The sequence below is a fragment of the Galeopterus variegatus genome, unplaced genomic scaffold, assembly GCF_000696425.1.
Source record: "Galeopterus variegatus unplaced genomic scaffold, G_variegatus-3.0.2 Scaffold1193, whole genome shotgun sequence".
Taxonomy (NCBI): Eukaryota; Metazoa; Chordata; class Mammalia; order Dermoptera; family Cynocephalidae; genus Galeopterus; species Galeopterus variegatus.
Genome location: NW_007727304.1, coordinates 22,250 through 94,338, shown reverse-complemented (window position 1 = coordinate 94,338; position 72,089 = coordinate 22,250). Strand labels below are relative to the sequence as shown.

General features: G+C 39.5%; 2 protein-coding genes and 1 pseudogene across 2 annotated transcripts in view; 2 read left to right on the top strand and 1 right to left on the bottom strand.

Moving 5' to 3' along the window:
- TXK (TXK tyrosine kinase) overlaps positions 1-12,400 on the top strand; it is a 61,387-nt gene extending 48,987 nt beyond the window's left edge. The window contains exons 11-15 of the mRNA XM_008575461.1: positions 1,930-2,146; positions 5,119-5,183; positions 7,306-7,424; positions 9,189-9,346; positions 11,535-12,400. Of these exons, the coding sequence (XP_008573683.1) occupies positions 1,930-2,146; positions 5,119-5,183; positions 7,306-7,424; positions 9,189-9,346; positions 11,535-11,603 (628 nt within the window). The 3' untranslated portion in view covers positions 11,604-12,400. The remainder of the gene's footprint in view (positions 1-1,929; positions 2,147-5,118; positions 5,184-7,305; positions 7,425-9,188; positions 9,347-11,534) is intronic.
- A 31,141-nt stretch (positions 12,401-43,541) lies between these two features.
- NIPAL1 (NIPA-like domain containing 1) lies at positions 43,542-60,797 on the bottom strand. The gene is made up of 6 exons (XM_008575460.1): positions 60,752-60,797; positions 51,769-52,035; positions 49,450-49,506; positions 46,794-46,884; positions 44,922-45,082; positions 43,542-44,399 (listed from the first exon to the last, which is right to left on the bottom strand). The coding sequence occupies exons 1-6, from the start codon at positions 60,795-60,797 to the stop codon at positions 43,780-43,782; spliced, it is 1,242 nt and encodes a 413-aa protein (XP_008573682.1). The 3' UTR covers positions 43,542-43,779.
- Positions 60,798-64,315: 3,518 nt separating this feature from the next.
- LOC103592658 lies at positions 64,316-65,150 on the top strand (annotated as a pseudogene).
- The last annotated feature ends 6,939 nt before the right edge of the window (positions 65,151-72,089 follow it).

The window sequence follows — 72,089 nt, the reverse complement described above, 5'->3', positions numbered from 1 at the left end:
ACAGTAGGTTGAACGTTATTGCAGTGGTCCAGGTGGAAGATGACGGTAGGTGAGATGAGGGCCGAGATGGAAAGAAGGGAATAGTTTCAGAATACAGTTTTGAGGTAAAGTTGTCAAGACTTGCTGATAAATTGAATGTGGCAGATAATGGAAGGAAATTAGGGGAGCAAAGATGATTCAAAGGTTTTGGGATGCTCTACGTGGTGGAGGATGACTTTCCTAAGATGGGGGAAGGCTGAACAGGTTTGGGCAAAAAGAAAAAAAATCAAGAATGCTGCTTTGGACTTGTTGAATTTAGAGGCCTATTAGGCAGCCAAATGTAGCCAAGAGGTCAAGTAAATACAGCAGACTGGAGTTCAGAACAAAGGTCAGGGTAGAGGGTATTAAATTGGATTCGATCACCAGAAATGATATTTAAAACCCTGAAACTTGATGTGATCACTTAGGGAAAGAGAAAGAAAAATTAGGAAAGGAGAATTGGAGAAGTCTGCAAAGGGTCTGAAAATGTTTAAATAACAATTTAAAATTAATATAAGATTACCCTACAATGAATTGTATATACGTCAATAAACTGAGAAATAAGGTGTATTGAGAAGTACCAAAGTTACAGAAAAGAAGAATGTACTTTTTCCATCTGCATCTTCTTATGGCTGTGAGAATATTCGTCTTGCTTGTTAGACTGAACCACACATGGAGATTTACTTATTTATTTTTACCTTATTACTGATAGGGGTTTGCCTTATTTCTGGTAGACTTTTTTGCCAGTGCTCTTGCTAAGCAAATGCAGTGTAGTGTTTCAATTCTCAAGTGCTTGTACGTGGGTACCAACTTGGTGAATTTCTCATGGCAAATTAATATTCCACTTCAAGACTTGCCTTCCTGCCATTACTCTGGACACATGTAAACTGCATTCCTTAACTGAAATCCACTTTATGAATTTGAAAGATAAATCAGACCCCCCAAAAATATATATCCAAATTAAAATCATACTTACATTCTCTGAATGCCTCTCTTCCCCATTAACTGGAGTGTTTTCGCAAACTAATTTTATGATAATGTGTCAGTAATCAGTCATATACGTTGTTTTAAGGTAAATAATCTTCCTGAGTCATTGATTTTATTTTACCTTTATGAATGAAAAGAATAGGTAACTTTTTGAGGTACTTTTGAGTAATAGTTAATTGGCTTATTATATATCTTCTAAAATTATAAACATTAATTTGAATATTGTTTTCCATGATGAATAGTTGGCATAAAAGGCCTTTGGAAATTGAATGTTATATTCCACAGAAGGAACAATAAACTTTTGAGGTCTAGATGACTAAAAAGTCTTGGGTATGTTTTAACAGGCAGCATTCACGGACTCTGTGTGTGTGGGTGGGTGTGTCCTATGTGTGATTATGAAATACACAGCAAAGTTTCATGTTGGTAGATGTTTTATTGTTTCCAATTTATCCCAAAGTTTCCTTTTAAATGGGTTTATTCTTTAGAGTTTAATTTCTTTTTTATGTACATCCCTCACTCTTTCTTGTCTACTGTGTGTCCAGAAATTTTCATTTGGGCAGGCACAGTTAGGAAGGTTGGGGTTAAGGGAACAGGTACTCTGTGAAGCCTGGGCCAGGAGAAACAGTAGTGAGGAAGCAAAAGGCTTACAAAACAAGGAGAAAAACAGAATGCTGACGAGTAGAACATGGGGTGTGTAATATTCTGTATGTACAATGACTTTGTGTTCAAGCTTGCAGTCTTGACCCTGCGTTCCTAGTGCATAAAGTGGGAAGAAAATTGCTGTACTTTCTCTGTGGTTGGGTGGATTTTTATCTTATCTTGATAATAAAAATAATATGTAGATGGCAGATATTACCAGCTTTGTTCAAACACTTTAAAATGCGAAAATGATTCTGCTTACTGCTATGTATTTTTCTTCAACAGGAAATTGTCTCATTCAAGGCTAGTCCAGCTTTATGGGGTATGTATACAGCAGAGGCCCCTTTATATTGTGACAGAATTTATGGAAAATGGATGCCTGCTTACCTATCTCAGGGAGAGAAAAGGAAAGCTCCATAAGGAAATGCTCCTGAGCATGTGCCAGGATATATGTGAAGGAATGGAATACCTGGAGAGAAACTGCTACATTCATAGGGATTTAGTAAGTATGGTGCAGATTCACTTCTTATTTTATGTATTATACCCATATTCAGAAGGATGTGATGACTACTTTCCATATTTTGAATAATGTATCCTCTAGCTTAATTTTTAAACATTTTCTTATTCATGCAACTTTTTGTGACATGCATCTTTATTTTTAATTGCCTGTGCATTGATGCTGTAGCCAAGTAAGGTTTTACTCGAAATACGCCTTGAACTAATTAACCACCTAACCAATCTACTAACTAAAACTGATTTCCTTTCCTTTCCTTTTCTCCTTCCCTCTTTTCTTCCTTCCCTTCCTTCTTCTTTCTTTCCTTCCACCTTTCTTCCTTTCAACCAGTAATCAAACACGTATTGAGTGCCTAGTACATACCAAGCACTCTGCTGGGCACTGGAGATACAGCAGTGACAACGAGTTCCAGTGGTTTTCTCCCAGGGGCACAACTGCCCCTACGTGGTGGTGGTTTGGTCCTAACAATATGGCCAAACATTACTGTCGTTATTGAGGAGACTAGAATGCTAGATCATTCTGTTCTGTAGTGCTCAAAACATTCCTATTTAAAAAAAAAAAAAGAAGAGATCGTTTTGCCCCAAACCAAATGCTAACAGCACTGCTTTCCTGTGCTGCTGTCTCCCTTTCTGTCCATTTCACATTTATTCATGATATTCATACTACTCCTCCTAAATCGTCCACGTCTCATTTCTAAATCTAAAAATTAACTCAAATAAGAATTGGAGAATTTTATGAGAAACCCCTGATTCCACCACCTAGAAGTAATCACTAGGTGATCAAAATGTATATATTTTGGGTAGAGAAAGGAGGCATCAAAATATATATATTTTGGGGAGAGAAAGGAGGCATAGTCACACCGGCCCCAGCACACGTTGGGGAATGTGCTTGTCCTACCCATGACTTAGAACTCTCATGGCATTTATTATTTACTGTGTCCTATAATAGTTAATTGTTTACATTGTTTGCACAAATATGTACTAGACTCAACTCCTTGAGACCAAGGCCTAGACCTCTGAGATGCAGCAGAGCGTGATGAGAACCCAGGTTCTCAAACGTCAAACTTTGCTGTGCATTAGAATCATCTGGGACCTTTTAGAAACATCACAATACCTAGATCATACCCCAGACCAATTAAATCAGAATCTCTGGGGGTGGATCCCAGGCATCAATATTTTTTAAAAATTCCCCTGGTGAATCCTGTGTACACTCGAGTTTGAGAACCACCGCTCTAGGGCCAGACTGCCTGGGTTGAAATCTTGCCTCTGTTTCTTACCAGCTGCGTGACCTTGGGCAAGCTGGTTAAGTGGTATCAATGATAGCACCTCCCTCATGCGGGTTTGTTGGGAGGATTCGTGAACTATATGCAGAGACACTTCAGACAGTGCCAGGTACGTGTGCAAGAGCTCAGCTGACTGTGGCTGTTACAGAGATAGAGCAGAGCTTTTAGTTCTTCCTGGCATGCTCCCCAGGATCCAGCACGTGGGAGCTGTTGAGCAAAGTTCTGAATGGCTGGATACGGTACCAGTTTCACCTGCTCCCTTTCCTAGTCCCTGCAGGTTTGTCTTTCCTGATAAGGATTAGAATTCACAACTGAGTTGGGCGACAGTTCTGGTCATTCTGTTTGCTCCAGGTGGCTTCTCACAGGTTCTCCTATCCTTGGTTTGTTTCTTCCTTGATGACTCATTTTCTTTTGTGTTAGATTTTATTTACCCACATGCCACTTAAAATATATTAGCTAACAATGAGTTTTTTTCCCTGTCAAGGACTTTTGTGCTTTGGCTTTGAGATCATGGCTGGTGCTTTCCAGCGTCTTCCATACTGGCTCCTTCTGGCTTACCACTTCATGTTTCTTGCTTCTGTTTCTGGCTTCTGTTTCTGGACTAATTGAAGCACAAATTACCTGAAAAGAGAAAAATTCTATCAAACAGTTTACCAAATCAGTGAGGCTAAATAACCAAATCAGTGATTTTTTTTTTCCTAAGTTGCTAAAAATGGATTGTTTGGGCATCAAACATTATCTCTGCATTATATAGTACTATATTTAGTTCACTGTGGTATTTTTTTTTTCCTTTTTGTCTTTTTTTGTGACTGGCAACATGCTGAGTGATGTTGAGCATTTTTTCATATGCCTGTTAGCCATTTGTATATCTTCCTTAGAGAAATGCCTACTTAGCTCTTTAGCCCATTTTTTTTTCCTTTTTGTCTTTTTTCGCGACGGGCAACGGATAGCAACCCTCAGTGTCGCGCCCTTACTGGACTGGTACCGGACCGGGACCGGCAACGGGATCGCAAACCTCGGTGTTGCGGCCGCACCTCGCTCAGCCAGTGAGTGGCCGGTCTGTATGTGGGATCCGAACCCTCGGCAGGAGTGCCGCTGCACTCCCAAGTGGCGCACTGTAGCAGTGCACCACCGGGCCGGCCCCACTGTGGTATTTTTAAGAAATATGAAATTATCACTGTAAACAGTTAATCTTCAGTGAAATGTAAGTTTTAAAATATAATTTCTTAATTTTTATTACCTATTGTAGAGTATTCAAAGATATGAAATGACTCTGTTTTATCTGTCCTGTATATTGGGCTTTCCTCTTTTATTTATTAAATAAGTAAAAAATATACACTATTTTTATGCCAAGACTTACAGTTTATCATCTCTCAGATTGAAACTATCCTCATATTTATCAAGGATACTTCTTGAGAAAGATAAAATATTTAAAAAAGTGAAAGTGTTGAATTTTTTTTTTCAATTTTTTTATTACTTTGAAGAATCATCAAAATCCATCACATGAGGGCAGGCTCTTGAATCACAAATGCCATTGATAGGTATCACCGTAAAAATAACTTGGCTGTCTACATAAAGAGGTAATGCAGGGCTCAAATAAACGAAGGAAAAGGAGAGTAGAAACTCTTGAAAGAAAAACTTGTATTTAAACTTGGATTCTTTTTTTGTCTTTCTATAGGCGGCAAGGAATTGTTTGGTCAGTTCTACAAGTATAGTAAAAATTTCGGACTTTGGAATGACGAGGTACATGACACGTCTATGTGTGCTTTTGTTTACTCAAGAGAGGGGTGCTTGCATTTGTCTACTGACAAACTGAAGAGCTAATGGCTTCGCTTTCTTTGAGGGAAATTTTGGTGTGGTTTTATGGTCTCCTGACCCACTTTAAATTTTAGAGCATGTGCAATTGTAGCTGTAAGGTAAACATTTACTGTGGCTGTGCTGACCTTTTTTCTGGTCATTGTTAACAAAACTATGGTATATCTTAAGATTAAAAAGAATTTCTCAGTCCACTCATATGTATAAGGTTAAGAAAAAGCTTTTCTGATATATGTATATTTTGAAACGAAAAGAAATAAATTTGTTTGCTCAGTTCTGATTTTCCTATGTCATGGTCAAACACTTCTACTAAGTGTTGACTTTAAGTTGACTGTAAGTCCACAACTCAAGAGTGTGAAAAATCTAAGCATATTTTTCTACAATTCAGTAGAGTTTATGCATCGAGTTCCCTTTTCTCTGGTGTGCTAGAAATTTAATCCTGGTGAATTCAGGGTTCCCCTGGGCTTTCTCAGCATCAGTGTCCAAGTTCTGTGTGTCTTCTGGGGTGACAGGACTGGGGGAGGTGGCTTGTCTGGTCCTTGTTATCCATGCACACTAGCATCCCTGCAGCCACCATCCTCCTGTCCTGGCCTTGGCCAGCCATCCACACAGATGGCTGCTAACTCATCCTGAGTTTCTGTCTGTGAGATTCCTTCAGAACTGGCATTCTCCATGATTAGAAAACTCCATGGGCCTATCAATGACCCCACTTATCCAGGCACATCCATAGCCATTTGTGCTCTGAAATCTTTCTGCCCTTCCTGAGCCTCTACCAGGGAAGGAGGGAGAGGTTCTATTTTGCTCTTGAATCCCACCAACTCAAATGTGAGCATGGAAGCTTCTTTCCCAGCTACATGACCTGGGCAGCCCTTATAGGGTGAAAGATACAGGACCCTAACTCAGCGACCTGTTAATGTCCAGTACTCCTTCCCTTTCCCTTCTATTTTCCCCATTGTCCTAGCTCAAAGGATCTTTATCTAGATGGCTGGATGGGGGTGGTGGTGGTGGGATCTCCCTCTTATTCATGACCCATTTTTCCTAATATTTCGTTAATAACTTAGTCTTTCTTCTCTGAAGAGCCTAGACTTTAGAAACTCAAAATCTATGGAAAAATGGCTTTGTTTTGTATTATTCTTTCCTTACCTAAGTAGAATGACCTCTTACTCAATAAAGGGCATAAAGGTGAAATGAGGTGCAGTATGTGGAAAAAAAAGTGGGAGTGTGGAGACAGTATTAAATAATTTAAAAATATTAAATTGTATACTCAAGGGGCAACAAGCACAAGTTAGCTGTTGTCTCTTTTCTCCAGAATCCCACACTTGAACCTTCTTGAATACAATTCTCAAAAGAGATAGAGGATTTGATTTTTTGTTTTGTTTTTTGTTTGTTTTTAAGGAGATGGTAGTTATTCCTGATTTCTTTCCATACAGGGCTATTCTAATGCATTAGAGATTTTTTCACATCAAAAGTATTATGTTCATATACTTTAATTTTCCTCCCCTTTCCAAGTCCCACAAAAAATATGTACATTAAAAAAACATGGCATTTAACTTTGAATTTCTTCTTTTTTTTTCGTGGCTGGCTGATGCCAGGATCTGAACCCTGGACCTTGGTGTTACCAGCACTGTGCTCTAACCAGCTGAGCTAACTGGCCAGTTCTTCGTTTATCCTTTTCTGTTATAAAAAGAGTAGTCTTGTAGTTATCTTTTATTTCCTTTTTGTAAACTTGGTTGTTAGAGCATTCAGCGTGCCTCTTTGCAAGGTTAAGAATTATCATTACTAACATAAACAGAGGGCCATGTTTTGGGCTGAAGAATTATTATGGTTTTCTGAGACCCAAATAAGATGAATACAGCTGAGACTTGGTTTGGGGAGGAAACGCTGTAAGGAATACTTTCACACTCTGCTCACAAGAGGAGAAGGTGTACAGACCTTTCTGGGGGTAAACTACTTTGTCTTTTAGCAACTCGGAGTTAACTAACGGGGTTTGAAGTAACTAGAGCTTGGAGGTGATTAACACAATGTGCTTTGAACCTGTTGACCTCCTTAGGTATGTCTTGGATGATGAATATATCAGTTCTTCTGGAGCCAAGTTCCCAATCAAGTGGTCCCCTCCTGAAGTTTTTCATTTCAACAAGTACAGCAGTAAATCTGATGTCTGGTCATTTGGTGAGTGCATCTGATGTTTATATAAAGGAGCTTGATTTAATGAAACGGGCAGTCAGCACCACACTCTAACCAACTGAGCCAATTGGCTACCCCTGGGATTAAAAAAGTTTAATCCTTTTTTAAATTTTGATTTCTTTTTTTGGCAGCTGGCCAGTACATGGATCCGAACCCTTGACCTTGGTGTTATCAACACTGCACTCTAACCAACTGAGCTAACTGGCCAGCCCTAAACTTTAATTTCTTAATACAATGTAACATGTTTAAGAAGTTTTCTTGTAACTGTGCTTCTTTCTTATGTGATCTAACCACCTTCAGATTATCTTTGGCAACTGGTGTCATACACTTTTTCACATAAAAAAGGGGACTTTCTTTCCCCAATGAGCACTTGCTTTAAGACTGTAATAAAGAGTCTACTGATCTAGAAAACAAACTCAGTCAACTTTTCCACAGTACAGAGGCCTGAAGGAAAAATGATCTTAAGGCACCATTGAATTTCGAGTGTAATTAATAAACTTCATTGTCTAACTGCTAAACTGCTGACAATTTTCCAGCTGTTCAGCTGACAACCTGAACTTAAAACCTGGATTTTAAAAATGGTACCACCTCATTTACTTCATTACCTTAAAGTTTTGTGGAATTTAGACATAGGTTTCCTTGGGATCTGTCAATTGATATTTACATTTGGTAATGTTCTTCATTGAGAAAAAGACATTGTAGGCCCACATCCAGTGGAGTGTGTTCATTGATTTTATTTTCAAAAAGTGGAAATAAATATGCAAAAGTCTATCTATTGTCTTTCACCCAGACCTTCCTGGAAGGCTTTTGGGTTTGGAGAGACATCTGGGCCCTCAGAAGTGTGTGAATTTTATTGTCCACAATAACGTTAAGCTTATATCATTGATCTCATTAGCTCTCCACTGACACGTGGTAGTCCCAACAGGTGACATTTTGAGCTCTGCTTGACAGCAGTTAAGTTATGAGACCACATCTTAGAGATCAGTGGGTAGCAACACAAGGCCCTCATTTAGTGGTTGCAGATCAGTGAACTCCCTGAGCTGTACTTGACCACTCGTCCCTCTTCCTCTCTGGACAGTGAACTGCTTGGGCGCGTAGACTGGTCTCATTCTTACAGAATCCTCTGGCCCTAGTATAGGTCTGGCCTCTAAACAATACATAATAAATATTTATAGTATAAGTGAATAATTAAATGAACTCAAATTGGAGTTCTTGAAGTAGTTTCACTGCTCAGTTATTCAATCAATGATTATTGAACACCTGCTTATGTACAGAGGTCCTGCTAGATACTCTGGGACTCTAATTAGACCCAACAGTCTAATCTTCGAGTGGAAAGAGGGGGACATGTGCCATCTACTGCCTGGGAAACTGTTGGCCTTAGAAGATAGCAGAGGCTCACACAATCCTGTCATTTTCTGTGGGATGACAGAAAGGTTCATTGATTTCATGTGTGGGGACAGGAGTAGTATTTGGAAATGAAAATGCTGCCAGCATTTTCTTCCAATAGGGAGGCAATCCAGACCAATGGAAAAGCAAAGACATTGTTTTCACTTTGATTATTTTCAAGTTATAGGCCTCTTCAAAGGTTGAAGTGCACACGGTCTGCTTCCTAGAAAAACTGCCCTCATTCTGGATGACGTAACTCAAAGTCTGAGGGAGGAAAATAATGCCTTGTTCTTTGAAACAATTCTTTCAGTTCTGTGTAACCATTTATCTATAACCTCTTGTTTTTGTGCATTTTATTTGCAGGAGTTTTAATGTGGGAAGTTTTTACAGAAGGAAAAATGCCTTTTGAACATAAGTCAAATTTGCAAGTCGTGGAAGCCATCTCTAATGGCTTCAGGCTGTATCGCCCTCACCTGGCACCCATGTCCATTTATGAAGTCATGTACAGCTGCTGGCATGAGGTGAGTGTCCCTTGCTTTTCTGAGAAGGTTGGCAGTCCCAGCATCTGAGAGCAGAGCTGATCACCACAAACATTACCCCAGGACTCCATCAGGGCAGGAAAAGGTGTCTGCTTCTTGGTCATGATCCTGAGAGCCAGAAGTACTATTTCTATTCAAAACTCCCACTACAAAGTCATTAATCCATTTTGTTTTTAACGATGGCCTTTTATCTGAGGAGTTCAGTGCATTTTCCAAGTTTCATTTGTTCTTGCAGATGAGATTGATTCTTGCAGAAACTCTTGATGTTACTAAAGCCTCAGTGATTAGATGTTTTATTACCTTTAAGAATTGCTGGGCGGAAACCAAGGGTAGAACCAGGTTTGTAAACTTCCAGTTTTATTTACTTCATTCTACTTTAACTTGCCTTGCTTTTCCAAGGCTGAAGGTAATGGGTTTCTTCCCTCTTGTGGCACTCAAGGCTCCTGAGAGAGAGATTGAACCAGAATAGAAATGAAGGCAGAAAGGGTGCCTGGAACTTGCCCTCAGGAAATTACCTCTCGGGAGACCAGTTTCTCTTTCTGTTGAAATGTCAAGCTTAAACCTCTGCCTTTCCTGGGCACTGACTCAACATACCCCTCCCCTTCTTATCAGACTCCCTTGTGATTCTGAAAGCTTCTCTCTCTTTCTAGCTGACAGTTTCAGCCTAGAAAAATCACAGCCTGATGAGGAATTTTTTTTCCTGGCTGAAAAAAAAAAAAAACCAAAACCCACTTGATTCCTAACCCACAAACATAGGAAAATGCAATATTTTAAGAGCAATGTGGTTGTCCATATTCCAGAAAAGTATTAAATTGATAAAGATCCCCAATGTATGAAAATATTTTACATATGATAAACTGCTCCACAGGGAATCTTGAGAGACATAGAAAAACGTTAAATAAGATGTTAGTAGCAAATGGAAAATATGTACTGTATATGAAACAGTACGCATGTACATATGTGTGTAATATAATACATATTGAGATTTTTATATATCTATGGAGATGAAACAGAGACGGGGGTAAGTAGGGCATAGAAGACCAAATAAATGATATTAGTTTCAAATTGCAGTTGGAACATCGATTAAACCAATGTTTTGGTTATGTTGATTTATTTGTTTGCAAAAGTTGATTTTTGCCTATGACTTTGCCCTAAGTGCTTAAAGGCCTCTAGCTTCAAATGTGATTACATTGCCATTGATAAAAACATTTCATAGGCTCTACCTGTGGAACCTCAGCCACCACAAAAAGCTCCACAATTTATTCCTGGAGAGTGAAGGAGGACGCTCACCGTGCTCACAGCATCTTCTGCTCTGTCCTTTTTATTGATGCCTTCTGTTTCTAAGCCACTAATGGCGGTGTCTCCCCCGAGTCCTGCTGTCAGCAACCCCTGTGAGAATGTGGTTACTGTTGATAGTTCCATTTCCCATGGATTTCAAAGATGCTGACAGTGCCATCTCTCCTTCCTCATAGAGTCATAGCCAAACAACATCTCTCCATTGGTGAAATAGAAAAAATGCTCCAAGCCTTGGCCCCATGGTCAGGGATTATGTTAACTGAGCCTGAACACAATACAACCTGCGCCCCAGGATCTACAAAGTCCCTCATGAAGGGCTCATGCCTTTTGTATTCTGACTGAAATCCTTCGTTCTATAGGGGATCAAGTGTAGTGAATAACTGGGGTGGAGCTTGGGAACCTGGTACGTTAGATCCCCTCTCTCTCCCAGCTCTTCCTTTACCTCACACATGTCAAGTCATCTAAACAGATCTCAAGGTGGGTGCTGTCCAATAGAATTCGGCAACGATGGGAAGTTCTGTCTGCGCTGTCCAATATGGTAGCCCCCATGGCTGTTGAGGACTTGGAAAGTGGCTAGTGTGATTGAAGAACTGAATTTAAACATTTCTTTAATTTTAATGAATTTAAATTTAAATAGCCACATGTGGCTAGTGTTTGCAGCTCTAGCCACTTTATTTTTGCAGTACTGTCTACTCTTCCATTTCACACTCATGCCTTGCTCAACTGCCCATCATGCTGCTGTGTGTCAGTCAAGATATCCTTCTCTTCCTTTTGTGGGGAACCAGCCTGGACCCAGGTCCCTGCCAGCAAGTTCCAGAGCTGGTGTCTGAGTGAGTCTTAAGCTGAGCTGACCACCTCCATTTCCCTTTTTCAGACACCTAAAGGCCGTCCTACATTTGCTGAACTGCTGCAGGTCCTCACAGAGATTGCAGAAACCTGGTGACCTGAAATGGAATGCCAACCCAGAGGGTCATCTTGCCAAATTGTCACAAAAGGGAACTGATGGTGACTGTCTTCCTGTAGAGTTGCTGACTCTTGGAAACAGTGCTTTTCAAACTTTTTAAAATTTAAGAATATTGTGATAATAGTTTTTTTACATGTGTGAGAAGGACCTCTAAACTCTTATTTTTCTCTAGTCTTTTGCATCCTACATGTGAAGAAGGGAAACAGGCTCCACAGCAGCCTGCACAGTGGCGGCACATCATAGTAATGGCCCCAAGAAACCTCCCCCTTCACAAGGCTGGGGAAGTTTCTTTCCTGATGAGGAGTGGCATTCATGACTTCAGTGGTCCATGCATAGAAGATGAAAATAAATTCTGTGAACTCATGGAATAAGGGAGCCTCCCCTGCAGAATTTCATGCTTTTGAGCTGTACAGATTTTAATAGAAAGCGCACCTTTGTAAACCACATGAATGTGAGTGTTATGGAAATGTCTTTTGTAAACTTTCTACTTGTTATTTAACTAATTGTTTTTGCACATATCTGATTATATGGGGGACATTTTCTTGCACTCCAGTTTTAAACACTGCTGTAGGAAATAACTAAAGTTCCCCTTTGAACAGATCCTGGTGACATTTCTATTTTTGGTGATATCCATTCTCAGGAAAATTTGGAAACCGATTTTAGTTCTGAGATTTCTCATTTTGTACATATGAAATTGGACAATTAAGAAGACTTTCTTTGTTATAGTAAGTGTCTCCTGTACTTTTCTGGAAGATGACTTGTTCTTTCTGAAGGGGGATGCTTGGGTCCTTCCTCTGCCTAGAGAGTGTGTATGATTGCTGGGGTGAGGCCATGGTATATGAGGTTTACCTTGATGCCAAGAAGCTTCTCCCTTGGTTTTCCAGCAGTCATGTAGGCCTACAGTTTGCAGGTCTCACAGCCCATGTGCTGTCGCACAGATTAGAGGTTTCGCAGTGTACAAGACAGGTGTCTGGCCTGGTATCCAGCATTCCAAATTTATCTTAACTTGCATCATTTCCAAGGGTCTGATGGTGGGAGAAAGCAAACCTAAAATCTTCCCAGGCAGGCCGAGGTCTGGGAGAAAAGAGTACAGGCCTGCTGTTAACACTTTACTCACACATACATACACAAACTGTGAACATATAGCTTTATTTATATGCACAAAATGAGTGCATCAGTGTAACCAGACTCAGGTCAAGAAATGGTACATTCCAGAATTCCAGAAGCCATTTTCATTCCCTATTCAAGTCATTAACCCAAGAGTAATTAATATCCTGATTTCTAAAAGCATGGATTAATATGGGCTATTTTTGAACTTCTATAAATAGAATCCTATGATATGTACTCTTTTGTGCCTGGCTTTTTAAAACTCAATAATATGTTTAACCCATCCATGTTGTATGTAGTTGTATTTCATTTATTCCCATTTCAGCATTGTCTTACATTGCATAATTATTCCATATACTATTTATCTATTCTACTTTCGATGGATATTTTAATTGTTTCCAATTTTTAACTATTAAGATCAGTGCTGCTATGAACAATTTTCTACATGTCCTTTGGAGAAAATATGTGTGTATTTCTGTTAGGTATATACCTAAAAGTGGAGTTGCAGGGCCAAAAAAGTATGAGTATGTTCAGCTTTTGTAAATAGTGCCAAACAATGTTTCTAAGTGATATAACCAAGGACACATCAGCAGCAGTGTATGAGAGTTCCAGTGGTTTCACATCCTCAACAACACCTGGAATTATCTCTGTTGTTTATAGCCAAAGGACTTTTAAGAATGAGGATATCTCACACTGACTTTTGTTTGTTGAGCTGTGCTGCAATATAATCTCTACCTCCCCCACTCCTTGTTGTCAGCATTACAGCATGTTATATGCACAACCTAAAATACATAGTATGGGGGAGGATTGAAGTGATTTTGGGTGACAGATACAAGAGGGAAAAAATTAGAAGTGTAATGCAGAGCAGAGAAAGAGAATTTGACAGAATAACTTGGAACTGGAATGCTATGAAAGATATGGATATCCCATCATCTGTGGGGTGGACATACACACACATTTGGCTATTTGAATCTCTAACTGTCTTGTAAGAAGCATTGGTCTTGTTAAATGTTTGATGAGAAACTTGGTAGGTTTAGCTAAACAAGTTTGGGGGTTAGCATTGGAGACAGATGTACCTATAGAGAAGCTGGAGAAGAGCATGGGAGGAGAGAAGCAGATAAAATAGTTAGAGGTAGGACATTGCCTGGTGGCAGCAACAGGCTGGGGGAGCAGGAATGTCTGTTTTCTTAGGTTGTTTATGATGTGACCTCCCCTTCCCCATTCCCCCTAGTTATTTAGTCGGGTCTGTTGAGATCATGAACGCTCTCTGCTTGAGCAAATTTTATTGTGTATGTGAGAAGTGTATAGGGGATACTTCATATCTGTTTTTACGTGATGTGGGACAAAGACCATATAAACATGCAGAAGCCTGGGAAGGCAGAAGAAACTCTAAGCACGTAAGCCCCCTGAAAATTTATCTAAATCTTGCAGAAGATTTTGGATATAGTTGAGTCATGCAATTGCTACTCTGAGGGTGGGGTAGAAGTTGTTTCAGCCAGCTTAACTAGATTTTGAGGATAGAAAGAACCTCAGCTAGCATCTGGATGACAGATACTTAACTTCCCAGAAGCCTACATATCTGGGAGAATCAAGGAGTTCACATCTGGGTGACATCTGTGTTAGTGGAAAAACCAAACATAAGTGGTGTGTGATGCAGAAGAGGGTGTATAACAGAAGAGCATCAGCCAATGAAACAATGAAACAAGAAAGCACAGATCAGGACCAGGGCAGAGCCATTCCCCTGAGCTACACTTGGAGAAGAGTTTCTCTACTTCTTTTGCAGAGAGGAATTGAACTTTAACTGGAGAACCTGATAACACAGAGATACATACTCACATAGAGCTGGTGTAGATTGGCTCCCTAATGCTCAGTGTAAGAAGTATAACATTGTTTTTCTTTTTTTTTTTTTTTTTTTGTCTTTTTCCATGTCCAGCAACGGTTCGCAACCCTCGGTGTCGCCCCCGTACCGGACCGGGACCGGCAACGGGATCGCAACCCTCGGTGTTGCTCCCGCGCCTCGCTCAGCCAGTGAGCGGGAACCGGTCTGTATGTGGGATCCGAACCCTCGGCAGGAGCGCCACTGCGCTTCCCAAGCGGTGCACTATAGCAGTGCGCCACCGGGCCGGCCCCTAACATTGTTTTTCTGAATCAAATTAAATGTGGTTCTGAGTCTCTCCCTCACTATGGTTGGTAGAAATGCCTTTTGTGAGGAGATACCATGCCTGACTCCCCAAGGAGGTACAAGAATCCTGGAGGCTTCCGTGCCATATGGGAAGTAGAGATGAGGGTTGGGTGTGCCAGGAGGGCTATCCTGTTCCCTGTGTGTTCTGTTGCTCCTTCTCTTTCAGGAGGCCCCTGGTCCTCTGCTTCTGTCAGGCACAGAGATTCCACTTTGTAGGAATCCTTCCTGCTGATAGTGGCCTCAGCCACCAGGAGCCTAGCCACTATTCTGTGCAAGGCATTTCCCCAAGTGCTCAGCCACCCCATACACCCTGGGGCCATTTTCCCATCCTTGGTGCTGCAGAGCTTGGGCCTTATCTGTTAAAGAAAAAATTATTCTGACACTTGTTAAAATGGTAAGAAAAACTTTATTCAAGACTATTGCAATAGGGATCAAGTCTATTGCAACAGGGGAGAGAGACTGACCTCAACTCAGAATACAGCAAAAACATCTGGAAATTCATAGCCAGAGTGAAGACATGGTAGATATAAAATTACTGAGAGGAGATAACAAAGGTAGGGGGAGTCTTGCTAAACTGGCTTAAAAGGATTCTAGCTAAAGGCAGCCAAGGACTTAGATGTTAAGTGTGGGGAATGAGTTTGATCAGATATCAAGGGTGGGGGAATTCTCGCTAAACCCACTTAGCAGGATTCTTGCTAAAGAAGCGGGCTCAGAGGAGCCTGACTAAAATTGGTCAAGGAGGGAGTCTCTGTCATCTCCCATCACATCAGCTGCTGGTCTCAAGGAAGCCAGCCTTGAGACCGCCAAGTCAGCTAATTTCAGCATTTCATATCTAAGCCTCAGCCTTCACCCACTCTCCTTTTGTGACACCTAGATTGATTGTCCTCACTGGATCTAAGTCTCAAGCACTTCCATCCTGGGAAGTTTGGGTGTTGTAAGAAGCACAGACCTTGAGAATCACAATCCTGCCTCCTTCTCCTGGGATGAGAATGGGGAAGGAGATGCTTTATTATTCTCTGGTGAAGTTCCAAATTCCTAAAACCGAACCAAACCAAATGTCTTTTTACCAGTTAGGTGCTTTTCCTTTAATAACCCATCCTGTCCCTTTGCCTGTGTTGTACTTGGGTGCTACTTCCTTGTGTCTGCCTTGAATTGTGTCACCATGGAAACATCTTCTAGACAGCAGCAACACTTAGGGTGAAGGTACGGGTGATATGCTGTCAAGGCTTCCTAAGAACCGGGTGTGTGGTTTGGGCAAGGGGCTGATTTCCCAACTCCCTTTGGAGAATCTTCTCCATCCTGAGTCTATTTTTTTCAGACCCAAGTATTCTTCTTCTGGTTCAGGATTTCTTGTTCACATTTTGTGCTGGATAATTCCTTGTTGTGGGAGGATGTGCTGTGCATTATAGGATATTTAGAAGCATCCTTGGGCTTTACCCACTAGATGCCAATCCCCCAGGGGTGAGAACCAAAAATGCCACTAGAATATTGCCAAATGTCCCCTGAGGGGTAAAACTATGTCTGGTTGAGAACCACTGATTTAGTTACAAAAGGTTCTTGATTTGGGTTTAAGGAGATTTATGAATTTGGAGGGAAAAAATGTCACATCTTTATTTTTACTAACCTCTCATTAAACTTTAGCATTTCCTACAATTCTAAATGTAGAGGGAAAAAAACCCCTTAGTAGTGCCTTATATTAGCAGTTTCTGTGACTGTCAAAATATTAAAAAAACTATTATTTTCATATTGTGTAGGAGTTTCCGCTTTCTCTAGATTGAATTTACATTCATCACTACTTCAAAGTCACTAGATTTTAGTACTGCCCCTAGATCTTGTCACTTAATACAATGAAAAAGACTATATGAAAGCACACATTTGTTTTTAAATATTTTGATAACTTTATTTCAGTATAATTGGTTTCTCTTTTATAGTTCTGTGTATTTCTATTTTATGCATTTAGAAGCATTGTTCTGAGAAGGAGTTTAAAGTCTTCACCAGACTTCCAAATGGATCTGCAGCACAAAAAAGATTAAAGGGCTCTGTATTTAACAGAATTTCTGAATCTGGACGGGTGTCTGCTGGGCCCCACACATCGATTAACTACTTATCATTAGCTTTAAAGCAGCCCCATGAGTATTGAATTTTTGTCAGTCCTGCAGGCTGATTCCTCAATGTGCATATCCAGCCAAGTCCATTCCACCCTCAGAGTTATGTTTTCCCCTCCCTGTATATTGTCAGGACTGGTCTGTGCATCCCCTTTTCCACCTGCCTCCTGCTTTGTGCCTGCTATGGTGGGATCCAAGGTGAGATAAGTGGAGCCTCAACTGTGCCCACGCTTGGCAGCAAAGACAGAAGCTGGATACCAACCTCCCCTTCCAACTGGCTGGATCCATCTCCAGATGGGCATTTCAGCTTCTCTTCTCCTCTGGAGCCCCCACACCTGACTAGTTGGAGGGAGGGAAAGTAAGTGATTTCTAACTCTCTGGAGGCTGCCACTTTCAAATCAAGAACCCTAACAAAACGAAACAAAACAAAACATAACAAAACAAAACCCCAATTCAGGCTGGCATTTTTTGTTGTTCCCACCAGAAAGGAGGTGCTACTGGCATCTAGTGAGTAGAGACCAGTGATGTTGCTAAACATCCCGCAACACACAGCACATCCCCCCACAACAAAGAATTATTCAGCCCAAAGTGTCAATAGTGCTGAGGTTGGAAAGGCTATTATTAGACTCTATGACTGTGAAGTTTGGGGTGCAGACATTCATCCTGTTATCATAGTTTCAGCTCCATTTCTCATTTCTCAGCTGCTTCCTCTTCCACCCCTCCCAGATGAAATGTGGGTGTTGTAGTCACACACCTAACCTTGATGTATTGTACCAACCAGAGAAAGAAAACCTATCTTTGTCCCAGCATTTCCTCCGAGGCCTGTTATTCTCTCTCGTTGGATCAGATCCACCTGCCCTCCTGGAATAAATCTCTGTAATCAGGGGAATGAAATGCTTTGATTGGTCCGTGTTTCCTCAAGAGCAAGGGATGGAATTCATTTTCCTGGAAATCCATTTACCTTGAAAATAGAGACTGAGAGCTGTTGGAGCACCAAGGAGGGGGAATAATAGATCCTGGAATGATAATCAACAAATATCCAAAGCTTTTTTCTTCCCAATTACTCTCCTGCTTTCTGGCCATTTCACATTGTAGTCCACCACTTCTCTAGTAACAATTTGGAACTGTTCAGCTACAACCTATTTCTTTAATGCAAATTAGCATAAACTTGATTGGTAAATTGGGGAATGTTGTCAATATTAAGTGCCAGTTGGCCAGGTTCAGTTTTCTATAGCAAGCTTATTTTTATTTATTTTTTATTTATTTATTTATTTATTTATTTTTTTCCTTTTATTTTTATTTTTATTTTTTTGTCTTTTTTTTTTTTTCGTGACCGGCAATGGATCACAACCCTCAGTGTCGCGCCCGTACCAGACCGGGACCGGCAACGGGATCGCAACCCTCGGTGTCGCACCCGCACCTCGCTCAGCCAGTGAGCAGGAACCGGTCTCCACATGGGATCCGAACCCTCGGCGGGAGTATTTATTTATTTTTATTATTTTTGTATTCTGTCAATATACAATGTAGTTGATTATTATGTCCCATCACCGAAACCTCCCTCCCTCCTCCCTCTCCCCCCACCCATCCAGGCTTGTCTTTTCCATTTGCTTGTTGTAGGAACTTCAAAAAAAAAAAAAATTGTAGTTGTTATATGTTCCCCTCCCCCCCCGCCCGGTTTGTGTGTGTGTGTGTGTGCGCGCGCGCGTGTGTATGTATGTGAGTGAATTAATTTATTTATTTTTAGCTCCCACAAATAAGTGAGAACATGTGGTATTTCTTTTTCTCTGCCTGACTCGTTTCACTTAATATTATTCTTTCAAGGTCCATCCATGTTGTTGCAAATGGCAGTATTTCATTCATTTTTATAGCTGAGTAGTATTCCATTGTGTAGATATACCACATTTTCCGTATCCACTCATCCGATGATGGACATTTGGGCTGATTCCAGCTCTTGGCTATTGTGAAGAGTGCTGCAATGAACATTGGGAAACAAGTATACCTTCGACTTGATGATTTCCATTCCTTTGGATATATTCCCAGCAGTGGGATAGCTGGATCGTATGGTAGATCTATCTTCAGCTGTTTAAGGAACCTCCAAACCATTTTCCATAGGGGTTGCACCATTTTGCATTCCCACCAACAATGTATGAGAGTTCCTTTTTCTCCGCAATCTCGCCAGCATTTATCATTCAGCGTCTTTTGGATTTTAGCCGTCCTAACTGGGGTGAGATGGTATCTCAGTGTGGTTTTGATTTGCATTTCCCGGATGCTGAGTGATGTTGAGCATTTTTTCATATGACTGTTGGCCATTTGCATATCTTCTTTAGAGAAATGCTTACTTAGCTCTTTTGCCCATTTTTTGATTGGGTTGCTTGTTTTTTCCTGGTAAATCGTATAACTTCGTATCATGTAGGCTATACGAAGTTATTACGAAGTTGAACTCAGATAAGAGAGATAAGCAAAGTTTTGCATGTTAAAGTGGCTTAATGGAGAGTACTCAGTCCCGGCAGATAGAACACAAAGTCACATGTAGCATAAGTCCTGTTGGAGAGCTGGAAACTGTGAAGGGCTTCTGTCGTGCAAAGCCAGAGTGGCAGGGAAGAATCTGAAGGGATCAGCTATTTAGGAGGCATTTTTATGGCTTTCTGTAAAAATCCTTCAGCCCTATTTGCTGAAGTGTTTCTCCTATGTTTTCTTTAATAAGTTTTATTATTTTGGGGTGAATATTTAAATCCTTAATCCATTTTGAATTGATTTTAGTATACGGTGAGAGGTATGGGTCTAGTTTCAATCTCCTGCAAATGGATAACCAGTTATCCCAGCACCCTTTGCTGAAGAGGGAGTCCCGACCCCAGTGAATAGACTTGATGCCTTTGTCGAAGATCAAATGGCACTAAGTGCATGGGTTGATTTCAGGGTGCTCTATTCTATTCCATTGATCAGAGTCTCTGTTATTATACCAATACCATGCTGTTTTGGTTATTATAGCTTTGTAGTATAGTTTAAAGTCAGGTAGAGTAATACCTCCAGCTTTATTTTTTTTGCTCAGCATTGCTTTGGCTATTCGTGGTCTTTTGTTATTCCAGATAAATGATTGTATAGTTCTTTCCATGTCAGAGAAAAATGTCATAGGAATTTTAATGGGGATTGCATTAAATTTGTAGATAACTTTGGGTAGTATAGTCATTTTCACTATATTGATTCTTCCAATCCAGGAGCATGGGATGTCTTTCCATCTTCTTGTATCCTCTCTAATTTCTCTCAGGAGTGGTTTATAGTTCTCATTATAGAGATTTTTCACATCCTTAGTTAGTTCAATTCCTAAGTATTTTATTTTTTTGGTGGCTATTGTGAATGGGCAGGCTTTCTTGATTTCTCTTTCTGCTTGTTCACTATTGGTGAAAAGAAATGCTACTGATTTTTGTGTGTTGATTTTGTATCCTGCTACTGTGCTGAACTCTTTTATCACCTCTAAGAGTTTTTTAATAGATGATTTGGGCTGTTCAATATATAGGATCATGTCATCTGCAAACAGGGACAGTTTGACTTCCTCCTTTCCAATCTGAATGCCCTTTATTTCCTTCTCTTCTCTGATTGCTCTGGCTAATACTTCCAAAACTATGTTGAATAGGAGTGGTGAGAGTGGGCATCCTTGTCTGGTTCCTGTTCTTAAAGGAAAAGCTTTCAGTTTTTCCCCATTCAGGATGATATTGGCAGTGGGTTTATTGTATATGGCTTTGATTATGCTGAGATATTTTCCATCTATACCTAATTTATAAAGGGTCTTTATCATGAATGAGTGTTGGATTTTATCAAATGCTTTTTCGGCGTCAATAGAGATGATCATATGGTCCTTGTGTTTGATTTTATTAATATGGTGGATCACATTTATTGATTTGCGTATGTTGAACCAACCTTGCTTCCCTGGGATGAATCCCACTTGATCATGGTGAATGATCTTACATATGTGCTGTTGTATTCTGTTTGCTAATATTTTATTGAGGATTTTAGCATCTATATTCATCAAGGATATTGGCCTGTAGTTTTCTTTCTTCGTTATATCTTTACCTGGCTTTGGTATCAGGATGATGTTTGCTTCATAGAATGTGTTTGGAAGCTTTGCTTCTGTTTCAATCTTTTGGAATAGTTTGTAAAGAATCGGTGTCATTTCCTCTTTGAATGTTTGGTAAAATTCTGCTGAGAATCCATCTGGTCCCGGGCTTTTCTTTGTTGGGAGCTTTCTGATAACATCTTCAATCTCCCTTATTGTTATTGGCCTATTCAGGTTTTCTATATCTTCATGGTTTAATTTTGGAAGCTTGTGTGAGTCCAGAAATTTATCCATTTCCTCTAGGTTTTCGAACTTGTTGGCATATAGCTGTTTATAGTAGTCTCGGATGATTCCTTGTATTTCATTTGGGTCAGTTGTAATATCACCTTTTTCATTTCTAATTTTTGTTATTTGAATCTTCTCTCTTCTTTTTTTTGTTAGCCATGCAAGTGGTTTGTCAATTTTATTTATCTTTTCAAAAAACCAACTTTTTGATTCGTTGATCTTTTGTATTGTTTTTTGGGATTCAATTTCATTAAGTTCTGCTCTGATCTTGATGATTTCTTTCCTTCTGCTAACTTTAGGTTTGGATTGTTCTTGTTTTTCTAGTTCTTTAAGGCGCATTATTAGATTGTTCACTTGCCAGCCTTCCATTTTTCTGAGGTAGGCGTTTAATGCAATAAATTTCCCCCTTAGAACGGCCTTTGCTGTATCCCACAAGTTTTGGTATGATGTATCATTATTTTCATTAGTTTCAATAAATTTTTTTATTTCCTGCTTGATTTCTTCTTGGACCCATGTATCATTAAGTAGAATGCTGTTTAATTTCCATGTGTTTGTATACTTTCCAGAATTTTGTTTATTATTGATTTCTAGTTTTAATCCATTATGGTCTGAGAAAATACACGGGATAATTCCAATTTTTTTGAATTTGTTAAGACTTGATTTGTGTCCTAATATGTGATCTATCCTGGAGAATGATCCATGTGCTGATGAGAAGAATGAATATTCTGAGGTTGTTGGATGGAATGTTCTGTAGATATCCGCCATGTCTAATTGGTCTAGGGTATTGTTAAGATCTTGTGCTTCTCTGCTAATTCTTTGCCTAGTTGATCTGTCCAATATTGACAGTGGGGTGTTCAGGTCCCCTGCTATTATAGTATTAGTGTCTATTTCCTTTTTTAGTTCTAATAGAGTTTGTTTTATAAATTTATGACAGTGATTTCCTTGTACATTTCCTCTTTCAGGTCCTGTATATTTTTCCTGGTTTCATCATGCTGTCTATCTGAGTTTTCTTGTATCTCACTCAGTTTCTTTAGGATTATCACTCGAAATTGCCTGTCATTCATTTCAAGGGCTTCTTGTTCTATAGGATCTAGAGTTTGGGATTTGTTAACTTTTGGTGGTGTACTTACTTAGTTTTTTGCATGTCTGGTATCTCTTTTTGGGTGTTTGTTCATTTTGGCAGGGAGTTACACTCGGGTCTTGGCCCTCTGTGGGGTGCCTCCTCTCTGATCAGCTTTAACTCTACTACGCTGTTGGATTCCACTCTGCCTGTCCCACCATGTATGTGTGTTCTGCACCTCGCTATCTGGGCGTTTTCCCACTCTGTGTGCACTAGGTGGGGCTGTTGAGCCTTGCAAAGGGGGCCCGCAGGGTGTGTAATTTTTTTTCCCCATGACTCCGCCTCCTTTTGCCGGACCCCTCCCCACTCTATGCGCTCAGTACAGGGCTGAGGCGTGTCTTCTACAATCCTCGTCTATCAGCAGGGACATCAAAGCTGTGCCCTGCCCCGTGCTGCCCAGGAGGAGTTTCAATTGTCTTGTGGGGACACTTTGAGTGCTTTTGTGGCCCTGGGTAAGGCCTCCTCTGGATCTCTCACTTTCTTCCCGGTGCTGCGGCTATCTGTGTAGTAAAGTTATCTCCAACTCCAGGATGTGAGCTCCTCGGGGGAGGGACCCTAGCACACAGTTCCTCTTTGAATCCCCCCAGCACAGGTCGACCCAGGCGCCCTCTGGGAGTGCTCTCCGGCAACTTCAGTCCAGCTCCAGAGTGCCCCGGGCTCCCCTCTCCCAACCAGTAATCAGTTTGGAGTTCTTCCAAACTGAGGGCCACAGAGATGGTATCTGCCTCCCGGAAACAGGGAGTTTACCTGGGGCCAAAGCCCAGGGTGTGGTGGAGTGACAGTCTGGGCGGGCTCCACTTCCCAACCCTCCCGACGCTGGCCAGGGGCTCCCCCCGCCACCAGCCCCGTCAGAGATCCGTGGGGGGAGTGGGATTGTAGGCCAGTCCACAGGCCCTGGGGGGCCCCGTGTCAAGGTATGCAAGTGGCCCATCTCAGTGAGGAGCTGCGCCAAGCCAAGGGGCTGTCTCCGCCCCCACCTGAGAAAATGGAGGCAGTGCTGTTGCCGTGGCCTAGCCTGGTGTGGTAGGCGGGAGCCAGGCGGGTAGGAGCCAGGCGCGCGGAAGCCAGACGGGCTTTGCCCCGCAAGTGGGGCTGAACTGGGGGTGACTCACAGAGCTCACAGAGTTGGGCTAGTCTGGCGCCTTCCACTCCGTTTCTGTGTCGTCTCTGCTGGCTTACTTGGCCTTTGTTGTCTTGGGCTGCTCACTCGATCCCGCAGCGCGGCTTGGGCGCTCTCAGGAATCTTCTTTTGTGACGGCCCCAAAACCTCGAATCTGTAGTTGCTTTTTTGTCATTGTAGGTTAGTTGTTCAAAGATTTATTCTTTTTTGTTGCTCTTGGAAATGCAAATAGTACTCTGGTATCACAGCGTACACTTCTCAGGGTCGCGCTGTCTCCTGGCATGGCCGCTCCAGACCCGTCGCCATCTTGAGTCCGCCCTAATTTTTAAAATTAACAATTAATTAACTATTTTTTAAAAGATAGTTTATAATATATATTTTTGGGGTACAAAGTTGATTTTCAATAGTTGTGTACTGTGTGATGGTTAGATCAGGATAATTAGCTTATTCATCATTATAATATGTAATCATTCTTTGTATCTGTTAACCAATTTCTCATTACTCCCCTCTCTTCCCTTCCTCTCTGCATTTCCAGCTCTAGTAACAACAGTTCTTTTCTCTCCTTGTAAAAGTTCCACATATTATTGTGATTGTTGTTTCATTCTTTCCCTCTCTCTGTCTCTGTTTATTGTTCATTTATTTCTGGAGTCAGCTCCCACTTATGAGTGAAAACATGTTGTGGTATTGCCCTTTCTGCACCTGGGTTGTTTCACTCAGGATCATTTTCTTCAGGCTCATCCACGTTGCTGCAAATGGTAGAATTTCATTCTTTTTTATGGCTGAGTAGTATTCCATTGTGTATATATACCACATTTTCCTTATCCAGTCATTCACTGATGGACATTTGGTTGGATCCATGGCCTGACTCTTGTAAACAGAGCTGTAATAAACATGGGAGTGCAGGTAACATTAACGTTTTGAAGTGATCCAGGGTAAACATCTTCACAATTAGAGAGTGTTAACAATATATGAAGATCTGAAGAAAAAGCTGAAAATCCTATGCAGGTACCTTCCTTGAATGTGAGTGGCAGTGGGTTTGATGATTTCCTCTGCATTAAGCTGTCTGGGAAAGCTGAAAATGCAGTTGCAGAATCTGCTTGGATTGGAGTAGTGTGCTCTCTGTTTCCTTCGCTTACCTGGGCCTATAACTTCACTGACTGCATCTCTTTCCTCTCTCCTAGGCCTTCTTGCCACCCCTTGCACATCCAGGCCCCTTCTAATCTCAGATCCTTTGCACCTGCCCTTCTCCTCACTGATGGTGCTCCTCCTGGATATCTGCACAGCTTCTTCCTCATCTCCTCCAGGTTGTTGCTTACCGGTCACCCTCTCCTGCAGCCTTCCTTCAACCACCTTATTTAAAATTACAACCCCACCATGGACATGTCCTGTCCTACTTTTTTGTATAATTTTCCTCTATAGCTCTTATTTTCACACATTTATTTGATCTATTGTCTGTCACTCTCTCCTATCCTCTCTGCAACTGTAACACTTGTGAAAGCAGGTTTTCTTGTCTGTTTTGTTCATTGCTATATCTCCAGGTCCTAGGACAGGGCCTGGCATAGAGCTGAGCTAAATAAATATTCATGGAAAATTCAATGAAATAAGAGGAATGGGATCCAGAAGATTCATCTTCCAGAAATGGGGGACCCAGTCTGGTAAGCAGCATTCCTCTTGGGATTCTGGGCTAATCCATTGCTTTTCCACACATTAATTGGCTGTTTTGCCATCTGATTCCACCTGATGACCTCAGGTGATCATCAGTTCTTTTTGGAATAGACCTTACTCTTTCTAAAACAACTTGGCTCCCACACAATTTTCTATATCTTTCTTTCCCTCTTTAAATAGATAGGGAAAAATACATTATAAGCTGATAATGCTTTTATAAAATATTTGTTTATTTATTTTATTACTATATTTATCATTACACAATGTGATTATTTTTTGGTGAAACTTTACCAATTTCCCACTAACCCTCCCTCCACCTTGCCCTTCCCCTCCTCTGGTAGCTTCAGTTACATTCTCTCCTTTACAAAGTTCAAGGAATTATTGTGGTTGTAGTATCTTTCTTTCTTTTTTTGTTTATTTGTTTATTTTTTTCAGCTCCCACTGAGGAGTAAGGACATGTGGTATTTCATTTTCTGTGCTTGGCTTATTTCACTTAAGATACTTTTCCTAAGTTCATCCATGTTGCTGCAAATGGCTATATTTCATTCCTTTTTATGGCTGAGTAGTATTCCATTGTGCATATATACCACATTTTCCTTATCCAGTTGTCCATCGATGGATATTTAGGTTGATTCCAACTCTTAGCTATTGTAAATAGAGCTGTAATAAACATGGGAGTGCAGGTATCCCTTTGATGTGGTGATTTCCATTCCTTTAGGTATACACCCAGCAGTGGGATTGCTGGATCATATGGCAGTCCTATCTGTAGTTGTTTGAGGAACCTCCATAATGGCTGTACTAATTTACAATCCCACCAACAGTGTAGGAGAGTTCTTCTCTCTCCACGTCCTCATCAGCATTTGTTATTCTGTCTTTTTGATAATGGTGTGAGATGATATCTCAATGTGGTTTTGATTTGTATTTTCCTGATGCGTAGTGATCAGCATTTTTTTCAAGTGTCTGTTGGCCATTTGTATATCTTCCTTTGAGAAATGCCTGTTCAGCTTCTTTGTGCATTTTTTAATCCAGTTATTTGTTTCTTTACTGTTAAGTTGTTTGATTTCCTTGTATATTCTGGATATTAATCTCTTATCAGATGCATATTTTGCAAATATATTATCCCATTCTGTAGATGGCCTTTTCACTCTGTTAACTGTTTCTTTTGATGTGCAGAAGCTTTTAAGTTTGATATAATCCCATGTGTTTATTTTTTCTTTTGTTGGCTGTGCTTTAGGGTCTTAGTCATAAAGTCTTTGCCCAGTCTTACTTCCTGAAGTGTTTCTCCTATGTTTTCTTTTAGTAGTTTTATAATTTCAGATATTATATATGTCTTTAATCCATTTTGAGTTGATTTTGGTATATGGTGAGAGGTACAGGTCTAGTTTCATTCTTCTACATATGGATGTCCAGTTTTCCTAGCATCACTTATTGAAGAGGCAGCCCTTTCCCCAATGGATGCTCCTGTTGACCTTATCAAATATCAGTTGGCTGTAAGTATGTGGGTTGATATTTGGGTTCTCTATTCTGTTTCATTCGTCTGAGTGTCTGCTTTTATGCCAGTACCATGCTGTTTTGGTTACTATAGCTTTGTAGTATAATTTAAAGTCAGGTAGTGTAATGCCTCTGGCTTTATTTTTTTTGGCTCAGGATTGCTTGGGCTATTTGGGGTCCTTTGTTGTTCCATATGAATGTTAGGATTGTTTTTTCTATTTCTGTGAGGGATGTCATTGGTATTTTGGTGGGGATTGCATTAAATCTGTAGATTGCTTTGGGTAGTATTGAGATTTTCACACTGTTCATTCTTCCAATCCAAGAGCATGGAATGTCTTTCCATCTTTTTGTGTCCTCTTTCTTTTAGCAGTGATTTGTACTTATCATTGTAGAGATTTTTCATGTCTTTGGTTAAACTGATTTCTAGGTATTTTACTTTTTTGGTGACTATCTTAAATGGGCTTGCTTTCTTATTTCTTTTTTCTGCTACTTCATTATTGGACTATAAAAATGCTACTGATTTTTGCATATTGATTTTGTGTCCTGCAACTTTACAGAAATCATATATCAGTTCTAAGAGTTTTTGGGTAGAGTCTTTGGGTTTTTCTATATATAGGATCATGTCATCGGCAAGCAGTGACAGTTTGACTTCATTGTTTCCAATCTGGATGCCCTTTATTTCTTTCTCTTGCCTGATTGCTCTGGCAGGTACTTGCAATACTGTGTTAAATAGGAGTGGTGAGTGTGGGCATCCTTATCTTGTTCTTGTTCTGAAAGCTTTTCCCCATTCAGGATGATATTGATAGGTTTGTCCTATGTGACTTTTATTTTATTGAGATACTATTGTTCAATACCTAATTTGCTGGGAGTCTTTATCATGAATGGATGTTGAATATGTCAAATGCTTTTTCTGTGTCTGTTGAGATAATCATGGTTTTTGTTCTTCATTTTGTTGAGGCAGTGTATCACACTTATTGACTTGTATATGTTAAACCATCCTTGCATCCCTGGGATGAATCCCACTTGAACATGATGTTTAATTTTTTGATATGTTGCTGTATTCTGGTTGCTAATATTTTGATGAAGGTTTTTGTGTCTATGTTGATCAGAGATATTGGCGTGTAGTTTTCTTTTTTTGTTGTATCTTTGTCTGATTTTGGTATCAGTAATTCTGGCCTCATAGAATGAGTTTGGGAGAATGGCCTCTGTTTCAATTTTTTTGGAATAATTTGAAGAGAATTGGTATTAATTCTGCTTTAAAGGTTTGGTAGAATTCAGCAGTAAAGCTCTCTGGTCCCAGGCTTTTCTTTGTTGGGAGACTGCTGATTACTGCTTCAAACTCATTGCTTGTTATTGATCTGTTCAGGTTTTCTATTTCTTCTTGGTTCAGTCTTGGTAGTTTGTATGCGTCCAAGAATTTATCCATTTCCTCTAGGTTTCCAAATTTGTTGGTGTTTAGTTGTTTTTAATATTTGCTAATGATTCTTTGTGTTTCTGTGGTATTGGCTGTGATTTTTTTTTTTTTTTTTCATTTTTGTTTTTTGTTATTAGGGTCTTCTCTCCTCTTTTGTAGTTAGTCTAGCTAATAGTTTGTCTATTTTGTTAATCTTCTCAAAAAACCAACTTTTCATTTCATTGATCTTTTGTGTAATTTTTTGAGTCTCTATTTCATTTAGTTTTACTCTGATCTTAATTATTTTTTTCCATCTACTAATTTTAGGGTTGGATTGTACTTGTTTTTCTAGTTCTTTGAGGTGTAGCATTAGGTTTTTTGAGATCTATTCTTTTGATGTAAGCATTTATTGCAGTGAAGTTCCCTTTTAATACTGCTTTTGCAGTATCCCACAGGTTTTGGTCTGATGTATCTTTACTTTCATTAGTTTTGAGAAATTTTTTGATTTCATGTTTAATATCTTCTTGGACTCATAGGTCATTCAGGAGCATGTTGTTTAATTTCCATGTATTTGTAGAGTTTCCAAAGTTTAAATTGTTATTGATTTCTAGTTTTAATCTGTTGTGGTCTGAAAAGATACTTGAAATGATTTCATTTTAAAAAAATTTTGTTGAGAATTGATTTGTCAACTAAAATGTGGTCTATCCTGAGAATGTTCAATGTACTGATGAGAAGAATGTATATTCTGTAGGTGTTGGATGAAATGTTCTGTAGGTATCTTCCAGGTCCAATTGGTCTAAAGTGTAGTCTAAATCTTCTGATTCTCAGACTTTTTTTTTTTTTTTTTTGTCTTTTTCGTGACCGGTAAGGGGATTGCAACCCTTGGTGTGGTGTCACCCGCACCGCGCTCAGCCAGTGAGCGCACCGGCCATCCCTATATAGGATCTGAACATGCGGCGGGAGCATCGATGCACTCCCAGCACCGCACTCTCCTGAGTGTGCCACGGGGCCGGCCCTGATTCTGAGACTTTTGATCAAGATGGCAGAATGAACAGTACCCAGCATCACCTTCTCCCACAATCAACCAATTTACAGCTATTAAAAAGTAATGACTGCCAAACTGGGGCCACTAGAGCTCAGGGGAAGAGGAGGAGAGACCTGTGGAGCTCATGAAGGCAGGAGAAGTCATGCTGAGAGAAAGAAGGGACTGCTCCAATTGTTTCGAGCCCTGGCCACTTCAAGACTGGTCCTGATGAGCATAAGGAGCAAGAGCTGGCAAAAGCCACAGCTGTGCCCTTTGCATGAAGTTGCTTGGAGGCTGCAGGGGAGAAGAGAGACTTGGTGGCCCCCAGGCCAGCAAGACCACTAACAGGGTTCCTGTGGACCTACATAGGAGAGAGGGTCCACAGACAATGGAAGAAAGGGGCCACTCAAGGCTGGTGAGTCATCGCAGGGGACCAGCTCATGGCCCATCCCATGGGAAGTGTTTGGAGTGTGGGTGTTGGGGGAGGAGGGCCCACTGGTGGACATTGGCGCACAGCATGGACAGCTGATCTGCCCTCCAATCAGCACAGACCCACTCAGTGGAGACTGGTTAGGAGTATAAAACTGTAGGGAGTGCAGTTTGCTGAAATGACTCAGGCCCAGACCAGAGTTTCCACACAACCCAGGTGTACCCGACCTCATAAGACCTGGAAGTGCTTACAAGGTCAACAATTAAAACCTGAGCTGCACAAAAAGCCTTTCCTGGAGCATTAGCAGCAAAGCAGCAATTTAGCTCAACCATGGGGCTCAAGTGTTGGTCACCACAGGAAGTTCCCCCATTTCAGAAGCAAAGGACAACAAATTAGTTCCATTGCAGAGTTTAAGTGGTGGAAATAGTGAATAATCCAAACAGAACTGAAAGAAAAAACAAAAATCCCACAGATCAGAGATAAAGTTTTGATATTAACCAGTAAAAGTCTAACATCACCAAAGAACACCTTATAAAACCTAGAAGGACTGGAAGCCCCCCCAGGCTCCCAAGCTGGGGTGAGGGGAGGACTGAGGGATTCAGCCTCACCCCACCTGACCTCTGCATCCAGCCCAGCTATGACCACTGAGTCACTGCTGGAAGTGCCCCAGGCTCCTGAGCTGGGGAGGTGGGGGTCAAGGGCCTTAGTCACACCCCTTGGACTTGTGCATCCAGCCCAGCCATGTCCGAGCTTCCATCAGAAGCCCCCTGGACTCCCCTGCCAGAATGAGGGGGTTGCCTGGGCTTCAACCACACGCACCTCCCTCCTTCTTCCTCCTCCCACCCTATCCCTCTCCCCCTCTCCCCAACTGCTCTGCACCAACATCTTAGAATGTAAAAAAAAATGACAATAAATTAATTAATTATAATTAAAAAAAAAAATCCTGTGTTTCTCGGTTGATTTGTTGCCTAGATGATTGTCCAGTGCCAAGAGTGGGGTGTTAGGTCCTCTACTGTTACTGTGTTGGGGTATACCTCTTTCTTTAGGTCTAATAGTGTTTGCTTTATATATACTGGTACTCCGTTGTTGGATGCCTATATATTTATAATTGTTATGTCTTCCTGTTGGATAAATCCCTTTATCATTATGTAGTGGCCTTCTTTGTCTCTTTTTATGGTTTTTGGTTTAAAGTCTACTTTAACTGATATAAGAATAGCTACTCCTGCTCCTTTTTGGTTTCATTTGTGTGGAAAGTATTTTTCTATCCCTTTACTATTAGTCTCTGTGTGTCTTTACAGGTGAAGGTGAGTCTCTTGAAGACAGCATATAGTTGGGTATATCTTTTTAATCCAATCAGCCAGTCTGTGTCTTTTGAGTGGGGAGTATAATCCATTTACATTTAGGGCTGTTATTGAAGGGTATTGTTTTACTCCTGGCATTTTATTGAGTTTCATTTGCATGTTTTAAATATCTTTTGTTCCTTTCTTCCCATTTTATTGTTTATCTTTGATATTGTTGGTTTTCTGAGGTGGTAAGATTTAGTATCTTTCTCTTTCTTGTTTGCATTTTTATTCTACAAGTGGGTTTTGTTCTTTCTTGTGTATTTGTGGTAGTAATTATCATTGTTTGGATGATGGATGTAAGACCCACTGGAGGATTTCTTGCAGGGCTGGTCTTGGGGTGGTGACTCCTACAGTTTTTATTTGTCTGGGAAATGTACTATTTCTTCCTCATTTCTGAAGGATAGCCTTGCTGGGTATAGTATTCTTGGCTGGCAGTTTTTTTCTTTTAGTATTTTGAATATATCATCTCATTTTCTTCTGATCCGCAGAGTTTCTGTTGAGAAGTCTGCTGTTAGTCTGATGGGGGCTCCTTATATTTGACTCGACATGTTTCTCTTGATGCTTTTGAGATTCTCTTTTTGAGCTTTACCATTTTGACTATAATGTGTTCCAGAGAGGATCTTTTTGAACTGAATCTGTTTGGGGATCTTTGAGCCTCCTGGATCTGAAGGTCCATGTCTCTCCCTATGCCTGGGAAGTTTTCTGCTATTATTTCATTGAGTACGTTTTCAATGCCTTTTCCTTTCTGCTCCCCTTCTGGAACACCATGATTCAGATGTTTGTGTTTTTAAGGTTGTCTGCTCTTAGATTTTCTTCATTTAAAAAAAATTTCCCTCATTTTTTTGTCTACCTGGGTTATTTTGAAAAGAATATCTTTGAGATCATAAATTCTTTCCTTTTGCTTTCTCTAACTTGCTGTTTGAGCTCTCAGTTATGTTTTTTCTTTTGTTGAATGAATCCTTCAGTTCTAGGACTTCTGTTACATTCTTTTTAATAATTATTACTTTCTTTTTATTAATTTCTTTGTAACTTTCCTCATTCATATCCTGGATATTTTTTCTTATTTCATTATGTTTTCTAAGTGAGTCTTTTCATATCTCACCAAGTTTCCTTAAGATCATTTCTCAGAATTCCTTTTCAGTCATTTCAAGAGTTTCCTGTTATATGTATTCTGGTACTTCAGAATTACTGTATTCCTTTGGTGGTGTCATATTTTCTTGGTTTTTCATATTTCTAGTATCTCTATGTTGATGTCTGGTCATCAGGTAGAGCTATTGCTTCTTCTTTTATTCTGTAGTGGGCTGTGAGGAGAGAGATTTCCTCTTCTCTTTCCTGTCTCTGCTGGTGACTTTCCTTGTGTCAATGCAGTTGAGTGGGTGGCAGGATGCCTGCACAGTGGCTGTGGCTGCTACTGTGGTTGCGAGCCACCCTTCCAGTGGCAGTGGCTGTGGCAGACCATCTGTGCAGAAGTGGAGCTATTGACATGCTCCTGCCTTGTGCCATGTGGTGAGAGCTGCCCACAGCTCTTGCCTAGGTCCCTGGGCATGCTCCTGCCTTCTGCTGGGCAGTGAGTGCTGTCTGTGGCTCCTGCATAGGACCCCAGGCAGGCTCCTGCCTTCTGTAGATTGGTGGGAGCTGTCTGTGGCTCCTTTTTTAAAATTTATTTTTTTCACAGTATGTATTTATTGGGTGCAGTTTGTTGTTTCATTACATGCATATATTGTATAATGATCTAATCAGAATAGTTATATCTGTCATCTAAATAGTTATTTGTTTGTGGTATTAGCAGATTATTCTTATGTCTATAACAGGAATGGACATTTCCTCAGACTACTCTTATTATTTTTTGGTGGCTGGCCAGTATGGAATTTGAACCCTCAACCTTGGTGTTATCAACATGACCCTCTAACCAAGCAAGCTAACTATCCAGCCTGTTCTCACACTACTCTTAGATGTGCAGATCATACCTGGAGCTACCTTTTTTTTTGTCTGATTTTCCTCTTGTTCCCCTACTGACTGGGTAGGGCTGGGGAAACTTGATTTAGTTTAACTCTATAACTTTAGTCCAGAGCAGTAATGAAAACATTTTCTTTAGGTAAAATCAAGTGGTCTCATATTTTGTCTCCCCCTCCCTCTGTTCCTGTCCAACATAATCTTAGTATAGAAGGGAGAGAGGGGGCTTTATTCAAAAGTGACATTCAAAATATATAACAACTGATTTGGCACAGGCACAGACTAGTTGGAATGAACACTGACCACCAACAATCAGTCCAGCCTTTCTGACACAGACTGTGGCTATCGGCCCTGGCAAGGTGATCTCCAGAAGGAAGTGAAGCAGAAGGGCTGTTTGTGTTGGAGCAGTGTCCCCTGGCACCTCTGGTCTCCACAACAGCACTTCTTATCCTCCCAGTTGTGGCTTGTCTGTTGACATTTGCAGACGGAGTTGGTGACTGGTGTGCGCTGGTCTCTCCTGACTTGGCAAGGGCAGAGAAGCTCTCTGTGGCTGAGTTGGCCTCACCTCAACTCTTGCTGACACTGTAGCCTCATTGTAGGCTCTGTCACAACTTCCATTTTCCTCTCAGCCTGGGCTGCCCAGAGGCTGCTGGTCACCTTGCCCTTAAATGGTGGTGCCATGACAGTGCTTCTGGTTCTCAGCTCAGCTGCCTCCTGAGGCCCATCCTGAGCACATGTGGGAACTTCTGGGTCTTGTCTATACCACATGGGGACTGAGAAAGCTCAGAAAGCTAACGGTCTGCAGCTTTGCACTTCTGCCCCCACTCTCACCTCCTGCTTAATCATGCTGTGCTGTGGAGTTTACATTACCATGGCTGCTTTCCAGACTTGGGCAGCAACTGTTTGTGAGGTCATCCCTTCCAGGAATCCAAATATGAATCAGAGCAAAATCCTCCCCTGACCATGCCTGTACCCTCCACCTGGCTCTCCTACATCAGCAGCACCTTCAAGCTACCTAATACCACTCTCCCTCTTCTGCCCGCAGACCACAGTGCTGAAGGATGTGAGCTCTCTATTTCCTCTTCCTGGCATGGTTCTCACACATCAGAATGATCTGAGAGCTTTTCAAAAATACTGTCCCATCCTTTCACCTCCCACGCAATTTCTGATTTATCTGCTGTAAGGGGGGAGCTGTGCATTGGTGGTTTTAAAGCCAAGAGCCTCAAGTGATTCAAATGGGCAGCCAGGGTTGAGAGCCACTGTTTCAGGTCAGTTGTTCTCAAATTTCTCTGCTAATTAGAATCACCTGGGGGAGCTTTTAAAAATACTGATGCCCAGGCAGCACCCTAGGCCAATTACATCAAAATCTTTAGGGCAGGCTATTCCAGTGGCATGTAAGTGTAAGAACCGTGGTTCTTCCAGGGCACTTCTCAAATTTTAATATACATACAGTCGCCTGGGGTACTTTGTTAAGGTGCAGATTGTGATTTGCAAGGTCTGGAGTGGGGCCTTAGGTTCTGCATTTCTAACGAGCTCCCAGGTAATGACAAAGGTGCTGGTCCTTGGACTATATCATTCTTCCCAGGGCTGTCTTTGTCTCCCCACACTTTTGGCTAACAGGATTCAAGGAGAAAAAAAAAAACTGGTTTATGGGTAAATGGAGGTATTTCAAAAATATTGTACCCTTTATATATGGCAAAAGAGAACCTCCTAGTAGACCCTGGGTTTATCTTCCAAGAGTCAGCTACAACCCATGTATTCTTTTTGCTATGGAAAGCTAAAATTCTCAGTTTCCTAGGCTCTCTTGCAGCAAGCATACCCACCCGAGAAAGTTCCACATAATGAAATATAGACGAGAAGTGCCTGGGGACAGCTTCCCTTACCAAATAAAAAGTCCAAGTCTCATTGTTAGGAAAACTTTTTTGCCTCTTCCTGCTTGCAACATGGCTTTGAGACCTGGAGGTATAGCACCTGTCTGTGACTGAGAAAGCAGGCATGGAGATGAAGGCCTATAGATAGAATTACCAAATACAATAAGAGACACCTGTGTGAAAGTTGTCAGAATCAAAATGGAGTGAAATGAATTAGAAACCCTGACAAACAGAGTTGGGGAACACCATGAAGGGGGCATTCTCACACATAATTGCCTGATAGCAAGAACTAGCAGGAAGGACTCTGCAAAACCATGACCATACACAAAGGTCACCACAGTCTTATACAAAACATAGCTCAGCAAGGACATCTGCCTAGCAACTGTCTGTCCAACCCCAGACTGGTATTACCCTTGTTATTTATCCTTGTAGCCAAGGATAATTATCCCAGGACAATTATGTAATCCTCTATCATTTTTCCTTTAAAAGCTTTGGTTTTCCTTTACCTCCCTGAATGCACACCTAGATTATTGTGGCGTGCATATTCCCATTGTGATGCCCTACTCCTGAATAAATATTATTTTCTTTTAGAGAGCCTCTCTGTGTTTGCTATTTAGGTTCACACTTGGTAAATTTGAACTTAAGATAAACAAGAAATAGTTTTTTAGTGTAAGTGTTGTGGTCACCTCAAGAAATAGTGAACCCCCTACCCAAAATTTGTTCAGATGTTGAGACTGTTGATGCCATACACATACCAGGAGCATAGGAAAAGGTTTATGACTCAAATAATGAGGCTTTCTGGGAAGAGCAGGGCATTCTCCCACACAGTCTGAAAATAGCTTGAGAGAGCAGGGAGGGGAGACTGCCTTGGGATTTTATGAAGGAGCCGGAGCGTGTGTAGTTTGAACTTCCAGCTGGCACCAAAGACGGGAGTGCACAGGCCTTCTTATCATCTCGTTCAGGGGTGGGGCTTAAAAGCTGTAAGCAGTCCAACACACACACAAAAAGAGTCAAAATCCTTATTACCAGAAATATGCTACAAATATTGCACGGGACATGTGAATATTAAAATTTATTCACTGATTATCTGAAATTCAAACGTAACTGGGTGTCCTGTATTTTTATTTGCTAAGTCTGGCAACCCCACCTATGAAGCTGAGAGAGAGAAAGAACCCGAGTTTCTCCTACTGTTGTTGCACCACTGCACCAATTCTGAATTGCCCACTTCCAGACCTGTCATATGAGACACATTGATCAGATGTTCAATTACCCCGAGCCAAGTCCATTCCTAAATGATATATCTCTGCTGACTGCTCTGGTGGCAGCTATTGTTCTGTATATTTCTACTTAAAAATCTTTATCAAGCTCTTAGTTATACTAATGATGCTGATAGTAATGGCTATTACTGAGGCCAAGAACTGCCAGTATTCAAATTCAGCTTTGCTACTTCCTAGATTCCTAAGTTCTTTACTAACTCATGCCTCCTTCTCTGTAAAAGGGGGATGATACTCATATTTCGTAGAGTTGTTATTAGAATTAATTATAACTTAGTGTCATAGTAAATACTTAATAAGTTTTAGCTAGTATTTACTTATTTATTTGAATTAGTCAAATTGCTTGTAGTAAAGGTGTTATAGACTGAATATTTGTGTCCCCCCCAAAATTGTATGTTGAAGCCCTAACCCCTCATGTGATGGTATTTGAGATGGGGCCTTTGGGAGTTAATTAAGATTAGATGAGGTCCTGAGGGTGGAGCCCTTATGAAGAGATTAGTGTCCTTATAAGATGAGATATCAGAGAGCTCAATATTTCTTTCTTACCATGTGAGGACATAGTAAGAGGGTACCCATCTGCAAGCCAGGAAGTGAGCCCTCACCAGAGCCCAACCATGCTGACACCCTGATCTCAGACCCAGTACTGTGGGAAATAAATTTCTGTTGTTTAAGCCACCCCATGTATAGTATTGTGTTATGGCAGCACAAGCTGACTAGTACAAAAATATTCCCTTTCGATTGCCTTGTAAACATTTCAGATGTGTTAACAACATTGTTAAATTCTCTGTTTTTCAAGAAAGTGAGAAAGGGAGGAGATTACATACCTTATTTCAAAGATTGTTGAAATCTGTCTTAAGATATTGAGAACAACCACAACCACAGAATGTGTATACTATATTTCAGCACTTTTTTTTTTTATAAAACAACTCTGAAATTGAGATGTGATTTATAGTGAGGTCTTAGATTAGATCTGTGGTTTTCAACCCTAGTTACATATTCAAATCAACTGGGGAGATTTTAACAAACATCGTTGCCTTGACCTCACCCCTCAGATGTTCTATTTAATTTGTCTGGGGTGGGGCCCAGGCATGGTAATTTTAAAAACCTCCTCGGGTGAAGGAGGGGCCAAAAATGTGCAGTCAGGGCCAAAAATCACTGCACTAGATAAAATACTTTATTTACATATGGATATGTTTACTCTGGGTTCTTGTGAAGTTTATTAAAACTGGAACAAAGGGAGAAAAATATTCCGTAACGAATGCTTGATGACTAAGAGCTTTTCAACACACTTTCTCTAGTTAACTCTTCGTGTGCTTCAGCTAGCCTCCCTGCAATTTCACTGACGGACAAGGGCTCAAAACAGTTATGTCAGCCACCAGAATAGCTGTGGAGTCAAAGCTAAGGGGAGCAGAGGGAATACAGTGTTGTACTGCAAAGAGCCAAAAGCCAAGCAGGGAGCTCGTAGATTCTCCTCACTTGATTTCCATATTACCAGGTCTCTGGAGAAAAATATTAAAGGTGCTGAGAAACTGGTAGAATTCCACACTGTATATCTCACTCACACTACATGCAGAATTTCACGAAACCTCAGGAAACAGAGGTTCAAATATTTTAAAAGGGGATTTGCTATTTTGTGGAGTCTGCTGGTTAATTACAGAAAAGAGAGTCAGGTGAGTTTATTTCTGACCGAAGTCAGCCTTCTTTTGCTGTCTGCTTGGTAACAAAATCAAATATGTTTCTGCTTGGCTACATATTTTGCATCTCACCCTTTAGGTTCTCATTGATAATTATGAAGTTTTCACCTTTCAGAGACACTAGACACAAATGTGTTTGATGGAAGTGGTTAATCTTCACTGTGAATTATTCAGATATTTATTGTGAAAGTAGATCATGTGTTTATATTGTGGGTACCTGCTTCCTCCAGCCCCAGCTACTTCACACTACAGCAAAACAAAGAGTATAAGTTTGACCTTGTTTGACCAGTTCCTCCACACTTTTTATTTTTCCTTTTTGCAGCCAGCTAATCTTCAATCAGCAGGTACCTCCCTGTAAGAAGTGGAGCTGTTGTGTGCAATCTGAATTGCATTGAATTCCTTGAGTCTGATTCTAAACCAGTTTGGTTCTTGCGGTGAGACATCAAACTTACGCTACTGATATTTGTCCTCCTTTTTGTCCAAGTAAATTCAATCCAGCAGCCTCTCTTTGCTGAGTGCCTGTCTCAGTACTTGCTGAAAAGACCAGATCACTGCATTACTTAAATTTATACGCTGTGATCCTGAAAGCAGACTGTCAAAACTGGTAGAAAGCCTTGCTCTTTCTTCTGTGCATGCAAGATTACTCAGAGGGAATTAAGTTCAAGCAAGGTAATGACGGTAAGTAAGGCCCCATTTCTTTCTGCCCATAGGAATTTACTTCCTGTTTCCTCCAAGTCTTGCCCATTATAATCCACTTTACAGCTCCACAGGTTAAGGAGAAGGCAGAACTCTTTTTATTAGAATACCGTTTTATTTAAAAGTCTTTTGGTAATACAATGAAATGTTAGTAGGAAAAACAAGGGCAAAAGCTAATTGAGAGACAGGGAGCCTTCTGAGCTGGAGGACTGTTTTGCCCTTTCCTGGTCCATGAAACAATCTTTTTAGGGTAAAAGCTATGGGACGTCCTTAAGTTTATTTTCTGGGATGTTTGATAGGCACAATTAACTCAGGGAGGAGCCACATATTATTACCCAGAATCCACTGTAGGGGTGATATAGAGGCTTTTTCCATAGAGACTAAAGAACTAGGGCCCTGTATTTGGTGGGTAAGCCCTTATAGACGGCATTCACAAAGCAATCCACAAACTTCTGGGCTAGGCTGAGTTGCATGCTGTTTCCTGGCAGTCAGAAGTTACTGGCTACATCATGGAAGGCAGAATGTGGCAGGAAATTCTGAGAACATGGCGACCAGAGTATGGCTCCCTTATCTCCACCAGTAGCCCTGCCTATCTGCTTCCCCGAGTCCAGTAGTTGCTGGGCCTACACGAAGCTGGGTGCAAAGGAGACCTTACTGTGGTCTAGCAAGTGTCCCAGTGGAGAAAGCTGGAATGAGATCTGATCTCCTGAAGGCTGGACAAGCACCCCAGGCTGACGGGAACTTAGAGTTCTGGAGCAGGTGACAAAGTGTCAGCCCCTGGGAAGAGCTTGGCCTGCAGAGATTTGGGGATGTCCCCTCCCCCTCCACTGCCGCAGAAGTTCTACATATAAAAACAAAAATGTCTTCTCAGTCAGTTTTCTCCTATACTAATGGCTTTTATAGACAGATTCAGTTCTCCCTCTAGTTTTTTTTATGGATTTGTAACTGTAGGGGAAAAGGATGGCTCAGGTAGTCAATGTTCTCAAAGTGTTTTTTTTTTCCCTCCAACCAATCAAAGCTTTCAATTGGGAAAAATATGTTGCTCTTTTGTTAAAAAATCTTTGTAACCTAAGTTGAACTCTTAGAGGCTTCCTTTAAGCCGCAGCCAGTGTGCTAAAATATTTGTATACACAAACTGAGCTTGCTGAGAAAACTGTATTTCTTCTAACTCTGCTGTGGATGGGCTGTTCTTACACCCACAGTGACTCCACCAAACCCTCCTTAAATATGTCTGTGGTCTGTGGATTGAGCAGCTTGGGGTCCTAGGAGGCTTGGGTTTTGGTCCTCATTCTGGCTCTAAGTAATTGTGATTTAAGGAATAGTATATTGTGTCCTCATTTATAAAATGTTGGGAAAGGGAGGGAATGGGACACAGGTAGAAAGAGGTCCTTTGTACCCTAGACCATTCATTTCTGCAACAGTTGTTCTCCAACATGAAGTCAAACCAAAAGAGGGAAATTGACAAAGATAATGATGTGGCTAATACCAGAAGCAAAGCTTCAGTTCTACACGGGTGGAAGGAAATTCATTACTGAGGGTTTGGAAAGCATGCTACCAAATATTTTTATAATATTAAAAAAAAAATTATTAGAGTGAGGGAAGATTTCATTTACCAACTGCTTTAAGCTCCTATTTTGTCAATAAAATTATTGAAGGATAAGACAGTTTCTTTTGTTTGGGTGCCAAATGAGTTGTTATATGGCAGATAGTTTTGTAGAGAGCCTTCTTCTAAAAACAAATTTCAATTTCAAGGAAAATACAAATGCAAAATTAACTTCAGGCAGATTTTTTTTAAACCTTGAATTTAAAAAAAAATCTCAAAACAAAATGGGGATATTTTTGCCATTACATATTCTAAACTTCTATAGAACTAGAAATTAAACTCTAGAAAGCATAATTAAACCAATTTTATTGCAAATGAAAAGTATGCAGAAACATTTAAAATTTGTAAACTTTCTAAAATAAACAGAATTTATTAAACATTTGAAAAATATAAAATTTCATGTACATAGAGTTTATTCAAAATATTTGAGAACACTGCACATATATTCACATAAATTATTTTTCCACAAAGCTTTGTTGGAAGGTGAAAATAACATTTACTTCAGTTTTACTGGTTTTATTAAGGAAAATATTTTTGTTAAAATAATTTAGTATTGAGATAATATAATAAAATTCATTGGATTAATTCACTTGGATTATTTAAAATGAGCTAATGTGACACAAATGTAGAAAAGATGAAGAATGTATGAAAACTGGCACTCGATGGTCCTTACCTCTCAGTAATAAGACTATAAGGATTCAAGTGCTGATTCAAAGATAACTAAATTTTACTGAGTGCCTATTAAATCAAGCATGATGCAAGGTGCTTTCCATGTATTTGATTTAATACTTTAAAAATAGGTGTTAATTGTATGCTGCTAAATCTGAGTTTCATGAACATTCTACAATTTGGACTAAAAATAAAACATTAACCACTGACTTAAGAATAAAATTGTAAGTCAAAAAATAAAATGAAACTTATTTTTACAGAACTAAGAAAAGCTTTCAATTTGTCGTGTGTGAGCACAACTTTATAATCCTTAATGACATGTGCAGATATTCACATAATAAATAGATATCTTAAGCAGATATCTACATGATGACAAAAAATTAAAAAAATATATAAATATATACATATGAAATCACCAGCTAAGACTAACATAGTTAGTCTGAATATAGGGATCAGCATTTTATTCTTCCTTAGACAAGATCTTTCTACTTGGGAAAAATTAATTTTTAGTGTTAGATTTGCAGTAACTCATTTTAATGCATATGCCCACCAGTGATGTTTATATAGAGAGTTTTTCAAATTTTTCATTGTTTCTCAATATACTTCAATGCATTAAATCTTTCTTAATCTTTTTCCTGGGCATATATGAGAATGTCAACTCCAGTTCATTTTCCAATCCAGGAACCTTAGACCTGGGCACAATGTACCAAGGGCAAAACTATGTAACAGGTGACACTTAAGGAATTTCTGAAATTTAAATTTGCAAGAGCAGAGAACCACCACAGCTCAGGTTGGATGTTAAGAAAAATGCCATTAGTTTCCTCACCAAGAAGGTGTCCCGGAGAAACCAATAGAATTCTCAATACTAAGAAGAAAAAATTTAAAAGAATTTCTGTAATTCTCAAACACTACCTTTTCAAGAGATACTTTTTCTACAAACTTGTGTTCATAGCTTATATATCTGATATATAAGGGTACCTTGAAAAGTTCATGGCAAGATTCATACTATCTTTTAATTCTACTTTTCCATGAACTTTTACCCTCGTACAAGTTAAGTAAAATCGACAGAGTAAACACGTATTTGACCTGAGGTATCAACCCATGGATCTTCCATGGATTATCAGTTTTCGAAAACTTTAGAATGTGGTGCTGATAATACCGAAGTCCAAGGTTCAATGCCTGTACTGGCCAGCTGCCAAAACCAAACCAAACCAAAAACAAAAAACAAACCGAAAAAACCCTAGAATGTACCGAATCACACTTAACATGAAACTATGCTGCAGAAACTATAATGGCACTTTAGGACTTTGCAGTCATTTCAGGTTGTCACTATGAACTTCAGTCATCGTTCAATAGAACTGGGGAAATGCTGAAGTCATTTTAATAGAATTTGGAATAATAGAGTTTACTATCACCCTGCGGAGTCTTGCGCTACCTTAAAAACAAAAAAGCAAAACTAAAAACATTTGATGTTAGAGCAGGAAAAACCTAGTCAACCTGAAAGTTTTTTTTTAAGTGACAACTTTTAAAGTTAGGGTTTTGTTTTGAAAAAAATAAGTTTAGTTTAGAAATAGCCAATTTCTTTTCCACAAAATCAGTGATAGGAAATCTTTCCATAAACATTAAAGACCACCAAAAATGTTATTCCTACTATGCATTTGAAATGAGACAGAAAAATTTTTTGAAAATTTTAATGTGCAAAAGATATATTCCTATAGTAGCTGCTGAGGTCTTAGTATTTTGTTTTCCGGGAAGTTAATTCTCCTTCCTATTCTCCCAAAACACTTGTCAATAAGCTGCATGGAAAACATGGTCAGAATGAAATTTAACAAAAAAAGACAGTCTGCTACTTACTGTGGTAGGACAGCAACTAATTATGATTTCTTTAATAAGGGAATGTACCAAATTTCAAGAGGTTCATTATGATAATTTTTCAGGTTTTTCACAAAGATTTTTCTTGTGTAATATAATCCTGAAATTATGTAGCCATTATTTTACAAAAATCTCTACATCAACAAGAAAATAACCATTGGGATAAAAGTCAAAGAAAGGAACAAAATGAATATAAGTAACCCCAAAGATAAATTCAGACTTGTCCAGAAACTCTGTTTTGTATTATGTCAACCAGGTCTGAGTTTAAAAAGCTCTGAACACATTTATGTGTGTTTGTGCTTTGTGAAAAGAAAAAAAGATTATGTTTCCTTTAGCTGAGGTCTAAAGTATTTTTCAACTCCCTCCATCCTCCAGCTTAATTGGTGATAGACTCCTATGATTTGTCAATAACTTACAGTTTATAAGCTCTTCATGATGGGGTGTATCTTGTGCATTCTAACCCACTAAGGAATAGGTTTCCAAAGCAGATCTAATTTTTTTTTTTAACACTTTAGCCATTAGCTATCTTATTTAAAAAGGAGGAAGTGCAGAAGGGAGGACAAAGCACCAGTGATCTCACTTTTCAGTTTTAATAATTTGAAATTATGACTCATCAGAGAATGGTGACTGATACTCTCCTTATCAGAACATAGTTAACTTTATCTATGAATTATCGTGAGTCTAAGAATAGCCACCAAAGAAATGAAGAGCCACTTGGCAGAGCCAAATATATTGTGACCAAAAGAAAGATTATCCTGAGACACATATAACTCTTTGACTTTTTTTTTTTTTTCCTTTTTGTCTTTTTTCGTGACCGGCAACGGATCGCAACCCTCGGTGTTGCGCCCGCACCTCGCTCAGCCAGTGAGAGGCCGGTCTGTATGTGGGCTCCGAACCCTTGGTGGGAGCGCCGCTGCGCTCCCAAGCGGCGCACTGTAGCAGTGCGCCACCGGGCCGGCCCAGTATAACTCTTTGACTTCTTTCGTGCTTAGGGAATACTTCAAAGCCTGCAGAAATGAAAGGAAGCAGAAATGGCTTCTGGAGGAGGATTAAAACTTGATTTTCAAATTTGATGGCCAAAATGAAGGCATTTTTACTTGGCCTCACATCTAAATTAATTAAAAATGCTAAGTTTCCTAGCAGTTCTTTCAAGCAGCAAGTATTTTTTCTCATCTCTAACTCTCATATTAGTTAAAATTCAGGGTCTTTAGAGACCTTGATCATCAGTTCTACTAAACAAGGTAACATCATCATTGTATCCTGGGGTTAAATACTCCATGTTCTCTAGTAAGACATAATTGTTCTTACTGTCATTCAGAGAGAGGTCTTTTTTCTTAGCAGCAGATGTCAGCTCACTCCAGGTAATGTCAGTGTTTTTAAAAGCATGTAGAAGGAAGATGCCATTGATAATAGTAAAGAACCCACTCAGGGTCCCGATGATATCTCCAGCTTTCATGCCATACCACTCTTGGAATAAGATGGCAGAGCAAGTCACTACCATGGATGTGAAGAACACATAGTAAATGGGGGTCACAAGAGATGTGTTAAAGGTGTCCAGTGCCTTGTTGAGATAGTTAATCTGTGTAGTCACTGAAAGCACAAGCACAGCCAGCAAAACAAAGACCAGGGGATGCTTGTAAACTGGCTTCCATTCTAATAGTTCCTTAATGGCAATTCCTAGGCCCTTGACAGAAGAAACTGAAAATGCTCCAATCAAAGAACAGATTGAAATGTACACCAGTATGTTGGTCTGTCCTTTCTTGGGAGCCACAATGAAAATCAGCACCAAGGAGATCACAGTTATGATCACAGCAAAGGAAATAAATCCTGTTAGGAAGAGAAAAGAATTAGACTTCAGAAAATGCTAACAGGGTTATGCCTTTCCGAAATCCTGTTAGACCTGAGTTTAAGAGGAGTTTTAGAAATAGAAGTGAGAATAAGTTAAAAACTAACATTCTATTATATACTTCTCAATATTTTACAAAGGACTTTTGCAAACATATCATCATTTAAACCTCACCAATAAGACTATGAGGTAGGGCAGGTATTGTCAGATTGACTTTTTGTTTTCAGAGGGAGAAAGTGGCAAAGATTTGAGTTTAAATATAAATCTTTTGCCTCTACTATTCCCATCTCTCCCTTTCATTGTGTAGAGGGGAAGCATGAATATAAAAATAATTCTGTTGCCTTTTCAGAAGACTTATAATAATCAAACCTTACTTACTGTCTCTTACAACTCACATCTAGGCTTTTAGAAAGCCTATTACAATATTATTACAGATGTCATTTGGTGAGGACAGAAAGTGGAACAGAATCTGAGTAAGTATTCATTTAGGTTGAAAAACAGACCTGGATCTCTCAATTTCATTTCCATTTCATGCAAAGAAGTGACTTCCTCTTCTTGCGGGGCATGGATAACCATCACAGTTGACCCCAATATACTTAATATGCAGCCTATTTTCCCATGAATGTTCAAGTGCTCATTTAAAAAATAGGAAGACAGTATTGCACTGTTGGGAGAGAAAAAATAAAATCACTGTGGTTCAATTACCTTTTGATTCCACAGCAGCTCACAAGTCCCACCATGGTACAAGCCACTCCGTATCTCAATGAATTGACTTGAATATGCAATGTACACTGAAAAACCTACATTAGTATAAACTCAGAAATGATCAAATCTGCTTTGCTGCTTTTCTTTCTGAAGAACTGTAATAGACATTCCCTACCTCTGTAATCTTCCCATGACCTTCTAAGAGGTCCCGCTCAATTCATTGTCTCCATCTTCTTCTGTAAAGCCACGCACAATGGGAGATCTTTTATATCTTATTGGCATGATACATTTAGAATATGAGGGGTCTTCAAAAAGTTCATGGAAAGATTCATATTTCTTTTAATTTTATTTTTTCCATGAACTTTTCAAAGTACCCTCATTTGTGTACCCATGAAAGTTTCAAAGAGATATATACAAAAAGAATTCCTCTGCTCATCACTGATATGTAGCTAGAACACACCAGTACTATCATGTAGATTGTCAAAATATTGAAGTACTTCCTTACTACTTGCGGTGTGCTGATACTTTCACTTATCTGATGCTCCCAATGCTTCAGTTGTTGTGGCCTCAGGAAGCTCCAGATTGGCACTACCATGGACACCAGAGTCTGCCATCCTGCTGCTCCACTAGTATGCCTGCTGCCACTTCTGCACACCAGCCTCTGGCATTTCCAGGATCATAATTATCAGTGTCCCTTTGCCCCCAAGACTATAATCAATTACCAGGTGCTTTCCTAGAGCTGCCCTCATGTGGCCACTTGTAGGACTGCAGCCTCAGTGAAAACATCACTATTAATTCATTGCATAGACAAGTGTTCCAAGTGCTTTATTTGTATTACCTCATTTAATTCTCATACCAGTCTATAAAAAAGATGAAAAGAAGTGGGTAGGCTCAACCATAAGCTTTCTACTAGAGGTTGATAATGAATGGAAAAGAAAGAGGATGAAAAAGACAATGAAACAGCAGCTTAGCTACAAAATAATAGTTCATGGGCTCACTGAACACATTAACTTGGGATAATAAAGACCAACTCAGAAAATTAGACCCACATTCACTGAGATAGGAAAACTATTCCTGTTTTCAGTACCAAAGGAAACTGTGCAATCTCCAAACATAAGTATCTAGCAGACAATGCAAGACTTTAATGAAAGTTGAAATTTAACCCAAACACTATGCTTTCTAATGTCCTCTGATAACTGTGGTCATTAACCACTATGACAACAGCAAGAATTAAAAGGACTCTGGAAATTTCTTTAGGTGAGAGATTAAAAAGAAATCTGTTAGCTTTCACTGAATCTTCACAAATATAACACACAATTACTTTATATTAGCAGGAAACCAAGCTCACTTTGCCATAGGTAATACGAAGATTGATTTCCTATTTCAACTGCTATTTATTTTGTAGTCTTCTCAAATTATTTCTGTGATTTTTTTTTAGGCAAGAAAAAATTTTTATTTTACAAATGAAGAAACTGAGGTCAAGTGACTTGTCCAAAGCTTCTCAGAGGTCCCAGAAATAATTGCTGGTCTTCCAGGCTTTCAGAGCCTAGGGTGGTCTAGACTTTTTTTGGTTTTGTTTTAAGATATCCTCAGCAATTTGTTTCTTGTGGTTTAAGTTTATCATGGTATTAAAATACCTACAGAAGCCAAGTTCCTTATTGCTCACATACCTTATGAGAACACTCAGAGCGCCCAGTGGGGTGACCAAGGTGGCAGGTACAAAAGCATAAGCCGCAAAATTTGCAACCTCTCCTGCTCCCACTAGAAAGCAAGCAGAAATATTAATAGAAAAGAGGGGCTGGCTGGCAGGTTGGCTCAGTTGGTTACAGCGTGGCGCTGGTAACACCAAGGTCCAGGGTTCAATCCCTTTACCAGCTAGCTGCAAAAATAAATAAATAAATAAAAAATAAAACAATAACATAAAAGATGGGCTTAATTGCTAGAAGAGAAAAACAAATGATCCTTACAAAGCAGTGTACTTTTATCCCAAAGACAGTGAAAGATTCAGCTAAAAGGAATAATTTAACTTTTCTTCATGAAGGGTGGGAGAGGATTGGTATTAAAGAATGCAGATAGGGCCGGCCCGGTGGCGCACTGGATAGTGCGCCGCTTGGGAAGCGCGGCAGCGCTCCTGTCCGAGGGTTCGGATCCCACGTACAGACCGGCTCCCGCTCACTGGCTGAGCGAGGCGCGGGAGCAACGCCGAGGCTTGCGATCCCGTCGCCGGTCCCCGGTCCGGTACGGGGGCAACACTGAGGGTTGCGATCCGTTGCCGGACACGGAAAAAAAGACAAAAAGAAAAAAAAAAAAAAAGAATGCAGATAAACTGTAATTATCTGGTGATACAAACTCAACTAACGCTAAAAATGGTGACAGATGTATACACATTTTAAATGACTTTCAATCAAGATCTTAGATACCTGAGCACCAACAACAGATGTGGTCACTCTGATGAAGTCTAGTAGAGGTAGTTTTGAAGTAATCAGAGAATTATTCCATTTGTTCAAGAATACTTACTGTTTTACAAATTAACAACAAAACAAAACAAAAAACAACTTGTAAAATTAGAGTGCTTTGTAGAGATCTGGTGTGTAGGTAGGGGATAGCCAGAAATGCCTACCCCAGGCCCATGAAGTCCAGCATCTCTGAATGGCAGATGATCTATGAGTCAGTATCTCAGCAGCTCAAGGAGATCCAAGCTGCTGTTTTAAAATGTGCTACCGAACATAATCTTTTTCTTAATCTGGGGAACTCTAGACTTCTATGAGGTAGTGTGATGCAAATAACTTGCAGAGTGAGGGAACTCCTGCCAAGAGCTGGGCTCTTGTATTGGGGCCAGATTATTCTCACAGATCTCAATTGGACACTTGCCCACAGAACGTAGTATTTCATACTGAAAAACTATGCCAAGCAAACTACTTATTGTAGAGAGAAAAAAAGAATACCAGCATACCTTTTCTTTTGCTGTTTCTTTGGCTGCTATGCTACACCCCCTTCTCCTAATCTGCAGGAGTACCCAGCATCAGCAAACCATAAAACAAATCTAAACTTACAGAACAGAATAACTAGGAGACTGCTCTCATAAAAAGAGCCATGGCAGTTTTCTCAGAATACTAAGATTTCCTTGAATACTTCATATTATTTATATTTTTATCTTCATAGACACTTTCCAGGAAAACATTGACTCCATGATTATGTTTGTCACTACATAAAATCTCTAATAAATGCTCTTCTCTCTTCAGTACTGGCATCAACTTTATTTGGTGAGGATAAAATTGTAAATGTAGCCCTATAATATTCTCCTTCTATTTTCATTGTAAAATGTGAGTAGAGTGTGGGGAGATGCAAGTAAGAGAAAAATACAGAAAAAGTCAATCATCCAAATTTCTATGTGGAACCTTCCTAGTATAGTCCTTGTCAACTTTAAGAAAATTAATGTAAAAGCACCTGGAAAACTGAAAGGGCTGTGAAATTTTAAATTATTTTTATTCATCATCCTTTTAGATTTCACCATTTATTAAAGAAAAGGTACCTAGTTCCCTCCTACAAAAGGATCTCACAAATACTGAAATGTGTTACTTGGTTTGGAAAACACAGGGAAGCTCTAAGACGTCTGGCTGCAGAGGGAAATGATTTGCAAGTAGTGTGAAAGTACAATTTATTTGGAAGTTTCAAGGCTTGGGATTTAAGAAAGTTCAGAGAAGTTAAAAGGGATACCAAAATCAGCGAAAGTGGCTGAGGGGAATAACGCTGCCTTCCATCTGGACAGCACATTAACATTTAGAAAGGGCTTTCATATCCTACAAAGTATCATTTAATTCTCCAAGCAAGTCTGGGAAGGAGGAGAGTGCTGACAGCCTTCATCTTCTCTCCATCTGTTGTGTCAAGCAGCAGAGAATCCTTTAACTTACCCATGTTTTGGTCCTGGCAAGGAAAATATACCCATTCCTGAGAAAATATGTAGCTACAATAGTCACAGATTCAAATCAGGAGCTGGGAAAACATGGGAGGAATGCACTTTTTTCAATTGTTATGGGGAAGAAAATACAAGAAAGAAATTTGTGATAAAATGTAATGTTTCAAATGTCAATTTTTTCCCCTGTATTCCAGGACAGTATTGAGACACAAGGGGTGGGAGGAGGGAAGAGTAAAAAATAATTTATGTGAATATATTATTATATATAAGGCAATATGTTACACCCATACACACATTTTTAGACTTAAATTCCATCCTTGCCAGGAAAATAAACTAATAGATTTTGAAAAATTCCATGTAATCTATTTATAATTTTATAAGAAAACACACTCTCAGTATTAAGAACTTACTTGACAGCAATCCTGCCCACCAAAGCCATTCCTTGAGGTAAGAATGTCCACCTTGTCCTAGGAAAATAACAGAAATCAAAATTAAGTTCTAAATTGGAGGAAGAAGGTTTGAAGAATTGACTTCTAGGAAAGGTACTAGGTTACGGCTGGAAAAGGCAAGGTTTAAGGTCAAGACAGTAAGCCTAAAGTCTTTTAACTTATTTAGTTGGTCATTTCCAAAGATCTTGTAAACCTTTCTATTATGTCACCTTTGATTTCTACAGAAAGTAAATTTATTTATTTGTAGAAAATTTTATTTAACGTTAGGTTATTTGTATTTCAGTCAGTCAGAGGTATGGACATAGAATATTACAAACCCTGAATACTTTGTTTCAGCCATGGTTAAGTAAACAGAAAACTATAAATTGTAAATTACATTGGTACTTAATGAAGACTTTAAAGTGAAGAAGGTGGCTGACATATGAGCTTTTGAGATTTTGGATTAGTCAATCAGAGAATAATAAGCATTAGACAGACGGATGCTACTTATTCTCTACTCTGGCCTAATGAAATTAAATTTCTTTCTAGTCTCCTGGAAAAGAAAATAAGCTCTCCTAGGGTACTCAAAGAGTTATCTTCCCACTACTGTAAATCTGTGACCTTGAGTCATGGTGATGGTTGCTTTAGAAAATGGAATTTTCTCATCAATTTTAATGTACTTAACCCCCTGAATTTGACCTAGACTTTTTTGCTATAATTAAATTGAACAGGATATGTAAGACATGAAGATTATCTTGCAAAGTAGTTAAATATGTTTATTTAGGATTTTCTCCTTACAAAATTTTCAAATGACTAAACTGGAATCACATTATCATACTGAATAGTATATGTATTATTATTATATAGTTTGTATCTCTGGTTACTAGTGAAAATAACATTTACTTATGTATGTTTATTGGCCCATTTGCATTTCTTATTTTGTGAGTTTCTCGTTTATGCATTTTGCCTATTTTCTGTTAGGGTACTATTATTATTATTATTGACTGTAGCCACTCTTTATATATTATAAAACCTAACTACCCTTTGTCATATATTTCATAATTTTTTCCCCAAATACATCATTTACTTTTTAGTTTTGGATAAGGCGTTTCTGTATTCTTTTTTTTTTTTTGGTCAATCCAGACAATTTCTTCCTTTATGTAGATTGTTCCTTTACCTTTACCCTCACAAAGACCTTCTTTTAGTTTTTTATAAAATTATTTCATTTTATATTTAACTCTAAACTGCCTGTAATCTATTTTGCTGAATTATGTAAAGTAGAACTCACATTTTTCTCCTCTATTTTTTTCTAATTGTCTCAATACTTTTAATTGGATAATTTATCCTTTTTCTAACTGATTTGAAATGCCACTTAAAAAAAATCACATGTTAAATTGTTATATATACTTGGGTCCACTTGTATGGTTTCAGTACCTTTTATTATTTTGTCTGTTTTAATGCCAGTACCAAGTTGTTTTAGTTAATACAGCAATATAGTTTTAATTTCTGAGAGTGCAAATCTTCCCTCAATAGATTCTTCTATATACTTGTTTGTGCAATTTGTAGTCATTTATTTTTCCATATGGACTTTAGGAAAATATTTAGGTTTTTTAATGATATTATACTTGATGAAAATGAATAGAAAATTCATGGTTAATGAAGAACAGTCAGGCAGAGCTACTCAGCATCTGAAATGTCACTATAAATAGTAGCCTAATTCTATTACTATCCATTTATTGATTTAATAAATATTTATTGGGTGCCAAACACTGTGCTTAGGAAGATTCCTGCTCTTGTGGATCTACTATCAATAAACAAATAAACCTATTGACAACAAGTAAACAAGCAATAAATGTACAACTACAAATTATTCTAGGTAAAATGAAGGAGTCTGTTAGTGCAATGATAGAGAAAAACGGGGGATGGGGTTGGGGAAGACCTGAACCGAGAGGCCTTTCTGGGGTGAGATATTTAAGCTGAGGACTAAAGAATGAGTCAGTTGAATAAACAGCAGGTAGAAGAGAGTTCCAGGCAAAGGGAAAAGACCTTGGGGTGGAAAAGAACTTGTTCTATCCCAGGAAAAAGTAGGTGACAGGGAGAGTAGCACAAGAGGAAGCTGGAGAGGTAGAAGGGGCCGTTTGATGTGGGTCAGAGACGTGAGGGACACAGCTGGCTCAATCAAGGAGATAAAAGCTGAGACAAAGAGAGACAGACATTATGATGACTGTAGCACTGTGGTCTTACAATAAGATGATTTCTGCAGTTAGAAACTTGAACTCATTGGTTGCTTGTGTTTCTTACCAGCTCTAGTAACGCCCTTGTTGGCCAGTTGTAAGAGTCCCTTTTTTTTCAGTATGAAGCTGGAGCCAATAAAAATACTGGAACTCACTGCCAGTCCCAAGCCCACATAAAGACTGTATTTGTTTTCTACATTTGCTGAAATGCTCAAGTTGGTTATGCTAGAATTCAGGTTCTTGTAGATGACAGGAGAAGCCAGCAGCTGCGACACATTTGTGATCTCACACCAAGCCTGGGAGGAGTTCGGACACATCAGAGACAATACATAGCCTGGAAAGAGGAAAATGTCAAGAATGAAGGAGAGAGGTATTAATGCAAGAAACAGAGACTTGAGTGAATGGTACTCAAACACTTTCACTGCATGCAGGGAAGTCCCTAATAGGTGGTCCACAGGCCTACAGACATTTTCAATTTGGTTTACCCAGGTTCTTAAAAATGATTTAAAATTGTTTAGTTTTTGTCTGGACTGTTCTTATAAATTGGAAGATGTGGCAATACGTGGGTCTTTGTTCTAGCAAAACAGCAACCTGTTGGAGCAGCGAGTAGCTGTTTAGACCTGGCTTGTGCTCAACAATACATCACGGTTCCCCACGACCACTTCACTCCTTCACATTATCAGCCTGTCTCCTGGAAAGCAGGGTTTGTGATGCCTCAATGTAGGAAAAGGGAATGACAACCCCATCAGTCTAGAAATGACCACGTTACAGGAAATTTAGTTAACCCATTTGGTGGGGTATGAATTGTGCATTTCAGAAAACACGTTTAAAAGTGGGTTTAGTATTCTGTATCACTTTCCCTGAAGAAGATGATTTTTCAGGTCTACGAATCCACCTTCTTGTAAATAAAATTGAATCTAATAGAAAAATGAATTAAACCTCAGTAGGCTTTTTATTTTTTTTTTATTTTTTTATTTTTGTCTTTTGTCTTTTTCCGTGTCCGGCAACGGAACGCAACCCTCAGTGTTGCCCCCGTACCGGACCAGGGACCGGTAACGGGATCGCAAGCCTCGGTGTTGCTCCCGCGCCTCGCTCAGCCAGTGAGCAGGAACCGGTCTGTCTATGGGATCCGAACCCTCGGACGGGAGCGCCGCCGGACTTCCCAAGCGGCGCACTATCTAGTGCGCCACCGGGCCGGCCCCTCAGTAGCTTTTTAAAGAATAACATCCAAATAGGCATGTAAATCCACTGAACCAGATCCATTGTTATAAGTGCTTTGGAATTTTGAAGCTAAACACTGAAATACAAAATAAAAACATTTTATACTATATAAGAAGTTTTTATAATCTGTTTGCCACTTGAAAAGCTACCAACAAAGTGACATTATGACTTGATGTTCTGTCTTCTCATTTTTTTTTCCCTTTAAAAAAGGCAAATTCTCCCAATGTGAATTACCCTAAACAAAAAAGGTCAAAAGAAAATTAATCAAGTACAATTTCGGATTTCAATTAAAAAATTAGTTTTACACCTCAAAAGTCTTAAGAAGGCATATGAACAAGAACAAAAGGCAATCTGACCAAATGATGTCTTGGCCACAAAACTTCCATAAGTGGATCTATGCAAAGCATTAGGAAGTCATCTGAATTTTGTCACACACAAAGTTAAGAAACAACCATAAAGTTCAGGTCTAGAAAACAGTAAAATAATTAAATTCAAGGTTTTCATGACTAGTAATTCTTTTATCTCTGTAATGTGAAATTGAGCCAACTTTGTTTCAGAGATACAGAATAAATTCTGAGTCAAAACTTCTAAATATTCCAAGGAGAATTACATGACTTCAGGGATATTCTATAATATTTTCAGGCAGGTTGTTTTAGTAAGAACTACTGTAAATTTTTATGTAAGCTAGCCCTTAGTGATCTTGTTTCATGCCCGTTTTATCTTATCTAAACCTCAAGAATGAAAATTGTGTATATTTTTATTAGTGAGAATTTTTATTATATTCATTCCTGAGAAAACATCTGACTTGGCTTGCCAGTGAATTCCACAGCTGCCTTCATGTCATTTACTATATAGTTAACATAACCATTCCAAAATTTCATCTCTGAAATCAGTGTGGGTGGATCTCATTCCAATGAAACAATATTCCTTTTAAGCTGCTGATAGCAAAATGTTTCCGACATTTTAGGGGATATGGAGGCAGAGGCTGATAAGAGAGAGCAAATAATCTGTGTTGCACTTTGCAAGTTCTCACTGTGAGTGGCAGATATGAATGCTGCAAGTTTTATGGCAGGAAAAATAATAAAAATCTTGTCTGGTTATTGACCTTAGAACTTAAATTGTTTCATGTTTTGGAAGCATGTTAGGGAGGGAGCCTATGCCAGATATGACTGAAGGAGGGAGGGATGTAGGAAGTGGTGGGTTAGTGGGTATGAAGTAGCTTAATACTTATCTTCTATGTACAGGTGTAATAGTTTACACATACTCCTTTAAAATTTAAAAACAAAGTTAAATGTTCTTTAGGATTATATACCTTTCCCCACCTAAAGCCTGACTACTATCTATGATCATGGGCAAGTTGAGTAATCCTTCTTTAGTTTCAGTTTCCTCATCTTTAAAATGAGGGAGTTTGATTCGATGATTCTAAAAATGTCTTCTTTAATTTTTTGGTTTGGTCATAATCTATCTTTGTTCCCAGAGTTGCCTGCAATCCTGGTGGCTCATAGACATTGCCGATGGACAAATTCTGGACTCATAGGCACTGATAGCTAGAAGACATTTTAAAGAAACTGATGTCAAGATATTGACTGGCTAAAGTTATATAACTGCCAAAATCAGGGCCAGGTAACCCAATTTCCAGGTCAGTATTCTTTCTACTTTAGAAAAATAAAAACATCAAGTACAAATAAAGATGGTTGAAAAATATTATTAATGTGTATACAAAGATGAAATTCTTTAAATGATTTTTCATGTATTATTTGCCTATGGAGAATAATTATTTAAATTGTCCAGCTTACTACATGGAATAGAATATGTGGGTTCCAGAAAGTCAGTGATTGCATAAAACTATGCTTTTCATCACTGCAAGATATTTCCAGTTTGAGAAAATCATTGTCTCATCATCCATTCTACTGTGATGGTTTGGATTATTATTCAGCAAATATTGAGTCCCTTATCATTGCCAATATGGGCAGAATATTTTTTCCCAAATGTTGGACCGGAAGTGACTTGGTGGCTAATGGGACATCGGCAGAGGTGATATGAAGAGAGGTTTCACATATGCTGATGTAGTTGGGTTTACTTTCTGGCACCTCTGTAATTCCCCGAGGAGCAGCTACTCCTTCACCCTGAGCCCCGGAATGAAAACACATGGGGCAGATCTGAGCTCTTCCCACAAGAAGAAGCCAAACCCAGTGGATGTGTAGCCTGAAGCAGAGACAGCAGGTGAACGCAGGCTACATCAGTCAAACTTCTGCTGACCTACAGACATGTAAGCAAGGATATGTGATGCACTTGCCTATTCATATTGGCATGGGAAAGACTGAATGAAATCTCTTTATGTCCACTACAATTTATTTTCTAAACATCAGCCAGTGCAAATCAGACTATGTTACGCCCTCAATTATAACCAAACCTCAACTCCTAACTAACCTTGATCTTTAAAGCTCTCCGTCTCTGAAATTTGCTCATCTCTGACATCATATCCTATTACTCTCCCTATCACCCATTTCTGAAACAACACTAGCCATCTTTCCATTAGATTATTCAGCAAATGTTTATTGAGTGTCTACTATCTGTCTGGCTTTGTCTAGAAGCTGGGGATACAACAATTAATACAACAAAATCCCTGCTTTCATATTCTAGTGGGGGAGAGAGAATAAACAAATGAACAAACAACTATATGTTACGAGTGCCATGGAAAGCCATAAAAGCAGCATAAAGGAATATATTTTTAAAACAGGATTAAACAGAACAGCCTCTTGGCTAACGTAAAACCTAAAATCCTGAGCTGGGAATGTGCTGAGGAGCTGTAGGAACTGTGATCAGCTAGCCAGGCTGGGGTGACAGAGGGAGATGGCACGAGATGTGGTTAAAGAGTACATATGGGCAAGATCAGGTGAAACGAGCCTTTAGAAAAGCAGGCTCCATCTTGTTATTCCTCTTTCCAAAATCCTACAATGGCTTCCCTTCTCATTGAGTAAAAATCCCAAATCCCCACCACACTCTACAAGGCCCTGCAGAATCCTGCCTCCAGCTATCTAACATTATTCTCTGCTACTGTTTTTTCTTCTGTTCCTTTCACAGGTTAAGTTGCTTCTCACCTTAAAGCTTTTTAAAAAATAGCTGTTACTTAGCCTATTACAGAGCACTGGCTGGAGTAGCTAGCTCCTTCTCATTTAAGTGAGGGCACTGAGCTCTCCCTTAAAACCTCACCTCCTTAGAGGCCTTCTCTCCCTTCCCAAGTTAAAGGCACTTGTCAGTCACTTTCCATCGTATCACCCTATTTAATATTCCCAATCAAACCAACTTCCTTGGACAGCTTAATTATGGCTTTATAACAACATTGTATATCCATATATAATTCATTTATTCAACACTTAGCCCATTCTTACTGAGCACTTTCTGGGCGCCAGGCCCTGTTCTAAGAACTGGTGAGATAATGGTCAACACCACAGGCAAAAGGACAGGTCTTTGTTTTCATGGAGCTGACAACTTTAGTGAGAGAAAAAACAAACAGGAATACAGGGAGCAGAATAGGAATGAGAAATAACTTGGAGCAAATTTGAATATCAATTTATAGTAGACATATCTACTTACAAACTCTGGTATGGCTGCGTAAGAAGCCCATTATTTCAATTAATCAAAATAAAATTGAGAAAATACTGTTGGTTTTTTAAGAAAGTTAAAAACCTGTATCCTGGGCCGGCCCAGTGGCGCACTGCTACAGTGCGCCGCTTGGGAAGCGCAGCGACGCTCCCGCTGAGGGTTCGGATCCCACATACAGACCGGCCGCTCACTGGCTGAGCGAGGTGCGGGAGCAACACCGAGGGTTGCAATCACATTGCCGGTCCCGGTCCAGTACGGGCGCGACACTGAAGGTTGCGATCCGTTGCCGGTCACGAAAAAAGACAAAAAGGAAAAAAAAAAAACAAAAAAAAAACCTGTATCCTAAACAAGATATTCAAGTATAAAGAATGGAGATGCAGGAAAGGAACCTAAGGAATGATACTGCAATAAGCTTGCATTTATATCAAGGTTTTTTTAAAAAAAAAAAAATCATGTATGGTTCATATTAAATATTAGACTTGACAATTAATTTCATATCATTTTCAGAACAAACTTCAGTGGAAAATTTTTATTACCTTGAGGTACTTTGAATTTTAGCCCTTAAAAAAATCTACAGAAGGCTGGAAAAACAACCTGGGTTTTTAATTTTTTTGTAAAAATCTGGAGAAAATCTTTCTTGGTGTAATAGACAAGCAGCTGTATCTTACACAGAAAATGCACCTTGTCCTGATAATAAAAGTTATGTTTACCTGGTGGGATTTTTTTTTTTTTTTTAAAAAGATGACCGGTAAGGGGATCTTAACCCTTGACTTGGTGTTGTCAGCACCACGCTCACCCAGTGAGCCAACCGGCCATCCCTATATGGGATCCGAACCCGCGGTCTTGGTGTTATCAGCACCGCACTCTCCCGAGTGAGCCACGGGCTGGTCCGCAGCTGGTGGGATTTTGAGAAATGTCTATGATATGGATGTTTTTAAAGAGTAAATCACAGAATCATTAAAATGTATATCAGTGCATCCAAGAGGCCATAGAATGAATATAGGCAGTGGCTGCTAAAACAAAATACCATTAACAGGGTGGTTTAAACAACAAACATTTACTTCTCACAGTCCTGGAGGCTGGAAGTCTGAGATCAGGTGCCAGCAGGGTTGGGTTCTTGGTGACAACCCTCTTCTTGTTGTGTTTTCACATGGTGGAGAGAGAGGTAGCTAGCTCTCTGGCCTCTTTCTTCTAAAGTCACTAATCCCATTCATAAGGACTCCATTCTTATGACCTAATTACCTCCCACAGGTCCCCCCACCATTGGGATTAAGGCTTCAATACATGAATTTTGGGGGGACACAACAATTCAGTCCATTGCATGTACCTACAGGAAAAACAAAGGCCCAAACAATTTTGTGTTTGGTTTGATCACTAATTATGAAACAATATTTAATTCTCTGGGCTTCAGTTTCTGTATCTGTAAAATGAATATGACTACCTAATAAACTCACAGAATTTAATTATGTGTGAGGATAAACAGATATGTTTTAAGTGAGCCTGTTTTGAAAATTTAAGAATATTATATACATGAATATAGGACATGTCCTAACAGTACAAGAGAGAGACAACCTCTTCTCAAAGAGTTGCAATTGCTTAATTTCCTCCTCTCAAAACCAAGGATAGTCTGTCCATGAAGACAGACTGAATCAGCTCTAAATACCATCTGAATCATTTTTCTCCCTGTTGGCTGGCTGCAGCCAGGAAAAGTGGCCCACTCCATCAACTTTGAAAATCACTAGATTCCTCCCCGTCTCCAGCTTCCTCTCCCCAGCCCCAAACCAGGTTAGAACCCTTAAGAAGATATACTGGAATATATGTTTGTCCTTGCAGTGCAGTCTTTCTGTCCTTTGTTTCTTTCATAACCCTCTACAGTCCCTGGCACATAGTTTTCATGTAGTTGGTGCAAATAGCTATATTTCACAGGTGATAGCTATAGTTCTTACATTATATTTTCATGGTGTCATATATTAATAAAGCTCTGTTGGCTGTTGGACTCAAATTGAGATCTATAGAATACATGACATAATATTAAAAATCTAAAAAAACCCCTTCATATGTGTTTAAATTTTTTTTTGAGACAATTTTGGATGAGAAGGTCTTTTGAAGCATCCATGGTTTTGAAAGTCAAAAACAAAATATGGGATTAACTTTTTCTTCATGGAAATCCAATTGGAGTGCTCTATCCTCAGATCTCATGTTGGACTCCTTGTCACTTGGGTCTCAGCTAGAATATCATGTTCTCTAAGGGGCCTTTTTGCAGTACCCAATTAAGACATCCCCAATACTTTCAATAGCCATGACACCAGTATTGTAATGACCTTTTAAAAATTAATTTGTTTCTTGCATATTATTTGCCGTCTGGAGAGAGAGCTGCATCAGAGCAGGGGCCTAGTCCTAGAGTCTAGGACCCGACTGGCTTGCAAATCCCTCTGTCCTAGCACCTAGGCCAGTGCTTAGCACATGGGACTCTTGTTTTTGAATAAATGAAAAGCTGAGCCTTTGTTTACTTCACGTCAGGCGCTGAACTGTGTGCTTCCTATAATCCCACTTGCACTTACTCTTCACAACTGTAAACTATAAGAATTGCTTTCATTTTATAGATGGAGAAAAGCTCAAGAAGTCTAAATTACAGCTGAGAAGACTGATGTCAAAGCCTAATCTGATAAAGTGGATTGTGATTTCTCTCAAGTCTTTCCCACCAGCTTTCCACACAATTAATTACCATAATTAATCACAGGTATTAAACATTGAGCTTGAATGTTTTCTTGTTGGAACTAAGTGCATGAACAAAGCAGGATCCAGAAGTTCAAACAAAGTGGGTATAATTAACACATCCTTCTTACTTACAGATCCTTGGGTAAACAGGGTGGGAGTATTAGTAAAAGTCTGATTTACTGGTTTAAGAATTTAGAAAAAGTGCACACAACCTGCCTTTCTAGGAAATAATTCTAGCTACAGCTGTCTTAGTAACCACCTCCAAAATCTCAGTTTTTGAGTAGTCTATGAAGTGTTCAGGCATTTTCTCTTTTTCTGTGTCCCTTCTCTCTTTTGAGGGCATAGTTGTGACAAGTTCACTGCTTTTTTTACTGCTCCCATCTAGGAGTAAGTTGGAAGAGACAAGAGGAGAGGAAACCGGGGAATTTGCCAGCAACTTTGCGAAGGTGTATATACAGTAGTTCTTACAGTGCAGCTCACTGCTCCCTTCTTTTTATGTCACTAACAGGTAAATTAAAAATTGACTTTTCAGGGCAGGCCCGTGGCTCACTTGGGAGAGCGTGGTGTTGACAACATCAAGTCAAAGGTTAAGATCCTCTAATCGGATCATCTTAAAAAAAAAAAAAACAATCGACTTTTCCTTTCGACTGTGAAAACCATCATTTCATTTGATATCCACCCTTCCCGTCGCTCCCCCACCCCGATCCCTACTTTACCAGGACTCACACATGCCTCCTGTATTGAGACTGTAGAAAGCCTGCCAGTGTCGTGAACACCTGGCGAAGGACAAGGGGCCGCGCCCAGCGATTTTGCAGGGCTCAGGTGGGGCTGAAATCCCAGCCCAGCACGCAACGAGAAAGAAGAACCTGCAAACGAGTGCGCCCAGTTCCCCGTTTCCTCTCCCGTCCGGCTGTCCCCTTAGGCAGCCAAGAAGTGACTGCACAGCGAGTAAGACGCGAGGCTAGCAGGCTGGAGACGTTTTCATCTCAAAGGAAGAGGAGGGACGTGAGTGGCCCAGACTCGTCCGCGCCCTCCGGAGAGCCCTACTTCTCACGGTGTCTGCCCCTCACGGAGCCAGCGCAGGGCACAGCCCCGGGCTCTCACGGGTCCCCGGCACGCCCTCTCTCACCGGATGACGTCGGTGGCCGACACTGAGTGAGTCTGAGTCAGGGGAAACACGAGGCTTGGGAGTCTTCCCATCGCATCCTGACTTTCCCCGTCACACTCTGTCATTTACATGGGTTGGCCTCCCGGATAGACGGGGAGTCTCATCTGTCCTGTTCGACTCAGGCTTTCCCTGAGCCTGGAATATCGCAGGCACCCATAAATATTTGTTGACCGACCGGCTGGACGGCTGAATGAATGAACGAACGAATGGTTCATTACACGAACGACTGCGTTGAGTCCGTACATCCCTTTCTCGTCCCCACAAGTAACCGGGGACCGCCCACCCGGTGTCTTCCCCACCCAGGTGCCAGGTCCCCCGGCTCGGGGCAGACACTCACCTTCTCGGCAGGGCTCTCCGAGCGGCAGCCTCACCTGTTCCCCCATGGCCCCCAGACGGGGCTTCCCCGGCTCAGGCGCTGGCTCCTCACCCACCTGTGCCTCTCCTCGCCGTGGACCCGCGTCCGGGCGGCGCTGCGGGAGCCCGGACTGCTGCGCGCTGACTCCGTCACCCCCGGGGCGGGCTCAGCCAATGGGGATGGCTGAGTGGGGCCTCCGCGCGCGCCACGCCCCGAGGTCCCGGGGTTGGGTGCTGATGATTCTCCGCGCGCTGGCGGCTTTGGCGTCGGTCTCTGGCCACTCGCGTGACCGGCCGGAAGACAAGCTGCCCCTCGGGACGGCTGCCGGTGCCGCGCAGTCAGGAGACAGACCTCACAGGGCAACCGCGTCTCTGGGAGCGTGGAGGCCGTCAAGGCAACCCTGGTGGCATTCAGTGGAGTAGAAGCTGTGCTGAGGCCCCGTTCTGACTCCTCCCGGGTCGGAAAGTGTCCTGCGCTGGACTCTGGGGCCCTGCTGGTTTTGGAAGCCTCAGATGTGAGCTGCTTTGTGCGGAAGCTGCGACCACTGGGTTTTCTGCGCTGATTACCATGCTAAAGTTTCTTCTGGGGGCTTTGAAACAGACTCTGCCCTTCTGCGCAGTTGTCAGCTTCTCCCTCTGTCCCTCCCCTTCTCCTTCATTCGCCTCCCTCCCCTCTGTTTCCAACCAGCAAACAACTCTCTGCTGGCCCATTTTCTGAGTCATGTAGTTATTTGAAATAACCCTTAAGGGAAAAGCAATGCCCAAACTAAAAAGATCTATTCCCGCAAAATAATAATTGCTTACATTTATGGTATCCTTGCTATATCATAATGTGCAGGCACTTTATTGACTCATTAAATTTTACAGCATAGTCTATTAATGCTCAGTTTACAGATGAGGGCTCAGAGGCAAAGAGTGAGGTTGAGTAACCTAGACAAGGTTGGAAGGCTTGGTAGCAGTCATTTATGTAACAAGATATGGGCACAGTTCTTGCTAAAACCCTCACCATGGAAAATGGGGTGCCTTTGTGCTCTGGAGCATCAGCACTGAGAAAATACTCGTGTCTGCTCACCTTCCCTTTGCTCTAGGTAATCACAAACAGTGCTATTAACTTTATTACCTGGGAGTTTCATAGCAGAGGCCTCAATCTTGCTTTTCTTGTTCTCTGGCTGATGAGAGAAGAGTTAAGAACAATTAGTCAACATAACAATCCAAGGCACCCACTTTTACATGTGGATGGCTTTGTGGAGGAATGTCATGAGGAGGGGAATAGGTAAAACTTGAAAGGCAGGGAGATTTATGGCAATTTTGGATAACAAACCTTAAAATTTAGATTTCTATTTAAACATTTTCTTTGCACATCAGACTTGAAACTTTTTCTTTATCAAAGGTTGATGATGACAGTAAATGTGATCTAAGGTATATATTACTTTTTACCTAACAGACACTTATGTAGCATTTACTATGTGACAAACACTATTCTAAGCTCTTTATAAATAGTTGCTTTTTAAATCCTCATAAAAATCCTACAAGGTAAATACTGTTATTATCCCCACTTTACAGCTAAGGAAACAGAGGTACACAGAGATTTAGTAATTTAGTCCACAGTAACATGAATACATATCTAGTAAGTGTAGAGCTGAAATGCTGACCAAGGAAGTCTGGCTTCAGAGTCTGTGCTCTTAACCTATTTGGTAATTGGACGTTATTTTTAAAAACCTCAAAAAATATACCTTTGAGATGAATTTTTAAAAAGTATTGAGTTTCACAATGGTTACCTGGGATTGGGGAGGGGAGTGGGGAAGGGAAAACAGGGAGACGTTGGCCAATGGGTACAAAATTACTAGATAGCAAGAATAAGTTCTGGTGTTCTATTGCACAGTAGGGTGACTATGTTAAGTTTTGCATATTGCATAGTAGAGGAGAGGCTTTTGAATGTTTTCACCACAAAGAAATGATCAATGCGTGGATATGCTAACTACCCTGACTGGATTATTATGCAACATATATATATCAAAACATCAGATAGTGTCCCATAAATATGTACAATTGCAATGTGTCAATTAAAATAAATTCTAAAAAATTGAGTTCCAGTTTAATGTTAGGATCTATTTTAGGCACTTCACTGTAATTCTTGTTATTTCTGAAAGAAAAGATAAAAACATACAGAAAAAATATTTAAACTTGTTTAAGATCACTGTTTTTCCAGTTTTAATGTTGCCTAGCAGAAATTTATAGTGTATTTTCCTTCACTGCCTGTTTCTAGATGAGACCGTATAAAATGTCAACTTCTGTCTTATTGGTGCTGGGTCACCTAGACACAGTGGTGATGGTCAAAATAATTAACAATCAGTAGAGTCTTAGAACCTCAAGGGACAAGGCCACTGTGATCTTGGGCAGGTCTGGGAGGGTCCCTGCTGTGTGATGCATTAATCCCTCAATTGCTTGTGTGAAGATCTGAGGTTCCTGGGGCAGGAACTGGAGTGACTAGAGAGGAGGGGTGGTAATTGGGGAGGAGGCTTGAAGCTATTTGCAGAAATGTTACAGTCCTGCCTAGCACTGTGCCTAGCCTACTGCTGGTGGTAATTTGTGATTCTTTATTTTTTTCTCAATTGGTTTAGTTACGGGTCATCAATTTTATTAATCTTTCCAACTCTTTGTTGATTTTCTTTACCAATTTTTAAAATTTCATTCATTTCTGCTGTTATTTTTTATTACTTCCTTCCTTTTACCTTGCGTTTAATTTGCTTTTCTTTTTCTAGTTCCCAAAGTGAAAGCTTAAATCATTAATTTTAAACCTTTATTCTTTTCTAAAGCAAGCATTTAAAGTTAAAATTGCCTCCAAATACTGCTTTAGCTTCATACCACAAATTCTGGATATGTTGTGTTTTTATTACCATTTAGTTTGAAATATTTTATTTTATTTTTTTTCCTTTTTGTCTTTTTTCACGTCCAGCAACGGATTGCAACCCTCAGTGTCGCGCCCATACCGGACCAGGACCGGCAACGGGATCGCAACCCTCGGTGTTGCGCCCGCACCTCGCTCAGCCAGTGAGCGGGAACCGGTCTGTATGTGGGATCCGAACCCTCGGCGGGAGCGCCTCCACACTCCCAAGCGGCACACTGTAGCAGTGCGCCACCAGGCCGGCCCTAGTTTGAAATATTTTTAAAATTCTCCTTGTGATTTCTTCTTTGACCCATGAGTTATTTCGAAATGTGTTGCTTGATTTCCAAATATTTGGGGATTTTCCAGATATCTTTCTGTTACTGATTTCTAATTTAATTCTGTTCTAGATACATAACCTATTCTGTATAATAAGTCCTTTGAAATTTATTGAGATTTGGTTTATGGCCCAGCATATGATCTATCTTGGTGAATGTTCCAAGCAAAATTGAAAAGAATGTGTATTCTGCAGTTGTTGGGTATAGTGTCTTATAAATGTCAATTACGAGTCTGACCGACCTTCAGCAGAGCTGATGCCACCATGGTCTCTTGGGTGGACATCTCTGGGCTGTCTGCCTAGGCCTTGCAGCCACAGTGGATCCAAGTTCAAAATATGGCAGCTTTGAAAGATATTACCAGGCGACTAAAGTCAATCAAAAATATCCTGAAAATTACTAAGTCTATGAGAATGGTAGCAGCAGCAAAATATGCCCAAGCTGAGAGGGAGCTGAAACTGGCTCGAGTGTATGGAATAGGATCTCTGGCTCTGTATGAAAAAGTTGATATTAAGGCGCCTAACTACAAGAAGAAATACCTCCTTATTGGTGTGTCCTCAGATTGAGGACTTTGTGGTGCTATCCATTCCTCTGTTGCTAAACAGATGAAAAATGAAGTGGCTATGCTCATAGCAGCTGGAAAAGAAGTTATGCTTGTTGGCACCGGTGATAAAATCCAGAGCATACTTTACAGGACTCATTCTGACCAGTTTCTGGTGACATTTAAAGAAGTGGGAAGAAAGCCTCCTACTTTTGGAGATGCGTCAGTCATTGCCCTTGAGTTATGAAATTCTGGATATGAATTTGATGAAGGCTCTATCATCTTGAATCAATTCAGGTCTGTCATCTCCTATAAAACAGAAGAAAAGCCCATCTTTTCTCTTAATACCATTGCAAGTGCTGAAAGCAAGAGTATCTGTGATGAGATTGATGCTGATGTGCTACAAAATTACCAAGAATACAATCTGCACGACATCATCTGCTACTCTCTGAAGGAGTCCTCCACCAGTGAGCAGAGTGCTAGGATAAAGGCTGTGGACAACACCAGCAAGAACGCTTCTGAGATGATTGACAAATTGACTCTGATGTTCAACTGCACTCACCAAACTGTCATCACAAAAGAGTTGATTGAAATTATCTCCAGTACTGCAGCTCTAGATTAATGAAAATCAAGTTTCATCCTCAGACAAGAAGTGAAGAAGGAAAATTCAGTGAGCTGATTTCGTTTTTAGCGTATTGCTGTCTTTGGCAGAAGAAATTGTTGGTCCATTTGAATTACTAAAGGCAGCAAGGTATTTGTAAATTATCCTACAATAAACGACTTACAATAAGAAAAAAAAAATGTCAATTACGTTAATTCAGTTGCTCAAAATCTAGTTTAGTACTAATTTTTAAATCTGTTTGATCAATTAGTGAGAAAGGAGTGTTAAAATCACCTGTAATTGTGGGTTTGTTTATAAATTTAGTGGTATCAGTTTTGTTTTATGAGCTTTTGAAACTTTGTCGTTAGGTGCATATACAAGTTCTGTGTCTTAATGAATTTACAATTTTATCATTATAAAATATCCCCATTTATTTCTGATAATATGTTTTGATTTAAAATTTACTTTGTCTGACATTAATATAGCTAAATCAGCAGTTTTATTATTAGAGTTTACATGTTATGCTTTTTTTTGCCCCTTTACCTCTAACCTATCTATGTCTTTATATTTAAAGCTTATTTCTTGTAAATGACATATACAGTTGCATTTTAGTTTTTTAACCAATCTGAAAATCTCTGCTTTTAATTAGGCTGTTTAGTCCGATTACATGTTTTGTTGGGTTAAAGTCTGAAGAAGTTGGATTTAGTTGGATTAAAGTCTGAAGAAATTCCTTTTACATTTCTTGTAGTGTAGATTTGCTGGCAGTAAGTTTTCTCAGTTTTCGCTTGTCTGAAAAAAATGAACAGGGGCACTTCAACAATTCCTTGAACTTGTTAAGACAGGTGAACAGATATGATGTAGTGGGGCAGGGGAGGGGGGGTGAAAGAAGAATGGGTAAGGGGTCACAAAAATCAACTACAATGTATATTGAGAAGTTAAAATAAAAAAAAAGTTTGTGGGAAGATTTGTATTATCTTTTGATTCTATTTTTCCTCAAACTTTTTGAAGTACCTTTGTATATAGCCTTTGTTTTTGAAAGCTATTTTCCCTAGGTACAAAAGTACAAGTTAACAATAGTTCTTTTCTTTCAGCACTTTAAAGATATTGTCCTATTATCTCCTAGCTTATATTGTTTCTGATTAGAAGGCTGTGATATTCTTTTGTTTCTTTCCCACGCTATGAAATCTCCCTCTAGTTGTTGTAAAAGATGGTGAAATTGCTTTCTGTCAGACCCAGGCAAAATAGGGCCAGGGCACAAAGGAGGGTGGCTTGTGCTTGCTAGGGACTTTCTAAAACCTATAAGAAATCGCTTCACATTCTTCATGCATCAGCTGCATTGCACGGATGCACATATTTCTGCGTTGAGTCACTTAACGACTTGAGAAGGCCTCTCTGCAGATTTCTGAATCTCTTTCTCCTCCCTAGAACTTTGCTCTGCAAATTCTAGCCACTTTGGTCTCTAAGATCTTATTTCTGAGTCCTTAACTAAGCAAGATGGCTGGGCTCTCCTCGGCTTCTTTTTTCTCATATCACAATTCAAAAGTTGTCTCTGGAAAACTCATTTCTCCCACTTCTTTCAAGTATCATAGTCCTGTGTTGCCTTTTGCCCAATATTTTGAAAACAGTTGTTTCATACATTTTGTCCAGTTGGGATCAAGCTACTTTTTCATGAGCAAAAGTTAACTCCACAGTGTAGCTGATTTGTGGGAGCCTCTTGCAATGTTTGAACATAATATTTAACATTCATGATGTATTTCTGAATCTTAGTCTCATTTTATGAATTGTATTGAGAAGCAAACAATGCAAATTTTGTCCCAATAGAAATTAATAAAAATGGCCTAAAGTCTATGACTCAAAAAGTGTTATCTAACTTGGCACTGCTGTCAGCTGGACACAAGTAATGTAAAATCTTGATTAACACAATATACTTAGTAATTTTTTTCTGAGAAGGCAGTAAAATAAATTATATGGAATATGTGATAACTTAGCATTTATGTATATCTTTGTTACTAATATGAACATCCCTGAAACATCAATAGACCCACCCAGACATGTACAATAGTCATTAAATTTGGTTGTCTTTGACATTTTGCTAAATTTTAATTATATTAAAATCATTGCTTTATAGATTTTTAAATTATTATTTTGCTACAAAGGTATGTTTTACAAAGTGAGAACAAAACATTTTATTTAACAGTTAATTTGCTTGATTTTAAATATTCAGGCATATAGTAAGTAGGCCTCCATTTGTTCCTTTTCCCCACTCCTGCTAATATTAAGGGCAGGCCTGTGGGTGAAGTGGTAGCAACAACAGAATTTAGGAAGCTGGATATTAAGGATGATGTGGCATATCTGAGAAAGATAAACCCATAGTCAGTTGGGGGAAGGGTAATAAAACAATCGTATTTCCATTGCAGAATCTGCAAGTCTTTAGGTATATATAAGGCACAACATGACATAGTTAGAAATGGTTTCATATTTACCCAAATGATTTAAAACCTTAAAATTTCCAGGTACAACCATACTCTCTTCCCTGATAGATTCCTTCTCTTGTCTGAATCTCTTCAAGCCTTTTTGTATTTGATTATGTTATTTAATTAGAAATTTAATACTATTGTGGTGAATTCTTAATTTAATAGTGAGCTCCAGGAACAATCTCTCAGTAAAATAATAATCTTAAAAGTTATCATAGTTGAGTACCTGATTTGTTCTAGGCATGGTGTGAAGAGTTTTAGGTAGAGTATCTCTCTCTCTCTCTTTTTTTAAAATTACTACTATATTTATCATTACACAATATAATCATTTCTTTTTGGCCCTTTACCAATTTCTTGCCAATTCCCCCTCCCCCTTTCCCACCTCTGGTGGCCTTAGTTCCATTCTTTTCCTTTTGAGGTTCAATGAATTATTGTGATTGTTTTATCTTTCTTTCTTTTTTATTTAATTTAATTTTAATTTTAATTTTAATTTTTTTTCAGCTCCCACCTACAAGTGAGGGCATGTGGTATTTCTCTTCCTGTGCCTGGTTTATTTTACTTAACATAATTTTCTCTAAGTTCATCTATATTACTGCAAATGGCAGAGTTTCATTCCTTTTTATGGCTGAGTAGTACTCTATGGTGTATACCACATTTGCCTTATCCAATCATCCATCAATGGATATGGACATTTAGGTTGGTTCCATATCTTGGTTATTGTGAACAGAGCTGCGATGAACATGGGAGTGCAGGTATTCCTTCAACATGATGATTTCCATTCCTTTGGGTATATACCCAGCAGTGGGATTGCTGAATTGTATGGCAGTTCTATCTGCAGTTGTTTGAAGAAACTCAATACTGTTTTCTGTAATGGCTGTACTTATAGTCCCACCAACAGTGTAGGAGGGTTCCCCTTTCTCTGCATCCTCACCAGCATTTGTTATTCTGTCTTTTTCGTAACAGCCAGTCTAACTGGTGTGAGATGGTGTTTCAATGTGGTTTTGATTTGCATTTCCCTGATACTTAGTGATGTTGAGCATTTTTTCATATGTCTGTTGGTCATTTGTATATCTTCCTTTGAGAAATGCCTACTCAGCTCCTTTGTCCATTTTTAAATTGGATCACTTGTTTTTTACTCTTAAGTTGTTTGAGTTTCTTTTATATTCTGGATTTTAATCCCTTGTCGGATGCATATAATCAAAGATAGTTTGCTCATTAACAGAAATCTAGCCATATATGGAGCACCTCATTTTCAGTAGACAGTTTATACATTATCTAGATCATTTAATTAAGAAATAGAAAAGTTACATAATTTGCCCTGGGTAACACAGCTAACAAGTGGAAAAACCAGGATTTGAACCAAAGTTTGTTGAACATCCAAAGCTGATACTCCTGACAATTAAGCTAAACTGCCTTTCATAGTAGGTGATGGGGACTCTCCCTAACCTAGTGCCTAGCATGTAATACTTTCTATCTAATTTTTTTTAACTGAATAAGAATAATAGCATTTTATTAATCTTGCACATTTTACTTATTTTAGACTCACATTGAGGTCTCTAAATAAGGAAGAGTTAATAGGTACTAAATAAATGTATATTGAATTAATACATTGATTCACATTAGCTATTTTGGGGAGATAATTTATGGAAATCATGGATCATCTCTGAAAAGAACACATTTTTAATGTATATACCAAATCATGCGGGTCTGGATCCCCAAATTCTGCCAATGAAATCTGCATGAGAACCTTTGCACTCAAAGGGCTGTGGAAGGCAGTTCTGTTTATTTCTTTATTAATACTGCTACTTGCAAAGCTGTATAGCCTCTATTTCCTCTTGGTTGAATCCTCTTTAATAAAAATAAGTACAAGAAAATAAGAAGTGTTTCATTCATTCATTCCAATGAACATTCCTGAGGCACTGTCATGCACAACTTCTTATTTTCCAAACAGAATTCCTAATCTCCTTCCACCCTAAGCCTGCTCTTCTTGGTGTCCTTCCCATCTCATCACAGTGCAACCTCTCCTTTCATTGCTTTAAGTCAAAAAAATTTAGGGTCTTTCTTCACATTCAATCAATCAGGAAATTTTACTGCTTCTGTTTTAAAAATGTATCCAGAATTTGACCCATTATCACTATCTTCCCTTCTACCATCTTGGTCTGAACCATGGTCACTTCTCAATGAATTATTATAAAAGCCTCGTAACTGTTCTCTACATGATCCGTCTTCTAAAGACCTTAACTCTTTAACTTCCTCTTCCCCTTGCTTTCTCTGACTTAGCCACATAGGTCTCCCTACTTTTCTTTAAGCACTCCCACACAGTCCGATCTTTGCACATGTTTTCTTGCTGGTCAGGCTCTTCCCCTGGAAGTGAGCATGACTAGCTTTGTCACTATATTCAGGTCTCTGCTAAATGAGGTCTGCCCTCAATACTCCTTCTAAGACAGTCTTATCTGACCCCATATAATTTACTCTCCCTTTACCTTGCTTTCTTCTTTAATATATTAGTAATCATCACCTGACTTCTTATGTTTACTACTGTTAAAAAGAAAATCTTTAGAAAAATTGAATTGAACAGAGTTTAATTGAGCAAAGAATGATTTGCCAATTGGGTAGCTGCCAGATCCAGACTAGGTTCAGAGCAATTTCAGGGTTGTTGCGAGTTTGGCAAAGATTTATAGACAGAAAAAGAAAGTGACTTACAGAAAATGGAAGTGAGGTACAGAAACAGCTGGATTGGTTACAGTTGGGTGCTTGCCTTACTTGAACATGGTTTGAACAGTTGGCTGCCTGTAATTGGCTGAGACTACTACTTGTTACAAGAGTAGATTACAGTCTGCATATCAAGTTAGGTTACAAGAGTAGGTTACAGTCTTTTTACACATCAATTTGGGTTAGGGTTTACTATGTCTGAAGAAAGCTTTAGGCTAAACTTAACACTATTTTGTTTATTGTCTTTCCCACCCCATTAGAATGTACACTTTAGGAGGGTAGAAACTTAGTTTTAACTATTGACTTCCCATGCTTAGAAGAGTACCTGACACTTAATAAATATTTGTTGAATGAGTAACTATGCACAGCAGCAAGCCATACAGTAGAGACACAGTAATGGACAACATAGACAAAGTTCCTGACCTCATGGAGTTTACAATTTTTGCAGGAGAGATAGACATTAAAAAATTAATTACATAACATTTAATTATTATGTTTATAAATAGAAGACTTTGATCAGTTTGGCTGAAGGTCTTGGTATGTTAGAAGACCAACTATTAAATATTTAATAACTTAGGCCCAAGAGCCAGAATCCCTCAAATCATGCAATTTTTACAATAAAAATGCAAAGAATCAATGTCATGCAGATGAGCATCTATAGTTAGAGGTAGTTTAAACAGGATTATAAAGATTTAGAGGGAGCTGACAAAGCAAGACAGGGGACCAGATTAAAAGTAGCCTACTAAATAGATAATCCAATGTGGCTATGTTCTTTCCATCAGTCAAGGTTACTGCAGGTCCCAGGAAAAGAAATCCAGTGATACAAGCTAATGACACTGTGGAGGGGAAAACACAACACAACACACCACACCATAACACAGCACTCCTACCCTTTGAAACTTGGGTAAAATATCTTCGTATGTATGTTTTATATATGCAGACAAAATTCCTACTTACGTTCAATTTCAGCAAAGAGATCACCACCCCAGCCACCCCCTCAGTCTTCCAGTTCAGTTCTTTTCCTCCCCAAACCTTTGGACTCCTCATATGTGCTCCCTCAGCTCTTTATCACGCTGTACTGTAATCATCTCTCCAGTTCTCTGCCTCCCTCTGTATGTCTCTGAGGAAAGGACTTTTGTGTGCTCCCAGATCATAGAACAGTACCCAGCACACTGTAGGCGCTCAGGAGTTATGTGTGGAATGAGTGAACAAACACTTGAAAGCAGTTTATGCCTTTAGGAAGGATTATAAGACATAAAATTCACATAAAACAGATTTTCATGTAAAAAATTGAAATGGATTATTTCATTTGGTCACATTTTGCTAAAATTATATAATAAATTATTTAGAAACAAGGTATAAATAATGGCTCTGTATCTTTGCATAAGTTACTTACTTAAGAGTCACATGTCCCTGGCTATGAGAAGTCCCATTGCAGCATACTAGGTGAGGCCTAAGCGTTATGCTGCTAAGCTCCAGTTTAGGTGCTGTCCAAGAGCTTAGAGGGAAGGGAAAGGAAGAGAGAGCATATTACTAAATGTTCTTGTTACATGCCAACAGTGTGTGATAGGCTAAATCTTGCTCCATTTATTCTCAGAAAACACCTGAGATAGGTGTTATATTTCCATTTTACAGATAAGGAAACTGAGGCTCAGAAAGGTTAAGTAATTTTCTCAAGAACACATGTGAGCACCCATGATTTCAAGAATCAATATTATTCAGTTCATCCTTAATCATAGTTTTGGAAAGGAAAAGACACATGAAGGAAGTGAGA

Coding starts and splice junctions, on each gene's coding strand:
- NIPAL1 (XM_008575460.1), bottom strand. CDS start 60,797: ATGGGGGAACAGGTGAGGCTGCCGCTCGGAGAGCCCTGCCGAGAAG. Junction 49,507..51,768: donor CAAGGGCGTTACTAGAGCTG/GTAAGAAACACA, acceptor TTATTTTCCTAG/GACAAGGTGGACATTCTTAC. Junction 45,083..46,793: donor GCTCTGAGTGTTCTCATAAG/GTATGTGAGCAA, acceptor CTCTCCCAACAG/TGCAATACTGTCTTCCTATT.